Here is a 72,089-nt window from a genome sequence, read left to right on the forward strand (position 1 = left end):
CCGGCATGGCTTTCACAGAAGCACCAGCACCATTAGCAACCGTGCCAGTGCTTCTGTGTCTCACTTTTCCATGGAGTCCTATGTAACTCCATGGAAATGGGGAGTAACCGTTACCGCCTCCACTTGTGATATCCCGATGGCACTGGGATATCAGGCGGCAGTACGGCTGTTACAGCATTGCAGGAAACCAGCCGCCTACCGGAGTGTTTTCTGGCAACCCTGTAATGAGGGCCATTATGTGTTTGTTTTTGTGCAAAGCTCTTTAGGCCTAATTTTAAGTTGGGCAGTAAATATAAAATAAGTAGCATTTATAAATACTGCCATATGCATAGCTCCACTTGGTTATGAGATGTGAGTTATTTACCCCATGTGGTTTTCTAAGAACTCTGCGGCAAATATGGCATACAGATAAATACAGTGAGTTCCAATACCTAATAAAACACTTCAAATTTTTACCTCCACCCAACAGGTTGAGGTTAAAATTGTAAAATCACCCCAAATGTTTTGATAAGCACTGGCATTAGACAGGACTGTTGGGGTCTAGTGTCAGTTACCTGCCCCACTAGTGGAAGCTCAAACTCCCTCCCTGCTTCATATCCAAAGGTTAGGATCCAGCTGCACTCAAGCAGACTTACTTATTGATCCAGAGGGATCGTCCTATATTCTCTTCTTTTAGAAGAAGAGAATATAGGGCTCTAGGGCTGTCATCTTGATGACATTCAACAGCCTCTCCCATATACTGAAAAGGCTTTCTAGTCTGGGCGTCCCACTCCCAAACAGGGTCTGCTGTCCTCTACCTCCCATAATTGAATTGGAGAATATTCGAAGGCTACCTTCTTTGTGTATTGTCTCTTTGGGGAGTTCTAGAGTGACAGTAGCTTTTTACTTCGGATTTGAGCCACTTGTGAGACCCACTGATCAAATTGGGGAACATCACTTCCTAAAACCAATTAGGCTGGTAGGTCGAGGATTACCACCAACACGAGATCCAATTCTTTTCCTAGGATAGTGATGGGGAAATGTGTTTGTGGGTGTTCCTCAGCATAGCCAAGGATGCACCCTACCTTCTTCGTCCCAGTCTGTTTCCATCCCATGGGAAGCAAATCTGTTCTTATTGCACAACCCATTCTTCCTGTATCCAGTTGGGCCCAAATGTTTTTTTCCTTTTAGAACAGCAGGGTTGTTATAGATATTCTTGTCCCCTGTGCATAGGATAGTGTTGGAATTTTCACTTTTCACCTTGAGTATTGTTTCCCTAGAGTGGGTAGGAATTTAGCTTTTATAGGAGATCCCCATATTTAATTAATTCCTCTGTCCTGTGTGATGAATCCTGCTGAGTCATCACTAAATCCCAGCCTAAAGTCTCCTCCCATGTGGCCAAGGGAAGGCAGCAGCTACCTGATCCTAAATCTGGGGGTGGTATCATGAGGGAGGATCACATGGGAGGAGATGGCTGTCGGGGGGAAGTGGTGACTCCTTTGGGAGAGACGCAGTATTGGTCTTCTTGTGAGGATGAGAATCCTGTAATTCCAAAATATCTGATGGCATGCTATCATTGCATAAGTCCCTCTCATGAGAAAACCCAAAGAACATTCTATGAAAGATCACCTAGAATAAGTGTTATACTTCGGCAATGTATGGTGCCTGGAGTACTCCCCTGCCAGGAGTTCTCATTGGTTTCACTGTTTTTTTTGTGTCACAGTAGCATATACCCTGAGGTGCGTGGTACATTTGCCTTTGGTAGCACTTGCTTCCACTTTCCCCCACATTGACATCTCATACCTCCATATTTGCTTGAAGCTTGTTGCAGCACTTTGTTTTGTTTTGTTTTGTTTTTGTTTCAAATATTCTTCTTATTGGCATTTAAACTTGTATTTTTCCTAGGTTGCATTTAAAGAAGCTTTGTTTCTTTCTGTCACGTGCAACTTCATACAGTTGAAACATTTTCTGGTGTGCGTGTGGTAACGCCCTGGGGTCCCCGCTTCTCTAAGCAGACTCATTAGGTCTTCTTTGCATATCCAAACTCGCTTGCGCTTCCAAGTGTTGTTGCTTCCCCGTCGGGAAGGTGCAGATGGTCTGTCAGCATCCGATGCGGCTCTGCGAGCTATCTTACCTTGGGCGCTCGTATTCCTGGGAGTTCCTGCGCAGCATCCAGCCTTTCCATGGCTTTCCTTCCTCTGCGACTCGCTCCCCATCTCGCTGTACCGGTCTGGATACCTCACAGTTTGGAGCCCCAGCGCCTGTCCTCTCCTGCACAGCCCCCTCTTGCACTGCCTCTGCCAATTTTCTCTTGGGAGGAGATGGCTGTCGGGGAGATGTGGTGACCCCATCGGGAGGGACTCACTATTTTCCTCTTCCATGTGAGGGAGACCCTATAATTCCTAAATTCCTGATGCCATGTTGTCATTTTACAAATCCTACCCGTGGTAAAACCCTAAAATCCCCTCTTGCCAAAACACCCTAGACAGGATACCATTTATACTTCAAATGCACATAACACATGCATAGCATCTCATGTTTATGACGATTTTGCTTTAACTAAAAATCCAAAGCAATACAACTTGTAAAAGCCTAATAGTTATTTGGACTCCAACTCCCAGAAAACCTCAAGTACATGGACGAGGAAGAGCAAGAAGGAGTTAATGTGGATCAAAAGAAACATGAAGCAAAATGTGCAGACCATTTGATGTAAAATCAGCTGTGCAGGACATTTAAAAATGGTGTGCCTTTTCAAATCAACCATGAAGGTGGAAGTGAAGGTGGAGAGGAGAAGTGCAGAGCGCTTGAAGCAGGAAACAATACCGGAGACACACACCTGACAGCAGACCATGCTGAGGGAGCAAGTGCTTCCAACCGGGAAGGAGAGTGACTGGGAGAAGCACGACACGCACTGGGGAGCCGGGAGCAGTGGAAAGGCTGCGGGGTCGCAGTGAAGAGCAGAAGTTCAACCAGCGGGTGAAGGAGAACCCGGTGGGAGAACGGCAAAGGGGGTCTGCAGAGCGGGAAACACTTTCCCGAAGCAAGGACATCGCTGCAGCTGTACACCATGGGTCAGACACGCCAGCAAACACCAGTGAGTCTGCCCAGAAGCATTGTGACTCCCGGAGCGTACCAACAGACATACAAGCAATTGAATACTTGTTTTGAATATCAACCAAGTAATATAGAAATACAGAATTTACTCAAGTCTCCATATATGAGATGTTGATAAGAGTAAGAGTTGTGATAAGCAATTGGACACTAATGAAGATGTTGAAGGGCAAGCACTGTACAAATCTTCATATATGAAATGTCAACATGGGGAAGAGTGGAACAAGTATTGCCACAAGCCAGTGAATAATAGAAATGAAGTTAACCAACAAAGCTCGAAACAAGTCTCCATATATGAAATGTCAATATGGAGGAACATGGAGCTGGGGAACACGGAGACCTCCTTACAGTTGCAGGACGCTGCCCGAAGGGTTTCCGAAGCTAGCACTTCTCGCTGGAACTCCTGATGCCTAGCCAGGAGTAGAGAGCTGAACAGAGAACAGTACGAGGATGTCCGGTGAAGCAGAGTAGCTCCGGTGAGTGCGAGACAGGGAATACTCATACCAGGGTGCTCTGGGTCGAATGTAAGACATTTAGGGCCTGATTCATGGAACGTTTTCCTATGGGATTGCGCCATTATAAAACACTTCTAAAATCAGGCCCTTAATGTTTAAGAGCACACAGAATGCTCATGATAACAGAGTTTGGACCCTGAACTAAGGAATAATGAATTATGGAAAAGTTGCCAAGTATTGGGAAAAAAACAACAGCAAATATTGAATACCGAACTAAACAGAAGAAACAAAGTGAAGACTGTCATGAACATTTTGTGAATTGAATGAAAAGTGTAAAAGACAAGTTGTTGAATCCAGAGGGGCGAGGTGAAGGCAAGTTGTGACACAGCCAAAAGAATGCCAATATATTAATGGCAATATGCAAGTTGTGGCAAAGCTAAAAGACTTCCAATATAGAAGTGGTGATTAAGCCCCAAGGTTGTCACAGAAGAAAACACGGCAGACGCTACATGTCAACACTGGTGCTAGATGGAAAACCAGTGTTAATCCAGAAGAATTAAGAGCCTCACAAAGTGTCAAGGATTATCAGTTGCATGACCTGTAATGGGTGGACTGTGTGGTCCGTCAACTGCACCTAGACCAAGTAGCCTGACTTGAGGAAGAGCCCGGAAAAAAAACCAAAGACAAAGGCTGTGTGATACAAGTGCTGAAGTATCTGGTTGATACAAGTCGAAAGGAGTACAGAGTGAAGCTGACAATATTGCTGAGAAACCAGAGACTTGAATCCTGCAGAACTGTGTTGAACTTCGGGAAGGGAACCTTGCCATTTCCTGGATTGTGTTATATTTGGGGAAGGAACTAAGAATCCTGTTTCTTTGTGGAACAGTTTGAACTTGAGGAACAGTACACTGAACCAAGCCAGAGCTGGAAGAAGCTCAGAACGTAATTTTGAACACTATTTCTTATGGTGCTGCCATCCCTACACATTGTATGCTTCTAATGGTGAGGGCAAGACTAGGTTTTGGACACAGACAGACTTTTGAGTTGAACTTTCTGACACAGATGATCCTTAGTTTCTTTAGGTAGGGAAATCCCACCTTAGCATAAGGCAACTTAGGCCTTAATCCATCCTGACATATATAATAAAGTCATTTTTGATAAGAAAGTGAATCTGTTGTCTGTGTCTTGCTTCATCATACCTTCACACCTGGCATTGACTGCTGTTGTATTTTGAATAGCAGGCCGCCTGAACACATTATGTGAACATAATGTGTTCAGGCGGCCTGCTTCTGAGTGCGGCTCAGAAGTGGAAGAATTCGAAGAGATGTAAAAGGACCAATGATAAACGTAGCAGGATAACTAGTCAAGGGCAGTGTTCTGGATTCCATGGGCTGCAGGGATACAAAGAAGGGAGGAGTGAACCAACATATAAATGACAGCTGAGATGTTCAGGGGTTAAGCTCAAAGACATTTAAAGCAGTGAGCAGAGGTCATAAAGTTAGAGACCTGGGTGTGGGCTGATTCATTAGAATGGCAGCTGTGAAATAGAGCTTAGAGATGGTCTTGGAGGTTGTTAGTGTCCAGACAAGGAAGGTGATGCTATTGACGATTTTAGAGTAGTTAGGGAATAGAGATGCAGGATAATAGTTGGCAGGACTCTTGGGGTCAATTGATGGTTTTATAATCGACAGGGCAGTAGTTGCCTTGAAGCAGGTACGATGGATTCTTAGGGAGAGCAAGAAGTTGAAGAAGCAGGAGACATAACAGTTGAGAGGAGTGAGATCCTTGGCCATCTGTAGGGGTCAAATGGGTCAGTGGGGGTGCAGAAGGAGCTGGCATTCCTTATTATATGTGCCAATTCACCAAAAGGGGTTTGGGAGAAGGGCCATAAGAAGGAGGTGGTAGAGATAGACTGATGGAGTGAGGTATAGGAGGGAGATGGAAAAGAAGCAATGGATAACATTATTTGAAGATGAAGTAGAGGAGCTGGCACAGTGGTGGAAAGTAGCCAGAGTGGCTTGGGGAGCAGCTGAGTTTGTAGGTGTGAGATCAAAAAGTAGCAATGGGATTGGTGAACTAGTTAGATTAGGCCAAGTAATGAGCCAAGGTTAAAGAGAAGAGGGATTTGTATAAGTTGGGGTACGAGTGGGGGTATGGCCCTTGCCTCCCTTGCGTAGATGTCCTTACATGCCGGTTTTGAGGAGTTGGATCTAAGGGGGGATCGATGGTTAGGGTAAGGAGTAGATGGGGTGAATGCATGATAGAGATAGTGGTGATCACAGGGAGAGCAGGGAGTCAGTTTAACATTTGAGAAGGCTTGTTCAGTTGCAGAGGCCTGGGGAGGAGCAAGAGAGAGAAGCGATGACTTGACTTCAGCTAGGTAAGGAGCAGCAGACCCAGATCTGAATTTGCATTTCAAGATGTTAGTGAGGGAAGGGAAGCTGTTGGGGGTCAAATGGCAATGCTGAAGTCGATGATGGTGTTGTCCGATGGGGATTGGTCAATAGTGAGGTTAGAGGTGCGGAGTGAGAAGGAGAGGAAGACACGGTCAAGAGGGTTTCCATGAGAGTGAGTGTGTAAATTATAAATTGAGGCAAGGGAGAGTAGGAGGTCAAGTTCAAGTTGGTGGGTGGGAGAGAGTTTGGAGATTTTGAAGTCACCCATGAGTGTCATGGAGGCTTCATGGCGAATGGAGTCCATGTCACAGAAGAAAGAGTTGGGTGGGTGTGGTTAGGAGTATGGTGAGAGGGATGGGTAGGAGGAGTTGGGGAGCAGTGAATAAAAAATCAAATTGCAGCATACTTTTTGCGGCTTATGCCTCAGCCGCTGTTTCATCTGCTCCTTGATCCCTGAGCTTGCTGCTCTGTCTCCCATTTATGGGGCTTTCTCCTCACTGGGAAGACCACAGTGCCAAATTTCTGAAGATGTGTAAAGAATGCTGTGCTAAGATGATCCGGCACCCTGAACCTACCAGAAAGATGCCAAATAAACAAACATCAGAATGGGTCATAGATTCAATTTAGATTTTGTCACAGGAGCAGGAAGATTCAAGAAGTACTTGCCCCTGCAACTGCCCTATAAAGATGGTGAAAAAAGCATGCACAACCTAAATTTTGGGGTCTAGAGCTCACATCACTGGGAGCACTAAATGACCCAAGAAATCATCACAGTCGAAGAGAGACTTGTACTCCAAATAAATCATGCTCTTCAACATGGACAAGCAGGTCACAATATTCTGCTCTATTTAATAATCTGGTAGATAGATTTTATTCTCCCAATAACCTCCCTTATTAGTAATTTTGGATTGGCCAAGACTATCTTGAAACCAATCTGCATGGCTACAGCTCCCATGTGAGAAAACCAACACCAAGAAATAACTCCCTGAAGGCTCACTATCTCACTAAACTCACTGACCAATGAGGGTGAATGTAAGGCCTTCTGGTCTGTGCTTCTGACCCCACCGTTTCAATTTTTAACTATGGAGAGCAGCTGGGTTGCCTACACAATCTATCATTTTACACAATGCTACATACTGTAATGTCCTTGTAGAGGAAGGACTCTGGTCAACAATGCCACTGAATCGAAACCTACATTTAAGAACACATCCCACTCATCTAGCAAGCGGTACCTTGCTGTTTTCACTCTGGGGAGTCCAGGAACCATTCACTGCAACCATAGAATACGACCTCCTCAAGGGTCAAATTGCTAACTGTAATTTGATCTTGCAAATACCACCTACGTCTGCCAATGATGATTTTTGTTTTTGCAGAATTCATCAGGAGCCCTTTTAAAGCACAATATTACTCAAAACATTCATTAAAAGCTTCAGAGCATTCTTAGTGCACGCTAATGTAAATGCATCAGCTGAAAAAACAGTACTTTGAAAAGTGCTTAGCAAAAGTCGAGTCTTGCTCCAGTTATCGATCTTGCAATGGTCAGACAACTAGCCGGTGTGAGGTATTGCCTAGCTGCATTGAGAAGTTTGGCCGTATATGCTGCTGACAAAGCGATAGCATTTATTTATTTATTGTTTGTTTGTTAGGCACTTATACAATAAGAATATACTGTTTCAAGGTGCCTACAGGGCAGGGAGGGATGGTATATTAGAACAACATTTTAAGAGCGGAGGGGAAGAGGAAGAGGGACACACCTACTATGCCTTGTGAGTATTGCGAACGTGCAAGTGTTTAGTCAGCGAAAGGGTGGCATCAAGGTACACTGCCAGGGTTTTCACAGAAGCTGAGAGAGGGATTTTGATGCCATCTATCAGGAACAATGAATAAGAGGGGGTTCGTTTTTTCAGCATTGCCAGAGATCCCACTACCAGAGTTTCTGTCTTGTCATCGTTTAGGCAGAGGTTGTTCATGGCCATCCAGGTCTGGATAGTGATTGCATTGATCATCGTGGTGTCTTTCTCATGTGACCCTGACAGTGGGAGGAGGATTTATGTGTTGTCGGCATAGTTGGTGTAGACCATGCCGAGGTCATCCAGAAGGTCAAAGAGGGGTTTGGTGAAAATGTTGTAGAGGGAAGTGGAGACACATGAACCTTGCAGGACGCCACAAGGTATGGGTTTTGGTGGGGCATTCGCCAGGTCTGAGAAGACTCTTATGGATCTAACTTCTAGGAACGATGCAACCCAGGTCATGGCTTCCTCTGAGAAATTAGCTGCTGTTTTGAGATGGTAACACAGAGTTCTGTGCTCAACCAGGTCAAAGGCAGCTGATAAGTCAAGGAGAAGGAGTAGGGCTGTCTTGCCCTCGTCTCTGAAATTATCCAGTTGATTTTTCAAGTCTATTAGTGCAGATTCAGTTCCATGACAAGGTCGAAATATCGAGTGGTGCTTCCCTAACATTTGGTTTGCTTCCAGGAAGGGTTGTATTTGGTTTTGGGCTGCCCTGTCCAAGATCTTTAGCAGGAAAGGTAAAGTGGTGATCGGACGGTAGTTGTTGGGGGCTGCAGGATCTAAGTTGGGTTTTTTGAGTAGTTGGAGGACTAGTGTTCAGGCTAGTAGGAACGCAATTTGCTGAGAAGGAGTCATTGATGAAACTGGTGATGAAGGTGGCAAGAATGTCCAAGCAGTCTTTGATAATAGGTGCTGGGCAGATGTCACCTTTGCATCTTGAAGGTTTTCAGCTTGCAAATAATGTTTGCAGTTTCTTTGACCTAAAATCGCTCTGAAGTGGAATGATGTGGTAGACCAACTAATGGGGGGAGAGGGTTGTCCTTCGTAATGGATTACCAGTGGTAGTTGTCTTGGCCTTGATGAGATTTTGTTTCAAGATGATTTTATCCTGTAGTAGATGTATTTTGGCTTTCATAGCCGATTGGATGCTGGTACACCACAGATCATCTTTCTTAATAGTGGAGGGGCAGCAGGCGTTTCCAGTTCTCTAAGAATGCAAAATATTTATTGTGCGTTGGACGTGATATTTGCGATTCTGGTATTGTAAACTGATGATTTAGCTGCAATAATGACAAGTTTGTATTCTTTAGCAATCATGTAGAAAGCCAGTCTATTTGTGTGATCTGGTGCTTTTTTCCAAATGGCTTCTGCTTGTCATTTGTTAGTGCGTAGGGCCTGGAGGTCTGGGGAGAACCATGCATTGATACGCACGATAGGTTTGGCTTTCCGCAAGGTCAGTGAGGCTACTGCATGCTTTGGTCAAGGTGTCAGAGTAGAGGTCTGCTAGTATGTTGGGGTCTGAGGAAGAGGTCAAATCCAGGCACAGTCGGTTGAGGTGGGGGGAGATAGTCTCCCTAGTTATCATTCAGGCACTGTGCATCCACATGGGTGGAAGGGGCTGGGGTGAGGGCTAGGAGGTCTTGGGTGCTGAAAAGGTGAAGCAGAGGATGTGGTGATCCGACCAGGGGCATGGAGTTTTGGCATAGATGTGGACCTTGGTATTAAGATCAGCTATCCAATCCATAGTTTTGTCTTGGTTGTGTGTAGAAGCTCTAATACAGTGCATGAAACCTAGGTCAGTGAGTGTGTTAGCGAGGGAAGGGGCGTGGTGGTCGTTGGGGTCATTAAGTCGGAGGTTAAAGTCCCCTGATATGATTGATCTGGAGGTGGGCTTAGTGCTACTTCCTATAGAAAGTAGGAGATCTTCTTTGAAGGTTCCAATGGGGCCGGGCGGGTGGTAGATAATGTGGATATTCACAGAATTGATTGGTGATGAGGTGATTTTTGTTGACAGTATCTCATAGTTATTTTCCCATGGCGTTGTGACAGGGCTGTTAGAAATTGTGTCTCTCAGAAAAAGGGCAACCCCTCCTCCTCTGGCATCAGGTCTACCACTTCTCAGGATAGTAAAGCCTTTAGGGATATCTAGGGCCAGGGCTGGGCCAGAGGCTTGATGTAGCCAGGGTTTTGTTATGGCTAGTAGGTCCAAATGTTGTACAGTGATCAGATCATTGATGTCAACGGCGTGTGCAGGTATGGATCTAGCATTGATGAGCACTGCTTTAAGAGGGGTGGGGGATCTGCTACCTGGTGGTTGGCACAGGGTGCGCTTGCAAGGCCTACTTTTTGTTGGTTAGCATGCTTCTTGGGCTGCATCCTGGGAGCCTGGCCCTGTGTGGAGGGGTTGGGGGCCGAGTGAGAACATTGGTGTGTGTTTAGATCAGGGACACAGATCACCTCCAAGTGGGACTGAATACTGTGAAGGGTCTTAGTAAGGGTCCTATAGGGTGGCCTTATGGCATGATTAACTGAAGCAACCAAGTATGATGGATGCAATCTAGTGCCTGGGTAGGAATTTCAGATATCCTTGATTGGTGGGTAGGCAAGGCTGGCTGCTTGTAAGCGTCCTATAGCCTAGCCTGCTATTTCTGACGGCAAGTGCTGTTTGGGTGTAGACATTTCTTTTATAGTCTGCATGGCTAGGGTGTGGCATGCAGGCCTGCATAGCTTCTGGGTGTGGGGTGTTCTAGTTAGCAGATAAGAGGTGGAGTCCAGATGGCTAATAAAGTGGGGGCTTGCTTGCAAGGCAGAACTACATGGGAGATTTGTAAGGCGCATTACTTGCAATGAGGCGGTAGTTCCTGAGCGCTCCTCCGGCTCGAATTCTACATGGGAGTCGTAAATCAAGGACCGAGCCCGTTGGTGAGGTCCCTGTTTGCACCGATTGTCCGGATTGCTCGCATGGAGTAAGGAGGAGGACTGGGGGTAGGGGCGCTTTGTGTCTTGGAGGTCGGGATAAATCCTTTGGACAAGGTTGTTCTTTGTGTCTGCACACGTGGGAGCCACCACAATTGGTCTATGTGTGATTGCTTTTGGGGCGATTGTGCAAGGGGGTTTGGTCACGGCTGCTGGCCGTTTGATCCTGAACGTACCGCATGCTGTGAGGAACACAGTAGGTCCCGGCATTTGTATATCACGCACACAAGATATGGTTACGGATCTGGATTTCAAGTTAGCATAGTTACAGCCATGAGCATTCAAATTTGCTGCTGGCTTACCTTTCTGGATAATGGCAGCAGTGGATCTCTCTGACATGAGGGTCCCACTGGGCAATGGAGGCAAGCAGCAGAGAGTGGCAGAGCGCTCCTGCACCATTTTACTTTGCCCTTCTGCTGAGGCTTCTGGCAAAAGGTCCATTAGTTGGCCAATCATCTGGCTTGTTGTGGGCTGTGTGAGCCCTTGCCTGGTTGTTCATTTTGGTGGCAGCCATCTTACCATGCACATGGCTGTTCTTGCTGTGCATTGTGTTTCAGGGGTCCCAATGGTAGTACAGGGTTCCTGGGGGTCTCAGGGTGGACCCAGGGCACAGCAGAGCAGCAGAGAGCTCCTGCACCCTTTTACTTCACCCTTCTACCATGTTTGGCTTTGAACAGTACTCTGTTTTTATAAAGATAACTTAAACAGTACACAAACCATAGTAAGGAATTCACACAAATATATACATCCTTATAGAAACATGTTAAGCAAAAATTGTTAAATTGTGGCATTATTCTCCCTCATCTTGAATAGGAGACTACAAATACCAGAATGCAATTCAGCAGAAGACAAAAAATGGCCTTTGGCTTTTGAAAAGCACTTTCAAGACTTAGGGCCCAATTCACAGAAGCGTTTTATAATGGCGCAATCCCATAGGAAAAGGTTCTGTGAATCAGGCTCTTAGATGCATACAAAAATGGTAAAGAGTAAAAAGGTTACCTGTTTGTGTTTCAATGTTTGACAAATACAGGCTTTATGTGTGGTGTGACGAGACTATTGCATTCTACCAAAAATAAATGTGTTTTGATGTGTTAAATATGAACATCTGAAAATATTGTACTTAGTTTAAAACTGCTGTGTGTAATATATTGCAAGTGGTCTGGAGGCGGGTTTAGATTTAGGCAGCTAACTGGTGCTTGCTTTGTGTGTGCTGTGAAGAATCCTGCGGATCTCTCACTGAAACCCTGCCTAACGTCTCCTCCCAGGTGGCCAGGGGAGGGTAGACGCTTCCTGATCCTAACCCTGGGGGTGGTGTACTCTAGGAGGATCACCTGGGTGGAGACATGGCCCAGGGTAGTGAGGAGATTCTGTCGGGTGAGACCGAGTATTTATCCCCTGAAGGGAATATTATTACCACTATGCATGGAGGTTATGGCGTATTGTCATTTTAATATCTCTCAACCTCCTGTTAAAACTAAAGTGGTAAAACCTAAGGTTGTAACACCCAGACCTAGAGTGCTAAAAGAAAGATTACTTTTAATTCCTAAAAATAAACGTCTTCCTCAATATCAATGTTACCCTACAGGGAATACTGAAAGAGTTGCCTCTTCTACCATATCTTTCCCTGATGGTGTTAAAACTCATGGCCCATCTGTTGAAACCATTAAGGGACTGAGAGCTACCCTTAAAAGAGTAAATGAAGTAGAAAAACCTAACTTTAATAACATGTACTGCATGCCCCAGAATTCTATTGGGAGTGAGACAAAGAAGAGGGCTGAAGAGGCATGTAGAAGTAGCAGGCTGGCAATTAGGCCTAACAGCCTTTGCCAGGGTCAGGCAATTAACACTAACAGCCTACACCTAAAATCAATTGCCCCACCTAAGAGGCATAATAGGCTGCAGCAGCATGGGGAACTGAGAGAGAGCTGGAGAAGGAGTTGGAACAGGAGCTGGAAAGGTGGCAGTAGTAGCAGAAGGAGAAGAGCACAAGGCTGCAGTACATGAGGATGTGTGATCAATTAAGGGACGCCGGGACAAAGAGATTGAACAGATTTCACCTGCAGTTTCCGAGAGAGTCCTGTGTTCACAAACCCTGCTTTGCCGTGGCTGCACGAGAGACGTACTGGAAGTGAAGGTCTTCCCAGGTGTGCCTACTGGCTGTGATTGCAGTGCTTTGCTGAAGCCTGATGCCTGTGGCAGGAAGCAAGTCGAGGGACAGAGGAGGGCAGAAGCCTCCAAGGTGGTGTGGCCTTACTGGAGATGCCCGTGCTGTAGAGGGGCGTGTGTCCCAAGTGTGCCTGATGCCGTAGAAGCAGAAGTCGTGAAGTTGAAGCAGTCCGCAACTGCAGTGTTCCTGAAGCCGGTGAGTGAAGCTTGGTGTTTAGGTTCACTCCTAGACTCTTGCCAGTAAAAGTTACCAGCTCTAAAGTCGCTTGCGTAAAAGCAAAAGCAAGTAGAAGTCATTTGTCATTGTGAAAGCTATTCTAAAAAATGGAAATGTATCAAGTGCACTTCTAACATCAGCAATAGTACTTGCGTATAAAGAAAAGCTTTCCATTGTTGAATGTTTATCCATTACTGGAGTGGTTGCGTCTCTCCAATTCAAGGAAACATGTTTTCGTAGGTCTCTGAACATTTGAAAGCTGTCTTTCACAACTTGTTAGAAGATCGTATAACAACAAAGAGAGGTTGTGTGTGACCAATTATACTTTCCCAACCGGAGTAGAAGTATCTTTATCTTTGTGTAACCTTTTAGGAATACCGACCTTTACCAACAGTTAAATAAAAATTTTATATGAAAGAATCGTTGCGTATATCTAAAACCGTTTTATTTTAAAGACTGAACCTGAGGAATGAATATTCTCTTGAAGCTAAAGTTGCATTTTTTTTTTTATTAATGAGAACAAGCAATACCCAAGCCAAGAGGCGAATCCTTTCTATACCAAAGCAGACCCTGTTTGAATCATCCCATCTACTGGGTAAAGTTGTTAAAGGTCCAGTGTCCTCTAATACAGTGAGACATTGCTATTTGAAGTTGGAAGCTTAACAATCCAGCTTCATGATAGCTACTGAAACCAAGAAGGTGTACCCAAAGCTGGGGAAGGGAGATGAGTGCTCGTAAAAAGATCAAGTCAATAACCAGTGATGCTAAGACTGTTGAAGTGGGGAGAAAGTCAGTCTGGAAGCAGAAGCAGGTTTCCCTTGTGGTAGCAAGGCAGACGGAAGAGGAAAAGAGGCTGCCCTTTTCTGGTGACAAAGGAAAGAAGAGTGCACTGCCTACCTATGGAGGCCAAAATGCCTTGCCTTTAAAATGCCTAACTATTCTTAAATACTAAGTTGAATTCGAAGTACCAGAAGTTGATTGAAGTAGTAGTATACAGTGGAACCAAGGCATCTGTTTCTACAGTAACAGTAGTAGATTGGTGGTTATTAAGAGGTGAACAACAACCCAAGATCCCCACAAAAATATCACCATACAAAAATGTTGCCATATTTTTCCGCCAATAATAAGGCATGGAACCTGCGGGGGACCCCCCGCAAACCCCATATTATTTTAAAGGGAGCGGCGGACACCCCCACAGCCCCTGCTCCCAATAACCCCAAATAATATCCCCACTAAAAATATCGACTATGCCGTACCCAACGACCATATATACGGCGATATTTTTGGTGGGGATAATATTACCTGATACCTAATATTTGTAGAAATGTAGAAGAAACAGTGGCTAATCTATTTCGTAAGTAGCATAAAAACAATCCTGGAAGGAAGACATTTTGGATTACCATTGGTGAGCTTTCCTTGGCTGAAATTGGAAAGGGATCTTTTCAACTGGAATTCGGAGAACTGTTACCAGTGGATTTCTGTTTGGTGAACTTTTATTAACCTTAGAACTTACAAGAACTGGTTCAAGACTTTATTCTTTTCTTTGAAAATTTGTGGAATTTGACTTTGAACAAACTAGGGGAAGTGACCTACAGGACAGGTGAAGGTTTCCAAATTATTGGTTGTTGTTCATTTATTTATGTTGTTGACCATTTATGTTACATGTTTTATTGTTTAGAATTAGGGCCAGTTTGTTTCTATTAGGAGTGATTCCCTTAGTTCTTAGACTATAGGTAGGGAACTCCCTGATAGAGTAGGTTTAGCAAGGATTTATTTTCAACTTTTTCTTTTAATAAAATGCTTACTGTTGAGAAATCTACAAGTGGATATCCGCCTTGCATTACTGACCCCTCACAGTGCCCCTAGAATAAAAATGACCCTTTGGATTTCTTAACACGATAACGTCTTGCCCAAAACAATGGTCTCTTAAATGAGCCATGACGTATGCATCACTCATACTTTAAAAGCTAGGCTAGAACAAAGAAAGTGATATGCCGTAATTATCAGACCTGCAGCTTTTGATGATCAGGGGCAGCAGGCATATTATCTCTCCTCTCTGAGCATTTTAGATTCTAACTTGTTGGACATGGACATTGGCAGTCTGTACTGTATGGGTATTCGATTCAATTTAGGTTCTGCCTCTATTAATTTCAATTAATTGCAGAGGAGGTACAGATGTTAACAAACGGTCTGCTTTCTTTGCAGGACTACAGTGTAAATGGGAAGGTTTTTCTTACAGAAGAGAATATAGGAGGATCCCTCTGGATCAATAAGTAAGTCTGCATGAGTGCAGCTGGATCCTGACTTGTGGGTATGAGGCAGGGAGAGAGTTTGGGCTTCCACTAGTGGGGGCTAACTGAGACTAGACCCCAAACGGTCTGCCTACTGCCAGTGCTTATCAAAACATTTGGGATGCTTTTATAATTTTGACCTCCAACTGTTGGGTGGAGGCAAACATTGGAACTGTTTTATAAGGTATTAGAACTCAAGTATTTGTCTGTATGCAGTGTTTGCCGCATACAGAATTCTTAGAAAACCACATGGGTTAGGTAACTCACATCTGATAACCAAGTGGAGCGATAAATATGGCAGTATTCATAAATGCTACTTGTTTTATGTTTACTGCTCAACCTCAAATTAGGCCCAAAGTGCTTTGCACAAACACAAACACATAATGTGTCAGGTTCCTGGGAGAGCCGCTCAGCATTCGAACTTTCACAAGACGGTTTGAGCGCTGATCAATGGGAGCTATGTGTCTCTCTTTGAGCCCCTCAATATTTGTGTCCTATGTGTTCCTGTCTATCTGGGTCATCCTTTCCCACTCTGATGCCCCATTCGTGTACCTCTCTGTTTGATTTTTTTTTTTTTAAACGTATTTTATTGGTATTTGGTGAGAAAATTTGTGCGGTACAAACATGAAGATTAGACAGTGAGGTGAGCAACGGAGAAAATAATGGGGAGGGGAAAACAGAAAAAGAGGGAAAGAACAACAAAAACAACAACAGTCTTCATTTGGTAGCGGACGTTTTGGTTGGATCGAGGCCAATGTTTTAGTGCTTCAGGAAGCAGGGGGGGTCGCATACAGAGTCCTTCGGTTCGGCCAGGTGCAGGAAGTTCGTTCCGGTGCGATGCTATGGGCTATCAGGGAGGTTTGTAGTCAGCGCTGAAGCGTATGTCTCTCAGGAGGGCCTTCCAAGAGTCCAAGGTGCCGTTCTCTGTGTCACCGCATGATGTGGTACCATCTTGCCAGGCTCTCGTTTTAGCTGCCGTCCATCTCTCCATCTCTTTTAACCAGCATTCATGCCTGGGGCCCGACGGCGTCTTCCAAGCCATCGCGATCGTTCGCTTAGCCAGGATGCATGAGATGTCCATTAACCTAACAACATGTTTGAATTTGCTGGGTCTGGGGTAATTTCCCAGTAGGCACTCGCCGGGAGTCCATTCGTACCTCCGTATTCCGGCGTCCATGCAAGTCTGTTTAGCTTTGGACCATAGTGTCATCGCCCTAGTACAAGTCCAGAACATGTGGATCATATCTGCATTATCGTTCCCACACCATGGGCATGCTGGGGAGGATGTCTTGTTGAAGGAAGCGACCCTGTGTGGGGTCATGTATGTCCTGTACAGGACGTTCAACTGAATCTGGCCGAATCTAGCGTTCCTTGACACTTTTTTGGGGAATATTAACACTCTTTCCCATTCTTTGTCCGTGATTGGGATCTCGAGGTCTGCTTCCCATCTCGCCCTCAGAGCTTCGCCTTTAGGGTTGGGTTTGTCGCATAGTCTGTTGTAGAGCCCGGAGACTGGTCTCCAACCATCGGTAAGATCATGCATCTCTTGTAGTAGAGGGTCTGGGCTGGGCTCCTCTGGCCAGCTGTTCCATTGTTTCTTGGCGGTCTGCTTGAGGCGGTGGTACCAGAGAAACTGGCCTGGAGGTATTCCTTGAATCGAAGTCCCTGAATTCCCCCTCCTCAAACATGTCGCCCCATGTGTATATGCCGGCTTCTTCCCACCTCCTTGCTGTGAATAGATCTGCCTCCGTTCTACAAGTGTCTGCCAAGATAGGATTATCCGGAGAGTACGGGTGTTTCACTCGCTTGATGTAACCGGACCTGGCCCATATCTTCCTTCCTAGCTCAATTACCAGTGGGGTAACCGGGGAATGTCGTATGGGGTGCCATAGGGTTTCCTTGGGGATTACATTGTTCGAGGATTGCTTCAGTAGTTCCGATTCAGCCGAAGGTTCGTCCGAGAGCCATTTGGTTATGTGGCTTAACTGGGCAGCCTGGTAGTATAACTGGAAATCTGGTAGCTTTATTCCTCCCTCTTTATGTGGCAGGGATAGGATGGATAGCGATAGTTTGTGTCTGTGAGGTCCCCACAGGAAGTCCCTGATGATTGCCTCCAGTTTCTTGAAGAAGGGCGGTCGGACATAGTGACAAATGTTCACGAAAAAGTACAGGAATCTGGGGAGTATGATCATCTTGACAATCGCTGCTCTGCCCACCATTGCTAGCGGAAGCTTGGACCAGAATTTTATAGAGCGTTGAAGACGTGTGGTTGCGACTTCTGTGTTGTGTTCATGCGTGAGTAGCGGGGTGTGGCTCACGTTGATCCCTAGGTACCGAAACTTGACCAGTTGCCACCCTATTCCTACAGCCGGGAGATCGTTTTCTGGTGTGCCGCGCAAGCCCGCCAGGGGGAACGCGGAGGACTTACTTCTGCTAAATCTGATTCCGGAGTATTTTGCATAATTGTCGAGTACCTCTAGCGCTGTTGGTGCGTTGGCCTCGGGGTTCCCCAGGTATAGAAGAACACCGTCCGCGTATAGGGATATTATGTGGTGCGCATTCCCCACCTTGATGCCAGCGTCGAAGAGCTGTTGCTTAAAGTATGATGCGATCGGCTCCAGGCCCAGTATGTACAGCATGGCCGATAGCGGGCACCCCTGTCTCGTTCCCCTTTGTATTTCCCAGGCTGCTGATACCATTCTTCCCGTTTTCACTCTTGCCATAGGGGAGTTATAGAGAACCTTGATCCACCTGATGAAGCCCCCTCCGAAGCCGAATCTCCTCAAGACCTCCCTAATCCATTCCCAATATATGGAGTCGAAGGCCTTGATAGCGTCAAGCGACAATACCGCCAGGTCTTCATCTCTTTCGTGTGTTTCGGCCATTATGTTTTGTAGCCTCCTTAGGTTAGCTGTGGTGTTGCGCCCAGGCACAAATCCGTTCTGATCTTCATGGATTATGGATCCCACCACTCTGGCCAGCCTGCTGGCCAGTATGGATGTGAGAATCTTAGCATCATAATTCAGCATGGCCAGGGGGCAATAGGATTCACAGTCGGTGGGTGCTTTGTGTGGCTTGAGCATGGGAATGATTATGGTCTCTTTCATGGTGTTGATGGTGTAGGACCCCGTTTGTGTATGCCTCCTGGTAGACTTCGTGGAGAACTGGGGTGAGGATGGGCTCGTACGTTTTGTAGAACTCAGGTGGGAGGCCGTCACTGCCGGGGGCCTTGCTGGTAGAGAGGGACCTGATTGCCCCTTGCACGTCCTCAAGAGTGATTTCCGTCTCCAGTTCCTCTCTCTGCTCGGCTGATATTCGGGGGAGATCTATCTCATCAAGTGTTTCTATAATGTCCTCTGTGGGAATTTGGGCCTCGTGGGCGTACAATTTGGAATAGAATTTTGCAAATGCGTCGTTGATCTCCAGTTGTGTCGTGTGGGATATCCCGTCGGCTTCCTGTATCTCCGTTGGGAGGTGCTTGGGGTGTTCTCGCTTGCAGAGCCAGGCCAGTAATCTCCCCGGTTAGTCCGATTCCTTGTGGGTTCTGGTAGTGTATGTGGTGAAATCGAATTTCTCCAATCTTTCCCATGCTTGCTGACATTCTACGCAAGCTTCCTTCAATTTGCTCTCAACCTCTGTGGAGTTGTCATGGGAGATCTCTGCTTCTTGAGCTTCAAGTGTTGTCTTTAATTGCCTGCGAATTCCGCCGGCTTTTGATATAATTTCTCCTCTGGTCACCACCTTCATAGCTTCCCATAATGTGCTCCAGGAGGATACCTAACCCTTGTTGATTTCCAGATATTCTTCCAATTTTCCTGCAAGGTCTTCCCTGAACTCAGGGTCTTCAAGAGCCGCAGTCGGCATCCTCCACATGGGGATCGGGGGTCTGGGTCCCTTTTGTTGCCATGACATGGTTAGTGGGGAATGGTCGGAGATCGTTCTCCCCAGATATTCTGTGGCTGCGGCTCGTGGGGCAAGCTCCTTGCCAATGAACAAATAGTCAATTCTTGTATGGACTCCGTGCGGAGCTGAATAGTGGGAGTAGGTCCTCTCGGTTGGGTGGTGTCCCCTCCAGATGTCCACCAAGTTCAGCTGCTCAAGTGTTTCCATCAGGGCACGGGATGTGAGGTTGCTCGGGTGGGGAGGAGGCGATGATCTGTCCATGCTTGCGTCAGCGACGCAATTGAAGTCGCCACCCCATATAAAGGTGCGATCCCAGTGCTGAGTCAGCTTTGCGATCATTGTGGTGAGGTATGCCGGTATACCGTGATGTGGGAAGTATGAGTTAGCCAAGCAAACCGGGGTCTGTTCCATTGTGCCCCAAATGACTACATGTCTCCCCTCTTTGTCTAGTTCACAGCCCTCCATTTGGAAGGGCACGTCCAGGCTTATCCATGTTAGCACCCCTCTCGCGTATTTGGAATAGGGGGACCCTCTCACAGTCCCGGCCCATCGGTCTGCAATCTTGGACATGGCCTCCGCCGTGAGGTGGGTTTCCTGCAGCAGTGCAATCGAGACTTTCTTCCTTTTGAGATAGGATTGCATGCGATTCCGTCTTAGGTATGAGCCCATGCCCCTCACATTCCATGTCATCACGGTAAGTTGTGCCGCCATCGGGTCCGAGTTTTGGGTCTGGCACGGGACTCCGTCCCTAGGGTTAGGCACTGTTTTAATCTGTAGTGAGCGGATTGCAGGGGGGAAACCGCTGGTTCCTGAGCTCTTGGGTCAAGTCTTGTGCCCATCCCGGTCTTTATTAGCGAGAGAAATTTGAAGACTGTGTAACTTTTGAAACTGATAACAGAACTGAAACTGGTGCGCCCAGCGACTACAACATTGTCGCGGTGCTCAGGCGCTCTCGAGCCGTCGAAGCCCATCCGGGAGTCAGGCGCGAGCTGGGTCAGGCGGGTGCCTGGCCCGACTGGATTCTACGCTGGGGGTAGGGCTAGGGCCTGGCGGCGGAGCCGAACGAGGCCGTTTCCGTGTGATAAACTGAGATTGGATTACCTTCTGGTTTCCGGCGTCTTATTTGCTGGTTTTTTACGGTTTCATGTGGGTTACCTGTAAATTTGAGGGAGTTAGGCCTCTGTCCTTGGATTGTCCTTGCCGTCGGCGAGATTATTGTCTTCTAGCCACATGTTGGCTGCGTCTGGATTGTCGAGGAATACCACTCTCTCTTTATAAATGACCCTGAGGCGCGACGGGTATAGTAGCCTGTATTTTAGGCTCAGTTGGCGGAACCTAGCTTTTATCGGGACAAATTAATTTCTCTCTCTTTGCACCTTCTGCGTATAGTCCGGGTAGATGGCGATTTTGGTGTCCCCTCTTTCGATGGGGCCACCCTCCCTGGAGTGTCTTAAGATAGTTTCTCTGTCCTGAAAGTTCAGTATCTTAGCTATTATTGGTCTAGGGTTCGAGCCCGGGCGGGGGGGGCGCTTCTGGAGGGACCTGTGGGCCCTTTCGACCCAGAATCCCTGTGTCAGCTTGCCGGCCCCAATTTCTTGCAGCAGAAGGGTTTCAACGAAGGATGTGGTGTTTGCCCCTTCGCTTCCCTCTGGGACACCTAGGATCCTAATGTTGCCCTGTCTGGCCCGGCCTTCGGCCTCTTCCGCCCTCTCTTCTAGGAAGGCTACTTTCCTCTTCAATTGGGCAACTTCAGACTTAGAGCTGTGGTGGCCCCTGACGTTTCCTCCGTTGATTGTTCGATGGTCGTTACCCTCGCAGCTAAGTTGCGTGCGTCCTGGCGAGTGAGTTGGATGTCTATTTTAAATTCATCAATCTTGGAGTCTATGTGCGTTTTTAATGAAGCTATGGCTTCCAGTATTTGAGAGTGATTATCGGCGGCTACCCCTTCACTTGTCTGGGCGTTTTCAGAGGGGTTGGCCCTAGCTTGAGTAGGGGTCTTTACCTTGGTGGAAACAAAGGAGTCAATGGTGGCAGCTCTGGTTTTGTTCTTGGCGGCCATCGTGAGGTGGTGGTTGTGGATGCCCTGGGCCTCAGGAGCTCGGTGGCATGCGGGGATGTGATCGAGTCCCCCTTTCGTTGCGGGGCTCGGGGTGGGGGACCCAAGACGGTGTTTTGCTTGCCCTCGGTCCTGAGCGTGCAGGCCCCTCGAGGTAGGTGCCAGTAGAAAGGGGGTGTGCAGGGGTTCCCTTTCGCAGGTGTTGCGAGGTCTCACGCACCTTGTCTTGTGGGTCCGTGGCGGTGGAGTGTCCCGCGGCGCGTCTGTCTTCTCCTCCTGTGCACCGGGCTGCTGGGTGATTTGTGCCAGAATCAGGTCCAGCGCCGTCCCGGTGAGGTGAGCCGCAGTGTAGTCAAGATTGGGTGTGTCGATATGTCCTTGTCCACGTTCACCCAGCCGCTTAGGTGTTCGCCGTTCCGGAGCTTGGGTCACCTCAGTGGGCCATGTGTAACCGCGGCAGGGCCCACGTAGTGCGCTTATCTCAGCGCGTGTGATCCGGCGCGGGTGACCTCGCACTGTGAGATGGGGAGCGTCCAGGCTGCGGGCCTAGCGCTCGTTCCAACTGGGAGGCCCCCGGGTGGGTCGCTCTCCTGTGCCGTGCCTCCACCCCACCCCACCAGGCCTGGAAGCCCGTCGGGGGAGGGGTTCCCCCCTTTAGAGGCTCCGCTATGCGGTGCGAGGCGCCATCTTGGATTCAATCGGCGCTGAGGGGGGGATCGCAGTCCGAGAGCTCCGGTAATGTCTAGAAGGTCCGATTCGATGGGCCCGCCGGCGGTTCGGGAACAGGTTCGCTTCCCACAACAGCACGTTCTTCTCCGAGGGCTGGTGCTTCACATGAGCTGGAGAAAAGGATCAGGAAACGGCGTCTCAGCCGGAGCTCGGCAGATCAGCTACCACTCGCCATCGGCACCAAGCCACGCCCCCGTACCTCTAATAAAATAATAATAATTAGGCTTTTATATAGCGCTACAAACCCTCAGGTATCTGAGCGCTGCTTATTATTACCCACGGTGTGTGGTGCTCATTTATCGACCTCGGAAGGATGAAAGGCTGAGTTTGGCCCCGCCGGGATTCGAACCTGCGTTAACAGGCTCTGCACGGGTGTCAAAGCGGGCGCTCTACTCGCTGTGCCACTTGACCGGCTCTCTGTTTGATATGCTATTTGTGCCTGCCCTCTATTTGTATTCCTATCTCTCTGTGTCACTATTTGTGCCCGTGTGTGTTCCTGTCTATGTGATTTTTGCTGCTTGATCTATATCTCTCTGCATTTCTCCTTGTCTCTATTGCGCTCTTTCTCTTTGTTCCCCACACACTGTTTTATGTTTTTTTTTTCTCTCGCTCTCTCTCTCTCTCTGTAGGCCTGCCTTTTCATCTGCGTCTCAGAACACATTATTATAATGGCAGCTCCTTCAACCTCCCATTCATAAAATACAGACTATCACACTTGGGTTTTAAAACCATAGATTATGCATTTAAAACCCAAGTGGGATTTGTTTAGGCCCACATTAATTTACATAGTGCTATTGTGACATTCCGTGCAGGGTGGGGAGAATAGAAGTAAAGCCATACTACTATTCCTCAACATATTTGTAAGTCAAATTATATAGTGTAAGTCTAGTTTAATATATAATGTGGGTTCTTTTCAAGGCATTGCTAAAAACAAAGTATTATTTAAGCGCATGAAATCCAAAGCAAAATCATAATAACTACCAAACCCATGTGCATTATGAAATCTTCTGTCACATAATTTAAGACATATGTATTCCATCAGTAAAATTATATAAGTAGAAAATTATTTAAGCGATGGCAGTGGCACATTTAACCCACCACTTTTCTTAATGATGGAAGCATATTTGTGCCCTATTAGGAGATGGGAACATACATGATTTACTGCTGCAAAATGGCCCTGTGTACTGTCGGTAACCTGGCATCACCGGTAGTAGAATATTGTATGGGTTCTCCTCTGAGAACTGTTTGTATCTTATGTCTTTTTCTACAACTTTTTAAAAATATTGTGCAGGTAAATGCACCTTTTCCACACCTCGTTTCAAAAACATTTTGCTGGGGCAGAACCCCCCAGTCTCCCTTTTTGGGGGCCGGACTCCCTCACTCGCTTTGGCTTCGCTGGAACATATATTTACGCCCCACAACTTTAAAAGTTCACCAGCCGCCACTGATCAGTTTGTCTTCGTATTGTTAATTTCCTCAACTGGTGCCAACACTATATAGCGATTACTGTATGTATACTTTATTTCAAAGTGTGGTGGTGCACGCTCACAATCTCAACATTGTAGCTCATTAATGTAATGTCATGTTCGCACTGGTGGGAAATTCTCTGACTGCAATATTCCTATCTGCTAGTGCCTTGCTATCTCGTACTTGTTAAGATAATGCTACACCTGCACTGTTGTGGAGCATCCCCAGGGAACTTATTTTTATGTAGCTTGTTTTTGGTTCTGTTTTGTGGTTCTTTGTATTGTTAAAATGATAAGTCTTAAATAAAATAAGTAAAGGACCGCAAGATCCAGCTGTGCACTGCTGGGTCACAATCAGGACACAGGCTAAGACTTTAGCCCAGAAGGTTGAATTGGCGAACGTGACTGTTCATCCAGCTCAAACATGTCCCTGTTGCGTTCACCCAGGGTCCACCAATCTGATCCAGCAGAGGCAATCTCTTGAGGGCAGCAACTAGACAAGATGGCGATCCTGGTTTTTCAGAGCTCTGGGTCTCCGAGGCTTGTGAGCCAGTACGTATGGGTGCAGCATTTCTTCATTGCTGGCAGCAGAAGCAAAAGCAATAATGGATTTACGACTTCATTGCTTTAGGTAGCATGTATGCACTGTTGATGAAAGCAGTACCAGGAGATGTGCAGAGCAACGCACTGCATATACATCAAAATAGCAAGCAGTAGAGAATAGACATTTTTACATAGTGAGTGAGTTTTTGGGACGAGGTGTTTAGCATTAGGCGTTTATGAGCTTAACACACCATTCCATCAATATTATAAGGACCAGAAGAACCTTTATGCATGTGATGTCAAACGTTCAATGGTCTTCCCTCCCACCCCAAGCACCATTGCCAGTTTTTTTGCCACAGTAAAACTCATTTAGGCTTTTCGATATTTGCAACACATTTTCATATTTTTGTTGTAGCAGGATGACAAGATTTTACATGTTGTACCTTTTTGCTGGCATTTAATGGCTGGATCGAAATTGTATGTAGTAACTACAATGTTTTTGTCACGTTTGTTGATATGCACCATAGACTCCGTTATGACGTTTACTAGCATACTTTGATCCTAACACCCTCATACATTCTCGAATTACAACTGCATGCTCACCTACATTGAATTTTCATGTGGTTGAAGATTCTTGAATCCACCTGGATTCCGCCTGCTTTTAACACCTGTAAAATCCAGGTGGCATATACAGGGTTTCATTATAAACGCTGACCACCATTGTTTTCAGCACGCATTGGACACAAACAACAAAATCGCACTCTATTCAAAATGAGAAGAAGTGATTTGGTGAGGGGGATAGCTCAGGGGCAACGCGTTTGTCTTAGAAGCAAGTCAATGCAGCACAACACAGGTTCCAATCCCAAACAATAGTATTATATTTAAAGTATATCATTTTATGAATGAAGGCAGGACCTGAAATTATTGCAGTTTACAGTATAGGAATAATGAAACCGGATTTCAACAAAACTACATGATTACCTCTCAAAGGAGTGAATTAGCAATGTTGGCTGTTTCGAGTGTGAACATAATTCTGTTGTTTTAATTATTTCTGGTTATTGTAGCCCTGGTGGCATTGGTATATGCCTGGCCACATTAACTGAGTGATTTGTATTTAAAATAGTTAAATACTTCAACAAACCTTTTTTATTGTTATCTTATTCCTTTCCTTGTAATAGTTAACACTCTCAGAAGACTGCCTGTGCGCCTTGTGCTTTGTTCAGAGTTTCTGTTTTCCACATCGAATTCAGCATTTCATTCGTTAGGACAGAGGTAACGGAGAACTCGATTTTGGAGTCAGCTGATTGGTCGAATGGGCACTGATGTGAGCCATTGCAACTGCATTAGGGATGGCCATATCATGCCCTCACAGCAGGCAGGCGCATCTGGAAGGCAATATTATAACAGTATGTACTCCTAATAGTCCACTTACTCTGAAGACACAAAGTACAAGACACCTTTAATAAGAAGGAGAGGGACATCTCCAAAAGCAAACATTTTTTGGCAGGGAATGGGTCAGTATTAAATATTTTCTTTGAAAATTCTCCCTGGGTAGTGGAAAATCGACTGGTCATTCATAATCTCATCATCCTATGTCAAGACAGGAGGCAAGCCTTATACTTCAACTTCTTTAATACCACTCTTCAGCAGTTTAAACAAAGTAACAGAAAAAACATTGAAAATGTCTCCAACTACCCATTTTCCTTTTTTCTTTCTTTTAAGAACTAGATTTACCTCTGCCACTTGTAGTCTCTGGCATTTCATGCCCAGTCCATTTGTCACTTCCTGTATCCTAAGTCCTCCTTTCTTTTCCTGCTCTTCAGCAGATAAGTACACTTTCTTTACCTCAGATACAAAATGCATGTAAACTAAGGTTTCCTTCAACCGAACGTCAATTTAGTTCAGAGAATAACTAATATTGTATGTATTGTGATAGAACAATAGCAGTTATACCTAAGCGAATGTAAGTGGACAAGCGTTGCAACATTTATCCCTGCATTAGGATACTAGCACTTTAATAATGAGAGACCAGTAGCCTGTAGACTATTTCAGGGAGTGTGAAGTGAAACGCAGTGACAGAGAAGGGAGACGTGACCTGTGTCGCATTACTGATGGGGCCCATCTCCCTTCCAGAAAGCGGCGGCCAAGCCTCACCTTTGCGAGGACGGGCCGTGCTGCATCAGTGAAGCAAGAGCGAGCATGCCCTCTCCCTCGCGAGGGAGGAGCCAGCTCGCCACACGTCACGAAGTGACGACATGAAGGGAAACAAACAGATATCACAATAAACCGGCTTGCAGCAGTGAGCAGCATTTACAGACTAACTAACAAACTATCAACCCGCCCATACTGTTGATTATCTGAATATATTCAGGTCTGGTAGCGAGCGGCTCGCTAAACCAGCATAGAGCCAGAGGCACCCTGCTAGGTAGAGCTATCAGAAACGGTAATCATGGGAAAGAGCAGAACGCTCCACCAGGGCAACTAAAACCCCTATATACAAAATAAAATCAGATGCCAGCCACAAAAAAAAAAAAGAAAAAGAAGAAAACCAAAAAATAATACAAACATATACACAGGAATTATTTCCTGACTTTCAAGTGGGTACATCCATTCTAACGTAGCCGTGGGTGTCTCACTCAGCCTGCTAAGTCCAGGCACCGGCACATAGCACCCAGACAACATGTCTGAATTTGAGTGTAGCGAGGAGGAGCAGGCACAAGACCTAGCTGACAGCTTCAAAGAGGTGTTAGGGAGCTCGTTGGTGGATGCAGTGGCGCACGGGGTCAAACCCCTACAAGAGAGGTTGGCGACATTAGAATCATTGCTCAGCCAGCCAAGGAAAAGCACTGAAGTAGTACAAAGCACACCCAGACAGACCTCAGACCAGGAATAAAGGGGTGTACAGAGACCCATAAGAGGAAATTCTCTACTGACCCCCCGGGTCGTATCCATGGGGCAAATTTAAGAAACGCTTTCCTTCAGGTGCCAAGCTTTAGGACCCCCTCCCCAGGAGATGACAATATGGGAAACACAATAATAGACTCCGATGAAGAGGAGTTGCCAGAAGCCGCCCTATCCTTGCAAGAGGAAGATGGGAAGCCAGAAGACGACTGGCCTAGGCCGGACGTGGACAAGAGTTTGTGAAAAGAAAAGCACATAGAAGCTGAAGAAGAGGAAATAACAGACATGTTCAAGCCTGAGAATATCAGGAACCCCGGATCAGTAGACTGCAAACCTTAGCACAGAGTATCTAGATACATGGTGCACAAGCTCAGGAAAGCACTAGACAAGGAGGCAAGGCCGCGCCTGAGAGCGGAATGCCCCCGTCCAGACTTACCAGGAAAGGTGGCGGAAACACCAGAGTTGGATCCAAAAATGCTGGCTTTCATCACCAAGACAAATACAGACCCACTCAAGGGAATAGACAGGTCCTGGAAAAGCAACCAAGAAAAGGTTCTGGACCTGTCAGGCCCTTTGTCAAAAATAATGGATGCAGCGGAACGCGCTAGAGACACAGGGGAAGAGGTTGACGGATGCACTAGCAAACTGGGCCCAGAGAGCAGTCTGCCTGCTGGGTAACGCAAACTGCGCAATATCCTCTGAAAGGAGAAGAGGCCTCCTTCTGAAGATTGATGCACAAACAGGAGCCCTTGCCACCTACGAGGCAGGAGAAACAGCACAAAGACTCTTATTTGGAGAGACTTTCGGCAAAGAAATGGGGAGGTTTGTGGGAATGTACAACTCGCTGGAAAAGGCCCCAATAAGAAAAATGTTCCCGAGCAGAGTTTTTGCCTGGACCGGCCGCTATAGAGGTCACACAACGAGTCGATTTCAAGGTCCAAGGAGGCCTCAAAACAGCAGATCCCATTACTGGGAAAGCAAGCAACAGGACTTGTTCTTTCCCACTAGAGGCCGTTTCCCCAGAGGCCGCAGAAGTAGAGGACCGGGAAGAGGACAAAGCCTCATCACAGGTGAGAGATCACGCATACCCACCCATGGGGGGGAGAACACTGAAATTTCGGCAAAATTGGCGTGCACTTTCCGGTGATGTATGGGGGCTGCAAACAGCCAGATGATTACAGTTAGAGTTTGTCCAGAAGCCAGTGCAGGTGATTACCCTGCAAGCGATCCACATAGCGCAAGCAGAGAAAGACACCCTGCAACTCAAGCTCAAGCAACTCGAACAGAACCCTAGAGCCTTGCCTGACCACACCGCGATTTATAAGCAACATGTTGTTGGCCCACAGGAAAGAGAAAGTGAGACCAGTCATGAATCTGAAAGAACTCAACAGCTGGGTGTTGTACTGACATTTCAAAATTGAGGGTATTCACCAACTGTGAGACACTTTAAGAGAATGAGACTGGCTAACCAGGATAGACTTAAAAGATGTGTATCTCAATGTTCCCGTCCAAGAGGAATTCCAACCTTCTCTAGCATTCATCTGGGATGGTCGGTTTTGGCAATTCAAGAAAATGCCTTTCGGCCTAGTGTCAGCACCATGGGAATTCGCCAAGCTCATGAAGCCAGTAGCAGCAGCGATCATGGAGAAGAGGATCTGTATGATCATCTATCTAGACGATGTGTTGCTACTGGCGGATGACAGAGAGACCCTGAAATATCAGATGATGTGGGTAAAGGAGCTGCTGGCTTCTCTGGGGTTTTTAGTGAATCAGGAGAAATCAGAGACGACCCCAGCAAAGAGATTGGACTTCCTGGGCTTCTTGCTAGATACCAAAGTAGCGACTCTACAGCTCCCAGCCAGAAAGATCTGCGACATCAAGAGGGAGATCAGGCTATGTCTAGCCAAACAAGTAATAGCCCTCAGAGCGCTAGCAAGAATAGTAGGATGACTAGCGTCATCCTTCCAAGCCATCTTCCCAGGTCCCCTGCCCTATCGTGCTCTATAGAGACTGACGATAATGCATCTTCAGCAAGGTCTGAGATATCACCAAACAGTCCCGCTAGACCCTGAGTCCGTCACGGAACTGAAATTGTGGTTGAAGAACATGGACGCCTGGAACGGGCGAGCCATCTTCGGAGACCTGCCAGATCTAATTATAGAATCAACGCCAGCAGAATAGGATGTGGAGCACTTTGCGGCACACTAGAGACCGGAGGAAAATGGAGCACAGAAGAACTGCAGCTTCACATAAATTACTTGGAGTTACTGGTAGGATCCTTTGCGATCAAAGCATTTACGAAAAGGAAAGCCAACTCATGCATTCTGCTGAAGATGGACAACATCTAAACCCTGAAATATATCAATCACCTAGGAGGGACCAGATCCAGGCTCCTAGCAGAACTAGCGAAGGATCTTTGGCATTTTTGCCTACAGTCAGGGACGTCAGTAGCAGCGGAATAGCTACCAGGTGCGCTCAAAGTAGTGGCAGACTGGAACTCCTGATACCAGACAGATTCCAGTGACTGGAAATTAGACCCAGAGATATTCCAGCAGCTGGAGCAATTATGGGTGCCAATATACATAGACCTATTTGCATCGCGACTGAACACACAGAAAGACAGCTTCTCCAGCTGGAGATTAGACCCGTCAGCTCTAGGAGTCGATGCATTTCTGCAAGATTGGAGAGGGAGACTACTCTATGCGTTTCCGCCCTTCATAATGATGAGCAGATTATTAGCAAAGGTGAGACAATAGAGAGCAGAACTGGTGCTCATTGCTCCTATATGGAAGACCCAAGTATGGTTTTCCACTTTGATGGAGATAGTCACAGACTTTCTGCAAATTCCACCAGATGGAGAATGCCTGCTAACGGACCCAGCTGGGTCATGTCATCCTCTGAGAGTGAAAGGGACTCTCCCACTGATAGCGTGCAGGATATCAGGAGACGCTGGGCTTTGCCAGGCATTTGGAAGGAGGCAGCGAAGCTCATCGCAGAGTCATGGGCTCCATCCACACGGAGGAGCTTCAATGCGGCTTGGAACAAATGGTTGACCTGAGGCAGAGGGAGACATTTTCATCCCGTTTCTGCCCCTATAGTAGCCGTCCTAAATTGTTGGGCTTCCCTATAGCAAGATGGTAAGGTATTCAGGACTATCGGAGTGTATAGATCAGCAATATCAGCAGGGTACCTGCCAATAGATGGGATTCCAGTAGGGAAGAACTCTGCAGTAGTGAGGCTCATAAAAGGGGCTTGTTTCAAAGCCCCCCGGAACAGAGATATGCGCAGCTGCGGGACGTGATGATGGTGTTGCTCCTCTTAGCGAGCTGGCCAACGAATAAGTACCTATCCTTGAAACAGCTATCAAGCAAGCTAGCCATGCTAATATGCCTAGTGTCATGCTGGAGAGTAGCAGATGTCAGATCACTAGAAGTGAAAAGAAAGACTTTCAGGCTCGAAGGGGTGACTTTTACCCTAACTAAGAGAATGAAGATGAACTCCACGTCGATATCATATCCATATCTACCAGAGCACCCCAAATGGTGTGTGGTGGCATGCATCAGAGAGTACGAAGGCAGGACAGCTGAGTATAGACCGCAGGAGTTACACAGCTATTAATATTGCGCAGGAAGCCCTATCAAGCAATAGCGGCAGTCACCATTGCCAGGTGGGTGTGAGAAGTAATGAAGCTAGCGGATATTGGTCTGAATAAGTTTGGCGCACACTCAGTAAGAAGAACTATGGCCTAGAAAGTGTTCATAGAAGGGGTCACACTGCAAGATATTATGCAAGCAGCACACTGGGCTAGCGAGAGCGCATTTAAAAACTTCTACTTTAAGCCGATTGGAAAAAATGATGACGATGGTAATGGGAAGCTTTGAACAAGCATAATAATGCTCACCTCCTGTCTTGACATACTCTGCAGGGAGTCTTGATTCAATTAAAGACAAGGAGGCGAACAGTAATTTCCCGCCCAGCGGATATACGTTATGGATTATAAGATATGATTGTTTATTAAGATGTGACACATAGTACATGGACACCACCCTAATAGTTTGCCTTGAATGTCCTACATGTGATGATCAGAAGGTAAACTGAGCGCCAGGGAAGACAGGCCGACGCAAGCTAGAGGGAGCAATAGAGCGTAGTGGACAGGCAGCATAGCTAAGGCAGTTGAAAGCCAGAAACCTGTTGAGACTTTCGTTTGAGTTAAAAGTTACAGCGACGGATCAGTTCAGAGCATCCAAAGAAAAGGAGGAGTTAGGATACAGGAAGTGGCATATGGGCTGGGCAAGCAGTGCCAGGCACTACAAGTGGCAGAGGGAAATGTAGTTCTAAAAAGAAAGAAAAAAGGAAAATTATTGGTTGGAGACATGTTCGCTGTTTTTTATGTTACTTTGTTGAAACTGCTGAAGAGTGGCATTAAAGAAATTGAAGCATAATGCTCGGCTCATTGTCTTTAATAGAATCAAGACTCCCTGCGCAGTATGCAGGGGTAATCTTCATTGATCTTAACTTCTAATGAAATAATGAGTCTTGGCAGTCAGATGTGAGAGTATCAGATTTAAAAAATAAATATTTTTTTTATTGTGTCTTTAGTTTATACAACTTTCGCACAAATAACAATACACCAATAAAACAACATAAAATAATGATAAAATGCTACATATCATTTACATTGTAATTCATACACATCCAATTCATTTCCATTATTCGCTCCCAAACACCACATTTTAAATAAACATTTTCCCCTAATTCAACATGGATTTTTTTTTTAAAAGCGTACAAGTGCAAGAGTCAATCTGGAGTTTCGCCCAACAAACAATTAATTCCAAAACCAGTCTGAGGCCAGTTTTTCTAGCTGGGTCACAAATTGACCAGAATGTGGATCCTGTGAGCAGAGAGGGCAGTGCATAATATTAAGGAAAAAAAGGACCAAGGCTGTATAGTTGTGGGTGAGGGCTGCACACCCTGAAAACCACTTAGTGGTCTGAAGAAACTTTGGTTCAGCTTCAATAGGGATAAAGAATTAAATTCACATACACAACTCATGTTAGTAATCATATATATTATATTGCTTTTTCATGCAGATGCTTAGTATGCCAATCCATTTTAGACTTTCTATGGTCCTTCATCAAGGCAAAGCTCTATATTCTGATTAAAATAATCTCAACCACCGATATCAACAGAAAATATATATCAAAACACATTTGATCAACCAATAATCATCAGAAGGTAAGAATAACATGACAGACAGGCGTTAGGAAAATTCTTCAGAGAACTAGAAGTAATCGAGACATGGCGCTTCTTCCAAGGGGACACGAGAGAATACACTCACTATTCTGCAGTACACAGAGGTTATTCCAGAATAGACATGATCCTGATTTCAGCAACTCTAATCCCCCAAGTGACTAAGGTGGAAATAGGAACACAATACATTACAGACCACGCCCCAGTACTAGTTAGTCTGGAAATAGACGGAGGGGAAAACAAACAACGCCCGCCGTGGAGACTCAACGACCAGATCCTGCGCGACCTAGTGCTTAGAGCACACATGGAAGAAACTATAAATAACTATTTTAAAGAGAATGACAACGGCGAGGTTGACTGGAAAACAGTCTGGGATGCGGGAAAAGCTGTAATCTGAGGAGAATTCATGGCCCAGGCAGCAGTATACTGTAGGGAACGGGCGATACTAACCCGGAGGATGGAACTAGCCCTAAAAGATGCAGAGGCAAACCACAAGTCCCGACAAACACAGAAATCCTGGAGAGAATTGAAGAAGGTTCGTGCCCAACTATAAGGTCACACTGCAGATGCGTTAGCACAGACGTTGCTTAACACTAAGCAATCCTACTACGTCCATGGAGGCAAATTCCTAGCGGCCAAATTAAACAAACAGAAATCCCGTAACTATATAGCTGTCCTAAGTAATGAAAAAGGGGATATGATCACAAAAGAGGAAGAGAAACTGGAAATAATGGTCCGGTACCATGAAGAACTGCTACAGGGAGCAAACTTAAATGTCACAGACCAAAAAGCCTATCTAATAGCTACCCATCTACCCCACATCTCGGACAAGGACACGGAAATCCTGGGGAGACCATTCACAGCCCAAGAAATCAATGATGCCATCTCTTCATTACCAAGGAACAAGACCCCGGGCCCAGACGGATTCGGAAATGCGTACTACAAAACATTCCGAACACAACTACTGGGCCCCCCCACCCGACTCTTCAACACAATCAGAGACACTGGATCGATCTCCCCAGATATGGCAAGATCATCAACAATCCTTGTGCTGAAACCAAACAAGGACCCGCCGAATGTTCAAGTTATCGCCCGATAGCACTCCTAAACACGGATGCAAAGCTATACACAAAGATACTAGCGAATAGACTGTCGCAGATCCTCCCAGAGATCATCCACGAAGACCAAGCGGGTTTTGTTAGGGGATGTCACACCCAAGATAACGGTAGAAGAGCCATAAATGTAATTGAATGGGGGAGACGTACAAATCAGAAATTTGCAATAGCGGCCCTAGACGCTTCACGCGCTTTCGACAGCTTGGACTGGGAATACCTTCAGATGATCCTGGAGAAATTTGGATGCGGGACACAATTCAGCAGGATGATCCTGGCAAATTTTCAACGCCCATCTACATCATATCAGATAAACACCCGAGACTCAAAACAAGTGGAGATATGGAGGGGTACGCGCCAGGCTGCCCCCTATCCCCACTAATATTTGCAATGGCTATGGAGCCTCTAGCAGCGTGTTACAGAGGAGATCCCGATATAAAAGGAGTGCAAATCAAGGAAACCCCACAGAAAATAGCATTATACGCTGACGATGTGATGCTCTATATGGGAGACACTAAGAATACACTACCGAGAGCCGTTGAGACACTAGAAGAATTTGCCACCATATCCGGATTCACAATCAACTACAATAAATCAAAGGCGCTAAACATATCGGAGGAAGCAAACACAATACACTGCATGAAGCAGAGATTCCCCCTGAGATGGGAGGAAAACACTCTATGATACCTGGGAGTTCACCTAGCAAGGAAATTTGAAGACCTATATAAATCAAATATCCCCCCTCTTTGGAAACAACTAAAAGCGGACCTGCTGAGGTGGGATAACCAGGAACTATAGTGGTTCGCCAGAATAGCAGCTGTAGAGATGACCCTTCTCCCCCGCCTAATATATGTGACCAGCTCAATACCCGCGGAGATCCCGCCACAGATAATCAAAGAACTTCAAAACGCAGTATTTAGATTCATATGGGCGAAAAAGAGACCCAGAATACAGAGACGCATACTGACCCGTCCCCCGCTCCTGGGTGGCCTGGGGGTTCCAGACTTGGGCAGATACATCATGGCAGCGCACCTGGCCCTCATACTACAGTGGGCCAACCCAACCGACACCAAAGGATGGAGAGCCATAGAACAAGCATCCACACAGATCCCGATAACAGCGCTCCTAGCACTAAAACCCAAGGCCCGTGAAACAGAAGGAAAACTATTAGGAGCTATCAAAACAGCCCTGAGTAACTGGGACAGAGCCATGCAAATGAAAAAGATCAAACGAGGGTTGGGCCCACTATCTCCAATAGCACATAACATCGATTTCACCCCTGACTTGAAGAAGAATTTCTGGGCAGGATGGAAAGGCGCAGATACTCTGACATTGCAGGACATGTACCAAAACGGTGACCCAATCCCTTTCTTAGAATGCAAAAAGAAATTCGATCTGGGGGAAAATGAAAGGTTCAGATACATGCAAGTACGACACTGGATCTCTCATCCGTCAGTGAAATCAGCGGGAACAAGAACCCTAACAGGCTTGGAACTAACAATGCAAGAGGGGAAACCAGGGAGAGGGATATCTAGAATTTACAGACTGCTCGATGGAGCACAACCAACGGACAACCTAAGATACAAAGAGAATTGGGAAAAAGATGTAGGAGAGCCGATAACAGAAAGAGAGTGGGACCAGATATGGACAAGAGCTCATAGATCCTCCAACTGTACAGCAATAAAAGAAGATTCATATAAATTATGTTACAGATGGTACATGTACCCCCACAGATTACACAAAATAAACTCAGAATATCCCCCAAACTGCTGGAGACAATGTGGAGGGAGAGGTGACCTGTTCCACATGTGGTGGGCATACCCCAAGGCGATTACCTATTGGAAGGAGATACTGGGACACATCAAAGACATTACTGGCAGAGAGTTACCACTTTCACCTAAAGTGATCCTGCTGGGAGCTGAGGCAAAGGGTATATACGCGGCATCGGGGCATATATCCACTCTAATAACACACTTACTATCAGCAGCACGAATGACATTGGCACAAAGGTGGAAAACGCTAGAGGGCCCAACGACGCCATGGTGGTGGGTGAAAATATGGGGAGTAATGGCAATGGAGAAGGTAACCGCCATAAGAACAGAGACTTACCAGAGATACCTGTCCATATGGTCCCCTTTTAGAGACTTTGTCGGAGACAGGGAAGCCCATTTCTATAAACCCCGGACCCTCAGAAATATATCGATCACCTAACAACCCAGAACAGAGAAAGAGAGAGAGAATCAGCATGACGGAAAAAGGGAACAAGGCGAGAAGTAAAGGGGGGAGGGAGCTAACTATTGAAGAGCTACACTCAAGAACCTATGTATGAAAGAAATGAATACTGAAGAGAATCTGATCTACTTGGTCCCCCTGACAAAATTTTGTGGAAGAAAGAGAAGCCTATTTCTTCAAACCTCAGACAGCCAGGAACACAAAAGAAGTGGAAGTCTCATATGGGGATTTTTCAGCGGAAAAGTCAAAAGACTCTGGAACCCAGAGATAAAGGATCTGGGGATGCGGGGGTGGGGAAGAAAGTTAAGAATTAATTGATAAAACTGGACATTTCTGTTGTATAGCAGCAGTGTCATGACGCGCACGGCATGGAAACTATGGAGGCAATGGAAGGAGGGCTGATTCCATTCTACACCCGGCGGTCTAGTCTTCCCCACGCCCTGACACGTCATGACACATTCAAATAGGCGTCACACACGGAAGTCGAGGCGTTGCAACCTTGCTTTTCCGCTAGGTTCTCACGCTGTGTATTCTCCGCACTGGCTCCGCCTGTGCCTCCTCTTGTTTTTCCTACTTGACCGCCCGCTTGTGCTGCTCGCTCGGTTCCGAGCCTCTCCCCATCCGGCTCGGCTTCCTGTATTCCCGCCCCTCTCGAGCAGCCTCTTTCCCTCTTGCTTGGCTCGAGTATTTTCCTTCGTTCCTCCTGTCCTGTTTGCTTCCAGTTCGCGTGCTGCTGTCTTGGTACGCTCTTTTCCCTATGCAGCCTTCAGCTCTCCCTATTCTACTCTCGGTGCAATATCCTTCCTGACCACCGCTCCTGTCACCCAGGCTGAAACTCTTCCTTCCACCGCCAGTATTGCCTTCTGGGAATTGGAGTCCACTCTTCTCACTACAACGGCAAGCCTTTCTGTCAAAGCATCTGTAGTGCTGTCAACATCCCAGCACACCAGGGTTTTTTAGCTACGCTTTTCCCTGGTTTTGGGGGCAGGCTCCCTGAGGGCCCCCTTTGCCTAGCTGTCTGCCAGCTGGCAAGGTGGCCTCAGGTGGAGCTCGTGCTAAACTCACTAAGAAAGGACTGGACAACTGGAGAGAAAGAAGAGCCATTCATACGGACAGTTCCTCTGAAGAACCCAGTACAGGTGAGGAGGAGGAGGAGGGAACTAAAGAGGGCATTTATCAAGTACACAATATTTCATCGCATGTCAAGCAGACTACGAAGTTATGACGCGGACTCATATTGTCAAAAAGTTATACTCTTGTACATTTGTTGAAAGTAAAATCTCTTCACCTCTGCAAGGAAATAAAACTGTTTAAACATTTTTTTTTTAAAAAGGGCAGTGTGGAGGTTGGCGGAATAATAACTTATAGTTAAAAATTGGAGGCAATCACACAACAACGGGTGACATTAACCCTGAATGAAAATTTGGTTTATGCAATGTTCTAACAAAGTATAACGATTATATGCTGTAATTGATTATGCCTCTGTTGAAAAATAAAAATGGTTAAAAAAAAAAGAATAACATGTCAGTCATGGGTGCCATGGGTGTGTGAATCAATGAGACTCAGTAGTAGTCAGCCATTACCAAAAGGTATAAATCCAGAAGGACGATGACATTGTGGTCATACAAAAACATAAAAAATATATTACAAAATATATGAGATCATAGACAATCATGTGAAATTTTAAAAAATCATATATCATGAAAACATCCCAATGTGACAAAGATCAAATTAAGTAAATGGAAAATTGCCAATCAAACAATAATCATATGTAAAATCATAAGTCACAGTGGCCCACAAACAGGGACAACAAGGACAACAAAATAGACAACATTGAGAGAAAGAACATAAGAAGAAAAATAACATATGCACTGTCAGTTGGCAAGTTGGGAATAATCAGTGTGCTTATGCAATTAAAAAAGTAATTCCAAGCATAAATAAAAGACTGAATCATACAGCTGTGCCCACTCACCATGTATCCAATACAGTACATGACTTTACACAGTGTCTCAAGGACTCCAGAGTCTTTTCGCCACAACATCTGTAAATCCATTCCTCTGGAGGCCTACTTCTGATTCTGCCCCATCCGTCAAGAGTCCCCAGCAGGTTGAAACGAAAGTGTATAAACACTTTACGATATTTGGGGTCTGGAAATCTCTTAACATATTTTGGCAAAGTTTGATATGGCCTATACTGGTTTGCCAAATCGGAATGTAATTTGTATTTACACAGCAGATCTTGGTCACAACTCTTTTGGTCTAGCTTTATTGTCTGGTAAACCTTACCGGGGTTCTCCATAAAACTGCTTGTGGCAATCCATGCATTAGCCAACATTGGGTCACAAGCCTGACAAAAATCTTGCATAGTGAACAAAGGTCCCTATATGCAGGACCCTCTTTAGGTCCTCAAACAAGGATTCTGTAGGGGGGACCGCAATCTTATTGTAAATTCTCAGCTTGCAATCTGGACCACCTACCACCAAGATAACAGACCCAATTCATGCTGAATCAATACAAACGGAGTAGCCATTGGTAGTTTTAACAGTTTCTTCCAGAAGGTACTTTCTAGGCATTCTACCAATCCCCAATCCAGATTCATAACCTCCAACCCATATAATAAGGATGGTAAAACCAGAACTAATTTAATTAACGGGATAAGGGTATGTCTAAGGTATTTCTGCAGAAGTTTCTTATATTGGGCGAGTAATTGAGCCTTTTTTTTATTCGTTTAGCTTGTAGTGTACTAAACATAACCCTATTTGAAAACAAGAACCAAAATATTTCATTTCATTTTCAACTTCAAGTTCCTTATTTCCGAGAAACCACAGGCCAACCTTCTTCAATGTTCAATTGGAGAAATTTAGAATCGTCATTTTAGTGGTGTTAATAGTTGAAATGTTCTCCCACAAATAAAGTGCCAAAGCATTTATTGCTCTTTGCAGACCCAAAGGCCTCCTGTCAAACAACAGGACATCGTCTGCAAAGAGCAATATGGGAATTTTCAAATGGCCTGGTCTCAGTGGGTAGTTTACATAAGCCTCACATAATCCTCACGGAAATCGGATAGATATAAATTGAAAAGACATGGTGCGAGAACGCAACTGTGTCTGAGACCGATATTCGTATTGACTGGAAAGCCCAGTTTACCATAGTTGGTCAGACATACCTGTATATGGGTGTCAGTGTGTAATGCCACCAATAATCTCAGTAAACCACCCGGCACCCCCAATCCATAGAGTTTATTCCACAACCATTTCCTATTTACGATGTTGAATGCACTAACCAAATTGATGCCAGCGATGTACACAGGGGAGGGATCTTTAACTAATGCCTTCATCTTAAGCAGCTGGATCCATAGGCCATTCATCGTGGTACCGCAATTTTTGCGGAAGCTTGTTTGATATTTAACAGGCTTACCTGTGCTATTGGCCCACGAAGAAAGATCTAGCAAACCGGCAAATAGCTTTGAGGAGGAGTCCATAATTGTTATTGATCTACAATTACCTGGGTATCTCACATCACCTTTTTTAAATAGCGGGACCACGTGAGCTTTTCTCCACAAGGAGGGTATTTTACAAGTCGACACAATGGAGGAAAATGCCTGGCTCAATACAATTTCCCAGAATTAGATATCCGATTTGTACACCCACTCAGGCCTGTGGCTTTAGACCCTCTGTATCTAGTTATTAACAACTCAAGATTGTGAGTGTTCCAATTAAACTCCTAGCTCAACAAGCAATTTTTCTCAAAATGACATGGCGTGATTTCCCCAAGTGTAAAATGTACCTTCGTATAGATTTGTCATTCCTAACCTTCGTCCTATCCGATTGGTTAATGGATTTGCAGAATTTGGTGGTGTTAAACTTACTGACATAATTCAACATTACTTTAGCCGCTTCATTATCTAATTTATGTCTGTAAAACCTTTCCCACTTCCTATATTGCTGTTTTAACTTTTGTACTTCTTTCTCTGCCTCACCACTATTCTTGGATTTTTTCCAAAAACAAAGACTTTGCCTCAATTAACATTTTTTACTCTGAACTACCGGATCAAACCCCTTTCTACCAGATAAAACTTTATGTTTAATGTTCCAAGACTCATTTCTCAAGAGATCACCAAAATCTTGTAACATCTTAAGTTAGTCAGGGACAACTCCGTCGATATTTGCCTTTCTTGACTCATCTTACAGATAGAGCTTCCATTTGGACACCATTGTTATTTGTATTTTTTTTTGTTACATGCCGAAAAGCCCACAGGCATCAGGGCACGGACATAAAGACAAAGGACTATGAGTAAGACAGGACGGGAACAAGAGAACTAGCTCAAAGTATTTTGATAACTTTATTTAAAGAGCAATGTTTTCAGTTTCTTTTTGAAAATCTGTATGGTGGTTTCTAGTCTGAGTGTGGTAGGTAGGCTATTCCATTTTAGGGATGCTTTAACTGGGAAAGAGCGTCCCATTCCATTCACTTTTTTTGTCTGGGTGATCTTAACTAGACCTTGGTTTTTTGATCTCATAATCGTACTGGTTCATACAAGGATATTTGTTCCTTTAGGTAGGTAGGGGCAGAGCCATAGAGGCAGTGATGGACAATTGTGGCTGCTTTAAATGTAATGCGGTCATCTACTGCCAGCCAGTGTAAGGCTTTGCGGTCTTCTGTGATGTGATTAAGTCGGGGTTTCTTTTTTATAGCTCTCACCGAGTCATTCTGATTGACTTGGCACTGGTCGATGTAGCCCTTGCTTGTTCCCAATAGCAGGGCATTGCCATAGTCCAGTCTTGAGAGGATAACGGCTCTAGCGATGATTGTGCTGTTTTCTTCATTTAAGAAGGGTCTTATATGTCTGAGTATTCTATGGTAATATCTGAGGTTTTCTTTTAGATATGCTACATGGGCAGTAGCTCCAAGGGAGGATTCCAAGTAGATTCCTAGGGTTTTCTCTTTGTCTGAAGTAAGGATGCTAGAGTTCTTTATGTTAAATTGGGCATAATCCAAGTTCAATTTTGCTCTGTCTTATTGCTATTTAGGCAGAGCCAGTTAGATTTCATCCATCTCTCGATTGTACTATAGATGGTGGCTATTTTGGTGCTGTCTGTGCTGTAGCTTCCACTCAGCTCTATGATAAGCTGAGTGTCGTCAACAAAGTTGGTGAATAGTACACCTAAGTTGTTAAGGTGGGTGCTGAGGCACTGAAGGTAAAGGTTAAAAAGGAGGGGAGAAAAACTGGGTCCCTGGGGCACACCATAGTTTATACTTATGGGGTTGGAGAATTTCTCCCCCCAGTGTATTTTGGAATTGTGATCTGAAAGAAAAGACGAGATCCAATCTATGGCCTCTTGTGAACAATCTCCTGATGTGCCCAATGCTTCCTGGAGTTTATGGTGGTCTAGCATGTCAAACGTTGCTGATATATCTAAAAGCATCAGCATGCCTGTCTTTCTCTTTTCCAAGATATTCAGCATTTTGGTTTGTAGATCCAGAAGTGCAGTCTCTGTGCTACGTGAGCTTCTGAAACCAGATTGTTGTGCGTGAAGTAGATTGTGTTCGTCCACGTATGTTTGCAGTTGTTTAGTTGCAGCTTTGTCTAGAATTTTAAGGAGTAAATTGCAGTTAGTTATTGGCCGAAGGTTTGTGGGGTCTTGTTGGTCGAGGCCTGGTTTTTTAACTAAAGCTGTAACTGTCACTGCTTTAATAGAGACGGATACTTTCTTGTCTTTAAAAGAAGTGTTTACAATTGTATGAATTAGGGGTGCAAATATGTCTGCGTTTTCAAGTACAATTTTTGACGGTACAATATGTTCTGCGCAGGATGTCTGCTTAAGTGATGTGAGAAACTTTTTTGTGTCGTCTACGTCTAAGGTGAGTGGTTTAAACTTAAATTTTTCTTCATGAATAATGGGTGGGTCTGTGCTGTCCAAAATAGGTTGAATTTTAGTGGCTACCTGGCAGAGGCTGATGGTTTGCCGGGCCTTTAGAATCTTTTCATGGAAGGCAACTTGGACCTTCTCACATTGACCTGAACCAGCTTACTCTACTACTAAAAGAGTGTTACGTTTACCTTGTCTCTGCCGGGGCGTTGGGGCACGGTTGTAGCCCTCCCAGGGGTGAAATGCATCCTGGGGATGTGCTTGCCATGGACACCCGTGACTGCGGTAGGTGTTTCTCAGGGTTACGCACCTGCGGGAATACAAAGGGGAGCGTTGAGTGATGCTAGCTGCGACCTTGCACCCCTTCCGTGCCTCCCTAGGATTGTACTCCCGATAGGTGCTCTGTCCCAGTTGGCTCACCTTTTAGTAAAGTCTGTGGGCGCTCCGTCCTGCTACTTTTGGCAGGGGTGCTTAATTGCCAAGGACCGAGTTCCTTCACTGTTCCTTTGCGGGCGGTAGTCCAGTCCAGCTGCGACTACCCAGTTCTTTTGGTAAGTAGTGGTCTTAATCTTGTCTATCTTCTTTTGTGTGTTGGTTTTCAGCCTTTCCTTGCATGGCTTTTGTATGGTTTTGGTAAGTAGTGTTCTTATTCTTGTCTGTCTTCCTTTGCGTGTTGGCTTTCAGCCTTTCCTTGCTTGTCTTTGTATTGTTTGTCTTCCGTTACCTTTCGTTTGCTTCGTTCCCTCAACAAGTGTCTGTTCTGTGTGTTATTGTCCGTACCTTCTGTAATCCTGTTCTTTGCTCTTTTCTCCGTGCAGGTGATGAAAACGGGGCCCTGGAGCTGCTGAGCACGGAGGCTGTAAATGGAGCGATGAAGAACTGGATGCGCGGTTGCAGGTAACAGGTAAGTTGAATTGTAGCATTGCGTGCATGCTCTTAAATGCGGCGGGGCTCCCAGTTGTTGCGATGCGCTAACCTTGTCTTGTCTTCTTCTTTTGCAGTGACCTGACTCGTTGAAGAAGACTTCCATGGAGAGATGGCAGAGCATCGGATTCCTGTTTGAGTATTTCTCTGCAGGTTCATGCGTCGGTAAGCGTCACGTTGCTTTTGAATGCAAGTTAACGCGAAGCACTGGCTCCGAGGATGAAGCGGCTTATGTAGCTGGGCTCCCTTGGCCACGCCCATTAGCCTGTTCTGTCTGCCACGCCCAGCCACACCTAATCACTGGCACGTGAAGCTGGGCCAAGAAGGCCACACCCAGCACTTTGCAAGTAAGAGGCCTGGAAAATAAGTGGTCCAATGGAATTACTGCAACCCAATGTCAAATCCTCACATGAGTCTGGTGCCAGAGGCACCAAGACAAAGTCCAGCCGGGCCCCCTGTGTCTGTGTTTTTCCGAAGGGACACAAATGAGTCATTCCTCGGCATGGTCCCAGGGCCCCCACCATCCAGGTTATTTGTGTATGTGATCCAGGGTGTGTGGTCGTGACAAAGTGTTGGTTTGGAGGTCCACCAATCCGTAACTAATAACTATCTGGTTGGTACACATTCTATTCAATTTGGGCTGAAAGGAAGGCGTGATCACTAACCAAACACTGCAAGCCCACCGCTGTAACACCAATTAAACAGTAATTAATGTATGCAACCATTTCGCACATAGAAAAACTTGTGTACAGGTGTGTTATAAATGACTTATCATATCATATATCATAAATAAAGAATCATAATCCATTCTGTAGAGGTTCCAATGCACGTTAATCACTACCATTTCCAATGAACACCAACCCTTAGTTCTTGGCCATTTCAAATTAGCTGTGAGAAGGTCCTTTGAACCAATATCCAAGTCTTTGATACAAGCACAAAAGTAATTTCAGATTTCAAACATGAGCCCCCACTAGGGCGACCCAGCATGGCATTGGATGCCTCATTTAACAAAGTGGTATATCCCACAAGTGTGGGGGGGATTTCTGTTAACACTACCTCTTGCAGGGTCACAATATCATAGCCTATAAGGCAAGTGATGTCCCTTATTGGATTTAGAAAGCTACTGGAACCCTTCCTATTCAGGGACAACAATCTAAGAGATGTCAGATCGGCACCTACAGTAAAGAAGGAACCTCATGTGAAAGAGCATGGGCTGATGCTAGCCAGAACCAGTCCTCAGTACCACCATTAAAAGATTTCTGGCCATTGCCCAACTGCCCACTTCTTTCATTATTCCTACCAAGTGTACATAAAGTCAGGACCCTCGGTTGGGGTGACTCACTCATAACATCGCTTCCTTCCACAGGCACTTGTGCCCTCCCGATTGTGGCATCATGAGGGAAGATGTCCAGGCCAAGATCGATAAGAGAGTCAGATTCCTTTAATAACAGATGATACACAGTCTTGGTTTTCATATGTAATAAAATCTGTCTGATCTCTCCAGACAAATTCAACCCATTCAATGTCACTTGAACAGAGCAACCTCAATGCAAATATTTAACCAAATTCTTCCAGGATAAACAATCTATTTAACACCCTCTCAGGCTTAATACTAAGATTAGAACGTAATATTTCTGATCTTTGACACCATCTACAACTGGCTGCAACCCCAAATGGGTACCATGTGCATTCCCAGTTAATGCAGACCATTCCTTTCACAGGCTTTAGAATTTTCGATTGGCTCAGCCCCACACAAACTAACTTAATTTCCAACAGTAGGACCTGCAACTCCCTGGCACAAGGCTACAGAGTAGTGAGGACCCTTCAAAACCACTGAATTCCACTTTGTCTCCGCACTCCCTACACCAGCCTTAGTATCTTTCCTTACAATTTACCACTTCATGGGTGAAGATTCTACCTCCTCCAAGTCAACAAAATCGGGACCCTTCAAGGCCTCTGGATGCCATCTGATACCCACACAGCCCTCCCCACGTTGACTTTTGAATGCTTTTGTAATGTATCACCTCTGGGGGGACCACAAGAGGATGCATCTGCTCTTTTGTCCACACAAATTGACTCTATAGGCTGTACATTTAATTCACGGCCTTTCACGGCCTCAGGGCACCATCTGGTACCCACACCTCCCGCCGCAGGACCCTTTAAGGACTTTTGCGGTGCTTCAACACTGGGGGGTGCATGGTGATACGACAGCTCTTTCGCCCAAATGAATTGCCTACAAAGACTGTACATTAAACCCTCTTGCCACTACAGAGGAATATGAGGGATCTTTGGTTGACACCCCAGGCCGACCTTCATCCACTACGTGACAGTCAACTTCTCTGACCTCATTAACTGTTTTACTTGGCCCACTCTTTGGTAGTTGGATTAAATAAGGCAGTATGCTAGAGGATTTGGCCATAGTGATTTTCTTGCTCTTTTTCATCACACTTCTTTTTGGGTATCAACTTGGAAACTAACTCCATCACTGTGGTAGCTGTAACCTCCTAAGGGTCTTGGGAGGTTTCAGGAATTAAATCTGAGATGCTTATATCATCAATGGATTCAATTGGAGCAAGATCATGTATGTCCTCCAAGGCAATAGTACGGCCAGCAGGCTGTGAATCCTCTCCCAGCAAAATCTTATTATTAACATCTCCTGGGTTTAAATTCCTGAATAGTTTTTGAGAATGGCACAATTTCTTTGCGTTTGAAGCCCCCTTCATTCCCTTTTCCAGAAACTTTTTTGGGTTGCTTCTTGGCCATGACCCTTGTGACGTCCCTTGTTGATAGGAATCCCCTCCATCAACTTCAAACAATACAACCTCAGGGACTACTAACTCAGACGTTCAAGGGACACTCTTGCACCAGGAACAATGAATTTCATTAATGTCAGGTGGAAGTGGAGAATTTACCACAGTCCTACTGATTGGCTTTTGCGCCATGATACCTTATGGATCTTCATTTTGTACAACTGGCTTACATGCTGTCACCAACTCCACCTTTTGCCCAATAATGCATTTCTTATGGGTTAAAAACAACTTCTTGATATTATTTAAAGTGTGGGACATTGATTTATCATCTTCCCGAAGAATGTCATACAATCTGACCAATATTTGTGGTTCAATATTTAAGGCTAGATTTTTTTTTAAACTCTTTTTATTGATCAACAGTGGTCACAACAGTTACAGCAACTTAATTTCCACAGTATATTCAAATCAACAATAAGGTAAATCTCTTACATACAGTGTCCCATGGAAGCTTCATCATCGGAGAGCATTTCACACAAATACATGCGGAAGGAGCCCCATATGTCTTTTGGCCAGCTTGCCCCGGGCTGGGTCAAAACATATTGTTCCTCACGTTCATTAGTATATGTCAGTTCACGGAGGAAAGTTGTCATGCTTGGTAGTGTAGGACTTTTCCAGGCTTGTAGGATACACTCCTTAGCCACCGCACATGAGACGTTAAATAGTCTTCTGGTTTTCTCGGAGCACTTACCAATGTCTCCGAATAAGTATTTTTGAGGAGTTAGCTGTGGGGGTATCTGCGTGATTTCCGTCAGCATCTCAGCCACCTCTCCCCAGAATCCCAACAGTACTGGACACTTCCAGTACATGTGAAAGGAGCCCACCCGCTGGGATCCGCACTTGGGGCATTCCCCTGTGTGCTCCGCTACAAATTTTGCATCCTAGCCGGTGTGTAGTGTAATCTATTTAGGATTTTGAATTGGATCAGACACAACCCCGCATTTAATGAAACTTTTTTCATAAGTGCACAATATCTATTCCATTTGTCTTCCGGGATGGGCATCTACAGGTCTGTCTCCCATTTTTCTTTGACCCGGTTTATTGTGGGGTTGTGGGTTTGTACTGCCATATACAATTAAGAGATACCCAGCCCAGCCTTCGTGGTAATGAGTTGTGTACAAGGGTGTGGGGGGGAGTTTGTCGGGGAACAGCGGCCATCTTTTCTGGAATGCAGCTCTCATCCTATAGTATTGCAGTGTCTGGAGTGGCCCAACACCCATTGCTCTCATAAAGTCATCCTCGGTTACAAATGTACCATTTATCAACATATCGCCCACCTTCATTTCCATGTGGGGGTCCCAGGCCTCCTGTATACTTGTATCAAAAGTCGGGGGGATACCCTGAAAGTTCTACAAGGGGAACTGTGGATTATAAGGTGTATCCAGCTTCAATCTTTTAAATATTGCGCGCAAAGCCCGGACCCTACAGCTAACTGGGTCATATTAGCTTGTGCCTTTATGTCGTGGGTTAAATATAACTGACTTAATATCTGTCGGGATATGGTGTGTGTTTCTACCCACGTGTGTGGCGCTCCATCAGACTCCTCATACTAATACTTCGCAAACTGTGCCTGGGCGACAAGATAGTAGAGCTCAAAGTCCGGGGCAGCTATACACCCGGTGCAGTAGGGCTCTGTCATTTTTTTCCCACCCTATTCTCGCCGTTTTCCCGTTCCATAGGAAGGTCACTACCATTGACCGCAATTTGGAGAAGAAGTCCCTGCCCGGCCATATAGGTATATTTACAAAGAAATATAGTAGCTTAGGGAGGGCTATCATTTTGAGGAGTGCTATTCTACCATGTAGGGATATGGGGAGGTGTCGCCAAATCTGTAGCTTTGTATTCAGTGTTTGTAGGGCCTGCTCGTAATTGTCCGTGGACAGAGTGTGTCTGGTTCTAGATACTAACACCCCTAAGTATCTGATGTGTTGTTCCGACCATTTGAGTCCACAGGTGTCTGCTGGACATTTAGTAGAGGGGGTGAGCGGGAATATTTCAGATTTGGCTGTATTTATGGTGTATCCCGAGTATTCTGCAAACTCATGTATATCAGCCATTATGGGCGCTATGTTTTTCTCTGGTTCGCGGACGTATAGGAGCATATCATTGGCATATAGTGAGATTAGCTGGGTGGAGCCTTTTATGTTTATTCCCTTGTCTCCATGTCTGACGGCCACTGCCATGGGTTCTATGTTCAAGGCAAACAAAATGGGCGAGAATGGACATCCCTGCCGTGTGCCCCTCCCCAGTTGGAACAGCTCGGAGATGGTTCTGTTAGTGCACACTCTGGCGCCGGGGGCGGTGTAAAGTAACTGTACAAATCTAATGAAGCCGGGTCCCACCCCAAATGTTTCCAGCGCAGTGAGGAGATAGACCCATGAGACGGAGTCGAACGCCTTCTCAGCATCAAGGGCCACAGCGACTGCACTTCTGCCTGGATTTACCTGTGCCATTACACCAAATAGTCTACGGAGGTTTAACGCAGTAGATCTTAGGGGGATAGAACCATTTTGGTCAAGGTGGACCAATGTGGAGTCTAGGGATAGCATTCGGTTCGCCAACACCTTCTCAACTATCTTAGCATCAACATTAATAAGCGATAGGGGCCTGTATGATAACATATCGCTAGGTGGGGGTCGGGCTTGGGTAGCACATTTATTATGGCTTCTCTCATTGTTGGGGCTAGTGTGTTCCCCTCTAGTGCTTCCTCATAGGTTTCCAACATTATGGGAACTAGTTCCGTACGGAACTCCTTGTAGAATTCAGCTCCTAGCCCATCGGAACCCGGTGCTTTACCTGACGCGAGACCCTTAATCGCCTCGTTAACTTCTTCTGCAGTGATCGGCTGATCTAGAGCCATTTTATTTTCAAGCAGAGGTTTCGAGAGTTCCAATGTCGCCAAGTATGCCTTTATCTCAGTGGTAGTTTTCCGATCTCTGTTTGCATATAGTGATTGGTAAAATTTGACAAATTCCCCATTTATTCCCTCTTCGTTAGTCACCACCTCGTTTATTGCCGACTGTATACTGGGGATCGGATGTGGTTGCCTCTCATGTTTAATCAAGATAGCCAATGTTCTACCCGCCTTGTTGCCTTCACCGTATCTACGTGTTCTGGCAGGGGCTGCCATATATCGTATTTCTCTGGCGGCCAGGTCATCAAAGTCTCTTATGTGTTTGTGAATCTCAGCCAGGGTGGCTTTGTCATGCGTGCGGCTATAGGTTTCCTCAAGGCTGATTAAAGTATTTTCTACCCCTTCAAGCTCAATTCTTACTCCCTTTAGGCTGCCAGTGGACTTCGAAATCAGCGCTCCCCTAGCCCAGACCTTGAAGGTTTCCCATACCGTGGAGACCCGTGCCACTGTCCCAATATTGTTCCAATATTGTTAGCGGAAAACTCGCAGGGATTCCACCACGTTTGGGTCACCAAGTATCCCACCCGGCATTCTCCATCTCCTGGCTTGTCTGGGAATGTTTCTAAGCCTAAGCTCCAGCAGTACAGGGGAATGATCAGACAGTGTGCGGGGCAGGATTTCACAGCTCTGCAGTGCCTCCGATAGGCCCTGTGACATGAAAAAGTAATCTATACATAATTCACTGTCATGGACAGAAGAGTAATAGGTGTATCGCCTGGCATGTGGGTGTAATGTGCGCCATGTACCTATCAATGCCATTTGTGTGAGTAGATGACCCAGTGTTAGTGCCATTCTGGTGGGTGCCCTCATTTTTGTGCTGTCTCTGTCTGAAATGGGGTCAAGGGCCATGTTGAAATCCCCTCCCCATATTATGGTCTATACGTCAAGTTTATTGAGGGTTTCATATATATTTAAGTAAAAGTCTGGGTCATCCATGTTGGGGCCATACGTGTTAACCAGTGTTATTTGTTTACCCGCTATTTCCCCCCATACCAGAACATATCTTCCCAGTGGGTCTATCTTGTGCCCCGCTGTCTGGAACCCCTGTGAGGGGTGTATAAGAATGATAACTCCCCTGGACTGAGACAAATAGTTCGTATAGTATCGTATTTTCCCCCATTTGGACAATATATTCATGTTTACGGCTCCCATTGCATGAGTTTCTTGTAGCATCACAATCTGCGGGCAATGCCTGGTAACATAATTCCCGACCTTCCTGGCCTTCATCGGGTTATTTAGCCCTCGTACATTCCAGGATAAAAGTGGTATTCTCAGTCCATCTGTGACCCTGCAACTGTGTGTATCGTTACCAGCCATCATGTTAACCAATTCCCGTAGTCGTATGGCAGGAACAGCAACCGCATCTGCGGGACCACATAACCTTTCAAACCTTTAAACCCAAAACCAGAGTTGCCTCGCTTCACCCACCGCGGGGCCAACTTGCAAACTTTCCCCCTTTCCTCCCTCCCCCTCTTCCCAATAGCTCAACATAGCTAACAATTTCCTCATGTCCTGACCCCCCACCCGCATCATCTCCCCGAACTTGACAATGCTGCCCAATAACACTCATAACTTGACCAGTGGACTTTCTTCTGAGCTGGTGGACCTTTCCAGAGGGACAGCTGCTGTAGCCGTCTGGCTGCCCTCGTCGGAGGCTGCACGGCTCAGTAAACAATGAAATTCAGTCCAGACCAACTATATTAATGTTCCTTAAACATTGTTGCTGTGCGGGGATGGTTTTTCTTCATCAGTCTGCCGGGACCCTTCTCTCTTCACCTGGTCTTGGTCTCGCATTTTGATCTCCTCTCCGGTTTCCGGGAGGAAGCGGGATGGAGGCCTCCACATATGCCATTGCTTCTGCAGGGTTCTCAAAAAAGTGGGCCCTTCCTCCGTGTTGGATTCTCATTTTTGCAGGGAAAATTAGGGCGTATGGCACGTTACGTAGCTGTAGCTGTTTCTTGACCATCTCATAGGACCTTCTTTGTGTTTGTATGTTTGCTGAGAAGTCTGGATATATGTGTATTCTATTTTCTTCATATTGCAATGATCCTTTTTCTCTAGACAGTCAGACTATTGTGTACCTGTCCCTATAATTTAGGAGCCGTGCTATAATTGTGCGTGGTGGGGTGGGGTGCCTGGCTTTGGAGGAAGTGCGAGGGTGCGGTGAGTTCTTCCGATGAGAAAGTGATCTGAGATGGATTCCGCCCCAGAACAGTCTTCAACAAATTTTCCACCTGTCTTTCCATGCGGCCCTTTCCAAACGTGTCAGAGACCCTGACTATTAGAATGTTATTTCTCTGTGATCTAGATTCCAGATCCTCGCACTTGCTCTGAGTTTTACGGAGTTCTGGCTATATCGCAGCCATGTTCTGTTATCGTGTCTTCGTTCGTGCTTATTCTGTTCTCTGCTTCCGTAATGAGCGTACTCTCCTTTTCCACTTGCGCTTTCAAGGATCCAATTGTCGCCACTATGTCATCCAGCTTGACTTTGACAGCCACGAATCCGTTCTGCACTATTGTTGCCAAGCGGTCTAAGGGATCCGTCTCCTAGCTGTCGGATACCTGCTGCGTACCTCTGGCCGCAGTATGTGGCTTTGAGCTGGCGAAGGAGTCCATCGGGCCGGTCTTTTTCCCTCCTGCGCTCTTTTTCTCAGTGCGGCCCATGTGTCGCAGTCACCACTTTAGGGTGGACTATGCTCTCCCACGTATAGAAATCTAGTATACTGGTGTCCAGTAAGAGAGTTTGATATATGCAGAGGGGGGTGTGGTGTTGGCTCCCAGGGTGTCCGCCGTGTTTTCAGTCATGCCTCCAGCAGGTGCGGCCTGCCGCCGCTGGCCCGGATCTCTGGCAGCCTCCTACGATGCAGTCTCCAGGATCCGGCCTGTGCAGCCGTCCACCGCGGCTACCAGAGCCCCCCCCTCTTATGAGGGGACGGCCGTTATAAGTTTTTCTTTAAGGGATAGGGCAGTGCCAGAGTGTATTGCTACCGTTCCGCAGCGCCTTGCTACGGACGCACCGCCCCTCCCCCACTCGGCCCACATGCTGTCCTTGACTCCTCGGGCCAGCATAAGCAACACGTGGAGCCGCAGATTCCAGTAAGGATTTTTCCATTGTCCAGCAGTGCAAGAGTCCCGTTCTTGCAGGGTTTATTCCATGGGCATTCCGTCGCAGGATTTTGTAGTTTATGGTTGTCTGTGTTGGTTCTGACAGGATATATTGTAGTAAGGATTTCTCACGAGCCGGAGCTATCCACTCAGGCGGCCATTTACGATGTGCGCAACAACGCCCCCCCATGTCTGGCTAGATTTGAAGTGTTCGCAGAGGAGGCACCCATATAACAGTGTAATCCACTGGATAATCAACAAAAGACGTAAACAGATTGGGGGATCCTGATAGAAATGCATCGGTCTGGCTGGTGACAGGGCTTTCCTTTTCCAAATTATGGCACAATTCGAGAAAAGAGTTTTCTACGTCTGTAAGACGGCAATCTGACGTTGCTATGTTCTCAGTCTCCGTGTCCATAGCTGGTAGCATATCATTATTGAACAAGATGCCAATATGCTTTTTAACAGTCTTGTTCCATCGGGCTACCGATCAATGGTACAAAACTGCATTGGAAAACTCAGCGGAGGCCTTGCTTGCCTTATTTTACAAAGACGTTTTTATTATTGACAAACCTACTTCACATAAACTGCTGATTTTGTCCTTATTTTTGATTGACTTTATTATTTATCATCCACTGCCCCATCGTCCACCTTTTCTGCTGAGTTGTTCTGATTTTATTTCACAGGCTCCGCTTAATTTTTCTAGCCCTACAGTTGTTGGAAGTTTTAATTATTGGTTGACTGAACTGGCCAACAAGACCTCTTTTGACGTTATGGACGTTTTGTACAATTTAAATCTGGTACAGGCACTTCATACTCCCACACACCAGAACAAACATACATTAGATTGTAATTTTCCTTCCAAAAACATTAGTGTGGAGGGACACTGCTGCCCTTTCTATGGACTGATTTGGTTGATATACCTTTATTCCTCAACTTGGTTGACTCACAGAGGCAAGAAGTAAGTGTCCCACATTAAGTCACTATCGCAAATGGTCTAACATTACACATCAGGGCTTGGAGCACCTGTTCAAACCCTGGCAAATTTCTGCCCATTCAGATATTGTCGTGGAGCCTGTTCTCCCAAATAAAATATAGTCCTCATTATACAATACACTGTCAACTGCCATTGACAATCTTTCCCCAATCACATGTATATGATAAGATATGGCATTTGTAACGCGCCTGTACACAAGTATTTCTAGGCACCACAAGACAAGGGAGGGAAAACAAAGGGAGCACAAGACAAACGATCTTACTTGGCCTTCTGTCATTCAGATCGTGCAAGTGCAACATGGGAAGTGCAGGGGGAAGGCAGAGGTTGAAGTGCAAGGGAGAGGGTAGGGGAACATGCATTCATGACAGCAGGCTAAGAGTAAGTGCAGAGCGGCTCTGGATATGTTAAAGGAGGCAAGGATGCAGGGGGTCTGTAGGGATTACAGTTACAGCCTCTAAGTGCTTAGTAGTGCAGGAGGCAGTGCAAGGAGGACTGGTCATGGAGGAACATGGTACCCAATGAGACTCTGAGGGTACCAAGCAACCAGTCAGCGCAGCAGAAAGGTAAGTTAGCAAGGAAGTGAGAGAGAGAAGGTAGAGGAGAAAAGGAAGGTCTTGAGCAGCTTCTGGAACTTCAGGTGGTCCGGCTCAAGTCTGGGAGGGGCAGAGAGGCCATTCCAGAGGGAGGCGCCTGCAGTGGAGAGGGATCTACCCCCACTCTCTGCTTGGAGGAGCGTCTGACCATAAGATAGTGGGATGTAGCTGAGCCAAGGGCTCTAGAAGGATGGTATTTCGGCAGAGAGAGTTGGATGTAGTGTGGAACCTGACCCCAGAAAGCCTTATGGACAATGCAGAGGGTCTTGAACTTGATCCTTGCAGCCACCGGAAGCCCGTGGAGAGATTTCAGGGCTGGAGGGCTGCAGTTCCTGGGCCTGAGGCCAAGGATAAGTCTTGCAGTCCAGTACTGGATTAGTTGCAGGGGGCGAAGAGTAGAGTTAGGCAGATTGAGAAAGAGGTTGTTGCAGTAGTCCAGCCTTGAGAGAACCAGGGTTCTGGAGACAGTGAGCTTCTGGGGGAAAGTGAGAAAAGGTAGACTACCTCTGAGGAGGTGAATCCGGAAGTGGGCCTTCTTGGTAAGGTCTGTGATGTGAGGAGAGAATGAGAGTGTGGAGTCAAAGATTACACCAAGGTTTTTTGCTTCAAAGGAAGGCGAGGGTAGAGGGCCCAAGGAGGGCACCCAGAGAGAAAGAGGGAAAGCGGGAGCAGGGGTCCCAATAAGAAGGATCTCAGTTTTACTGGCATTAAGGCAGAGATCGTTGAAGGTGCAACAATCATGAATCGCGGATAGCCAGTCAGGAATGAGTGAGGGAGGAGAGGAGGCTGAGGGAAGCCTGAAAGAGAGCTGAGTGTCATCCCCACAACACTGAAAGTTAGAAGAGAAGGTGGAGATCAGGTGGGCCAAAAGAGCCAGATACACATTGAAGAGCCAAGGTGAGAGGATAGGGCCATGCGGGACACCACATGCGGAGAGAAAGGTGGTGGAGAGAAAGGACCCAAGTTGGACCTGGGATGGTCGCTCCAGGAGGATAGAGGTTAGCTAAACCAGGTGTGAATTACCATGTCAAAAGAAGAGGAAAGGTCAAGGAGGATGAGGACAGAGGGAGAGCTGGAGTCAAGATCAGAGAGCAGATGTTCACAGGTGTTCAGGAGAGCAGTTTCTGTGCTTCTGGCTGCTCTGAAGCCAGACTGATGATCATGGAGAAAACCAACCGATTCAGTGTGGAGAGTAAGCTGGGAGATGGCCAGCTTCCTCAGGAAATTTCCCAGAAAAGGAGTGATAGAAATCTGGTGATAGTTAGCTGGCATGCTGGATCGGCATAAGGCTTTTTTAGGAGGGGGTGCACAAGGGATTGCTTGAGGAGAGAGGGGAAAGATCCAGTGGTGAAACAAGGATTGCAGAAATCGGTCAAGGCTGGCGCGAGTGTGGCAATGTTGTCCTTGATGGTTCTGGAAAAGCAGGGGAGCACCTGTTTAGATGACGATTTCATGTATCTATCAATGCCATTTGTGTGAGTAGATGACCCAGTGTTAGTGCCATTCTGGTGGGTGCCCTCATTTTCGTGCTGTCTCTGTCTGAAATGGGGTCAAGGGCCATGTTGGAATCCCCCCCCCATATTATGGTCGATACGTCAAGTTTATTGAGGGTTTCCTATATATTTAAATAAAAGTCCGGGTCATCGATGTTGGGGCCATACGTGTTAACCAGTTTTATTTGTTTACCCGCTATTTCCCCTAATACCAGAAGATATCATCCCAGTGGGTCTATCTTGTGTCCCGCTGTCTGGAACCCCTGTGAGGGGTGTATAAGAATGATAACTCCCCTGGACTGAGACAAATAGTTCGTATAGTATCGTATTTTCCCCCATTTGGACAATATATTCATGTTTACGGCTCCCATCGCATGAGTTTCTTGTAGCATCACAATCTGAGGGCAATGCCTGGTAACATAATTCCCGACCTTCCTGGCCTTCATCGGATTATTTAGCCCTCGTACATTCCAGGATAAAAGTGGTATTCTTAGTCCATCTGAGACCCTGCAACTGTGTGTATCGTTACCAGCCATCATGTCAACCAATTCCCGTAGTCGTATGGCGGGAACAGCAACCGCATCTGCGAGACCACATAACCTTTCAAACCTTTAAACCCAAAACCAGAGTTGCCTCGCTTCACCCACTGCGGGGCCAACTTGCAAACATTCTCCCTTTCCTCCCTCCCCCTCTTCCCAATAGCTCAACATAGCTAACAATTTCCTCATGTCCTGACCCCCCCACCCGCATCATCTCCCCGAACTTGACAATGCTGCCCAATAACACTCATAACTTGACCAGTGGGCTTTCTTCTGAGCTGGTGGACCTTTCCAGAGGGACAGCTGCTGTAGCCATCTGGCTGCCCTCATCGGAGGCTGCACGGCTCAGTAAACAATGAAATTTGGTCCAGACCAACTATATTAATGTTCCTTAAACATTGTCGCTGTGCGGGGATGGTGTTTCTTCATCAGTCTGCCGGGTCCCTTCTCTCTTCACCTGGTCTTGGTCTCGCATTTTGATCTCCTCTCTGGTTTCTGGGAGGAAGCGGGATGGAGGCCTCCACATATGCCATTGCTTCAGCAGGGTTCTCAAAAAAGTGGGCCCTTCCTCCGTGTTGGATTCTCATTTTTGCAGGGAAAATTAGGGCCTATGGCATGTTAAGTAGCTGTAGCTGTTTCCTGACCATCTCATAGGACCTTCTTTGTGTTTGTATGTTTGCTGAGAAGTCTGGATATATGTGTATTCTATTTTATTCATATTGCAATGATCCTTTTTCTCTAGACAGTCAGAGTATTGTGTCCCTGTCCCTATAATTTAGGAGCCGTGCTATAATGGTGCGTGGTGGGGTGGGGTGCCTGGCTTTGGAGGGAGTGCGAGGGTGCGGTGAGCTCTTCCGATGAGAAAGTGGTCTGAGATGGATTCCGCCCCCAGAACAGTCTTCAACAAATTTTCCACCTGTCTTTCCATGAGGCCCTTTCCAAACATGTCAGAGACCCCGACTATTAGAATGTTATTTCTATGTGATCTAGATTCCAGATCCTCGCACTTTGATCTGAGTTTTACGGAGTTCTGGCTATATCGCAGCCAAGTTGTGTTATCGTGTCTTCGTTCGTGCTTATTCTGTTCTCTGCTTCCGTTTGCGCGTACTCTCCTTTTCCACTTGCGCTTTCAAGGATCCAATAGTCGCCACTATGTCATCCAGCTTGACGTTGCAAAAACAAAGAGGTGATGGCTGGAAGGTTTAGAATTAATCTTAACCACTGGCAACGCTCTGGGCAACCCTCCAGACCACCGTTCTTCGCCTGCCAAGCCATTACAGAAGGGAAAGACCATATGCAAATCAGGCTTGGCCCCACCCCAAAAGGGGCAGTCCAGCCCGAACTGCTAGGCCACATCCCCTCTGCACGAGACCACAAGCATCCCCAAACATGTTTCGCCCTTGTTGGGGCTCATCAGTGAGGAGTAGCTTGGGTCTCTAGGCCCAGCAGGCACGGGACCCACGTCTGGGCATACCCGTCCCACTCGGGGTGACATAGCAAAAACAAAGAGGTGATGGCTGGAAGGTTTAGAATTAATCTTAACCACTGGCAACGCTCTGGGCAACCCTCCAGACCACCGTTCTTCGCCTGCCAAGCCATTACAGAAGGGAAAGACCATATGCAAATCAGGCTTGGCCCCACCCCAAAAGGGGCAGTCCAGCCCGAACTGCTAGGCCACATCCCCTCTGCACGAGACCACAAGCATCCCCAAACATGTTTCGCCCTTGTTGGGGCTCATCAGTGAGGAGTAGCTTGGGTCTCTAGGCCCAGCAGGCACGGGACCCACGTCTGGGCATACCCGTCCCACTCGGGGTGACATAGCAAAAACAAAGAGGTGATGGCTGGAAGGTTTAGAATTAATCTTAACCACTGGCAACGCTCTGGGCAACCCTCCAGGATCCAGCTTGACGTTGACAGCCAGGAATCCGTTCTGCACTATTGTTGCCAAGCGGTCTAAGGGATCCGTCTCCTGGCTGTCGGATACCTGCAGCGTACCTCTGGCCGCAGTATGCGGCTTTGAGCTGGCGAAGGAGTCCAATGGGCCGGTCTTTTTCCCTCCTGCGCCCTTTTTCTCAGTGCGGCCCATGTGTCGCAGTCACCACTTTAGGGTGGACTATGCTCTCCCACGTATAGAAATCTAGTATACTGGTGTCCAGTAAGAGAGTTTGATATATGCAGAGGGGGGTGTGGTGTTGGCTCCCAGGGTGTCCGCCATGTTTGCAGTCACGCCTCCAGCAGGCGCGGCGCCGCCGCTGGCCCGCATCTCTGGGCAGCCTCCTACGATGCAGTCTCCAGGATCCAGCCTGTGCAGCCGTCCGCCGCGGCTCCCAGAGCCTCCCCCTCTTATGAGGGGACGGCCGTTATAAGTTTTTCTTTAAGGGATAGGGCAGTGGCAGAGTGTATTGCTACCGTTCCGCAGCGCCTTGCTACGGACGCACCGCCCCTCCCCCACTCGGCCCACATGCTGTCCTTGACTCCTCGGGCCAGCATAAGCAACACGTGGAGCCCTCGGGCGGCCACGCAGCAGTCCCTCAGCCGCCGCAGATTCCAGTAAGGATTTCTCCATTGTCCAGCAGTGCAAGAGTCCCGTTCTTGCAGGGTTTATTCCATGGGCATTCCGTCGCAGGATTTTGTAGTTTATGGTTGTCTGTGTTGGTTCTGACAGGATATATTGTAGTAAGGATTTCTCACGAGCCGGAGCTATCCACTCAGGCGGCCATTTACGAGGCGCGCAACAACGCCCCCCCATGTCTGGCTAGATTTGAAGTGTTCGCAGAGGAGGCACCCATTAGTGATCCACTCAGTGCCGTGTCACCACCAAATGATGAAAACCATTTCCCCCTGTACTTGGTTGTTCTGCTTCTTAATAGTTATAACAGTGTAATCCGCTGGATAATCAACAAAAGATGTAAACAGATTGGGGGATCCTGATAGAAATGCATCGGTCTGGCTGGTGACAGGGCTTTCCTTTTCCAAATTATGGCACAATTCGAGAAAAGAGTTTTCTACGTCTGTAACACGGCGATCTGACATTGCTATGTTCTCAGTCTCCGTGTCCATAGCTGGTAGCGTATCATTATTGAACAAGATGCCAATATGCTTTTTAACAGTCTTGTTCCATCTGGCTACCGATCAGTGGTACAGAACTGCATTGGAAAACTCAGCAGAGGCCTTGCTTGCCTTCTTTTACAAAGACGTTTTTAATATTTCCGTGACAGACCTAATTCACATAAACTGCTGATTTTGTCCTTTTTTTTGATTGACTTTATTATTTATCATCCACTGCCCCATCGTCCACCTTTTCTGCTAAGTTGCTCTGATTTTATTTCACAGGCTCCGCTTCATTTTTCTAGCCCTACAGTTGTTGGACGTTTTAATTATTGGTTGACTGAACTGGCCGACAAGGCCTCTTTTGACGTTATGGACGTTTTGCACAATTTAAATCTGGTACAGGGACTTCATACTCCCACACACCAGAGCAAACATACATTAGATTGTAATTTTCCTTCCAAAAACATTAGTCTGGAGGGACACTGCTGCCCTTTCTATGGACTGATTTGGTTGATATACCTTTATTCCTCAACTCGGTTGACTCACAGAGCCAAGAAGTAGCTGGCCCACATTAAGTCACTATCGCAAATGGTCTAACATTACACATCAGGGCTTGGAGCACCTGTTCAAACCCTGGAAGATTTCTGCACAACCAGATATTGTCGCAGAGCCTGTTCTCCCAGATAAACTATAGCCCTCATTATACAATACACTGTCAACTGCCATTGACAATCTTTCCCCAATCAAATGTATATGATAAGATATGGCATTGTAACGCGCCTGTACACAAGTATTTCTAGGCGCCACAAGACAAGGGAGGGAAGACAAAGGGAGCACAAGACAAACAATCTTACTTGGCCTTCTGTCATTCAGATCGTGCAAGTGCGACATGTGAAGTGCAGGGGGAAGGCAGAGGGGGAAGTGCAAGGGAGAGGGTAGGGGGAACATGCATTCATGGCAGCAGGCTAAGAGTAAGTGCAGAGCGGCTCTGGATACGTTAAAGGAGGCAAGGATGCAGGGGCTCTGTAGGGGTTACAATTACAGCCTCTAAGTGCTTAGCAGTCCAGGAGGCAGTGCAAGGAGGACTGGTCATGGAGGAAATGGTACCCAATGAGACTCTGAGGTTACCAAGCAACCAGTCAGTGCAGCAGAAAGGTAAGTTAGCAAGGAAGTGAGAGAGAGAGAGGGCTGAGGAGAAAAGGAAGGCCTTGAGCCACTTCTGGAACTTCAGGTGGTCCGGCTCAAGACTGAGAGGGGCAGAGAGGCCATTCCAGAGGGAGGCGCCTGCAGTGGAGAGAGATCTACCCCCACTCTCTGCTTAGAGAAGCGTCTGACTATAAGATAGTGGCAGGTAGCTGAGCGAAGGGCTCTAGAAGGAAGGTATTTCGGCAGAGAGAGTTGGATGTAGTGTGGACCCTGACCCCAGAAAGCCTTATGGACAATGCAGAAGGTCTTGAACTTGATCCTTGCAGCCACCGGGAGCCAGTGGAGAGATTTCAGGGCTGGAGGGCTGCAGTCCCTGGCCTGAGGCCAAGGATAAGTCTTACAGTCGAGTACTGGATTAGTTGCAGAGGGCGAAGAGTAGAGTTAGGCAGATTGAGAAAGAGGTTGTTGCAGTAGTCCAGCCTTGAGAAAACCAGGGTTCTGGAGACAGTGAGATTCTGGGGGAAAGTGAGAAAAGGTAGACTACCTCTGAGGAGGTGAATCCAGAAGTGGGCCTTCTTGGTAAGGTCCGTGATGTGAGGAGAGAAGGAGAGTGTGGAGACGAAGATGACACCAAGGTTTTTTGCTTCAAAGGAAGGCGAGGGTAGAGGGCCCATGGAGGGCACCCAGAGAGAAAGAGGGAAAGCGGAGCAGGGGTCCCAATAAGAAGGAGCTCAGTTTTACTGGCATTAAGGCAGAGATCGTTGAAGGTGCAACAATCCTGAATCGCGGATAGCCAGTCAGGAATGAGTGAGGAAGGAGAGGAGGCTGAGGGAAGCCTGAAAGAGAGCTGAGTGTCATCCCCACAACACTGAAAGTTAGAAGAGAAGGTGGAGATCAGGTGGGCCAAAAGAGCCAGATAGACATTGAAGAGCCAAGGTGAGAGGATAGAGACATGCGGGACACCACATGCGGAGAGAGAGGTGGTGGAGAAAAAGGACCCAAGTTGGACCTGGGAGGGTCGCTCCAGGAGGATGGAGGTCAGCTAAGCCAGGCGTGATTGACCATGTCAAAAGAAGAGATCAAAGAGCAGATGTTCACAGGTGTTCAGGAGAGCAGTTTCTGTGCTTCTGGCTGCTCTGAAGCCAGACTGATGATCATGGAGAAAACCAACCGATTCAGTGTGGAGAGTAAGCTGGGAGATGGCCAGCTTTCTCAGGAGTTTTCCCAGAAAAGGAGTGATAGAAATCTGGTGATAGTTAGCCGGGCATGTTGGATCGGCATAAGGCTTTTTTAGGAGGGGGTGCACAAGGGATTGCTTGAGGAGAGAGGGGAAAGATCCAGTGGTGAAACAAGGATTGCAGAAATCGGTCAAGGCTGGAGCGAGTGTGGCAATGTTGTCCATGATGGTTCTGGAAAAGCAGGGGAGCACCTGTTTAGATGACGCTTTCATAGATCAGACTTGTCTAGAAACATTGTCTGGTGTTATCAGAGAGAAGGAGGAAAAAGGAAGAGGAGAAGAAGAGGTGGCTGAAAGAGGCCTGACAGAGGTAGAGGGAGTGGAAGAGAAATGCAAGGACAAGATGTCCTGAGATTTAGTGGTGAAATGGGAGGCCAGAGCTGTACAGAGGGGGCTGGGAGGGAACAGGAGATGTGGAGACTGCAGTAGGATTGGCCAGCTCCTTGCCAATTTTAAAGAGTTTGACTGTGTTGTTGGAGGCTGCAGAGACACAAGCTTGAATATGGACCCGCTTCTTGGAGAGGACAGAGAGTCTATATTGCCTATGGAGCAGGCGACAGGCCAGTTTGTCAAAGGAGGTGCCTGAAGCCCTCTACTTCCTCTCAGCCACCCGGCACTTGCGTTTGAGGGCGGTGAGGTCAGAGTCATACCAAGAGTTGCACTTGGAGGTAGGCTTTAGACAGATTATCATGACAAGGGCAACGATGTCCAAAGTGTTGAAGGTAGAAAGATGCAGGTTAGAGAGAGCTGTGTCAGAGTGTGAGTCAGCCGCCGGAGTTGGAGGAGCAGAGAAAGTAGATGCAAAGGTAACCAATGACACTTGCTACATGGGCCGAATGACCAAGAAGGAAGGTGATAGTGCTAGGGTTGGATTTGCCTGGGGGACAAGAAGTTTCAGGATGGAGTGGAGCAGAAAGTGGTCAGTCGCAGAGAGAGGAGTGGTGAGAATGTTAGAGAGAGGGATGTCTGAGGAGATGAGAACATCCAAGGTGTGTCCAGCAGAGTGCATCAGACCAGAGAGTAGAATGAAAAGGGAGAGAGAGACGCAAAGATAGCGGAAGAGTCCAGAAGTGGCATTAGAAGCCTTTAGGTGGATGTTGAGGTCTCTGAGGAGGAAAGGTTGAGAGGTAGAGGCAAGGAGAGAATTAGAGAGGTCAGCCCATTCAGAGGAAGTAGGTGACCTGGTCAGGTGGCCTGTAGATAGTGGCCATGGTCAGAGAGATGCCAGCAAAGATAGAGAGCCTGCAGATCAGGCATTAAATGGAGGATTAGGCCTGCATAGGAATGGCAGAAGCTGGGACCCACTCTGGAAAGAACATGGCCACCCAACCTCCATGCCGGTTGGTTCTGGGCTTGGAGAGGATCTTGTAGCCCTCAGGAAGGAGAGTGTCAAAACTTGTGATAGAGCTGGTTGTTAACCTTGTCTCGGTGAGGGCGAGGACATCCAGGTAGTGGAGGGGGCAGGTGTCAGAGAAGTGGTTGACAGCAAAGTGAGCAGAGCGAAAGATGAGAGTAGCTACATGGAGCAGGTTGCCACAATTGAAAGACTTCTGGGGTGGGGTACATGAGTGAAGTGCACCTAGTGGAAGCAGTAGATGGGCCTGAAACGGGCAGAGTCAGCAGAGATGAGGACGAGGGGGAGGAGGCAATAGACAGAGGTGGCATAGGGTTCAGAGTGGAGGAGGAGGGGGTGCCAGAGAGGCTGCAGAGGAGGATGGAGGTGGCAGAGGAGCCTGAGAGGTAATTGAAGAGGCAGTAGGAGACGAGAGGAAGTTGATAAGACACGGGAGACACCTATCCAGAAGGAGGAGATTGGGCTGAACCCTGGACCATGACGGTACCATTTAGGTAGACATTGATGCAGGCTTTGGAGATATGGAAGGAGGCCAAGAGGACCTCCCACTGGGTCCCACCATTAATTGGAGAGGGGGAGAAAGGAGAGAGAACAGAGACTATATGAGGGGTCCATGGGTCTGGCGAGGGAACGACAAAGAGGATGTCAGTGAGAGTCTGTCTGGAGGAAGCACTGAGTGATGGGAAGGCCTGGGTTGGAGAACTGGTTTCTTCCAGACTTAGTGAGAGGGATAGGATAGGAGATAGAGTAGCAGTTAGAGAAGATGATGGAAATTGAGAGCACCATAGAGGGTGTGAGGGGGAAAGTTGTAGGAAGTGAGAGAAAGAGAGAGAGAGAGGTGTCTTGATTTCCTATGATTAGGTGTGACCACAAGCCTCTTATCCCCACCTTGTTTGAGGCTGTGAAAACAGACCCCTGGTCATCAGACATTCATGACAAAACTCACCATAGGCTGTGTCTCATCGCTAAAAGACAAAAAGACAGGCATGCCTAGGTTCATGTGCTTATCAACATGATTAGACATATACAGTCAAGAATTGTAAAGTTCTTAAACTCAAAGAAATAACACTGATGCATTACTCTGAATCATACACTTGACACAGGAGTTATCATGTTAATGCATTTAATATGACCCCCCTATCTTCTGAGGGTTCTGCTTTTCATTAGACAAGTTAAGGGAAAAGCAGATATAACATAACATAACATCACACCTATGACCAAAATTGCCATGTGGGCAAAGAGCATGTTTGAATATGTAAGTAATCGAACAATTGGTAGTGTTAGTTTAACAGCTTGGGTATCCGTTATCTCTCATTAAGCTATGCTACACGATACTATACCATACTATACTATACCATACCATACCATACCATACCATACCATACTATACTATACTATTCTATGCTATACCATACTATACTATACTATACGCCATCAGTCTCCATGCACCCAGCAAGCGTCCACTTGTCACTCAGGTTTAAGAGCGGAGTGTGCTTCAAATGAAATAGCTCTTTCTTGGTTTGAAAAGTTCTGCTTAGCTGGGACTGGCTGTCTCACTCCTATGCTGCTGCTGCTGCTCTGAACTTCTCCCCAGCCCCTCCGGCTTGAATGCACTGGCAAGTCGGCTGGGCATTTTTCTTTCCCTTTTCCCTGTGCTGGGCTACATATGTATAAAGTAACATGGTGGCCCTGCACGTGTGCTTTGGTCATATCCGCTGTGAGATCTCTGCACCCGTTTAGTAAATGCCTTCACTGTACTTTATGGCATTCGTGAAGTTCTGCAACATTACGCATGGTATGCTTCTGCAAGCTATATTAGTCAGCTGTCTGTTATCAAGAGACATCTCTCTCAACAGTACTTTGTATGGTACCCTATGGGCTTTAACTTTGCGAATGCGCAAGATGCTTCTGTTCGTGTCTGTCAATTTCCTGTTCTTGAATCCTTATCAGATATAACACTTCACCCATGTGAGGTTAAAAGGCTGCTCTCAGATAACAACTAGTGGTGTGAAGTCAAAGCTAACACCTAATGGTGTGAAGTTAAAACAGGCTGTTAGCTGTCATTTGTGGTCGGCTGATCTGCTGGAACAGGAAAGCACTATTTCCTGGACGTCGGCTGATCTTGCAGAGCCTACGAATATTACTTCAGCAAGTGCTGCACACTAACTTTCTAAAGTGTGCTGTATGTTTGAAGAACACCTTTCATGGCTACAATAGCAATAATATAATATTGGACCAACAGAACAGGGAATAGCTATTCACAACATTTATTTATTTACCAATACCAATAATTGTTCCATTTGTTGATTTCTAAAAACCTTTATTCTCATATCAAAATTTCATAAAAAATATATAAAATCAAAAGTAACAAACAAATATCTGCATCAAGCATTCATACTGATTCACTCCTACCAATCTTTCCACTCTTTTTGTTATCATAGTATATATATCTTTTTGTCTTTTGGCCTCCTACATGGACATCCTTCAATGGCTACAGGTTGTGTAAGATATAAAAAGCTGTCTTCAATTTAAATTAGTCTTAGTTCATGTCACCCCCCTCAAGACAGTTGTCACAGATCAGAGATTTGTTGCACTGTGAAGCCATCATTAAAAACCTATATGAGCTATATTTGCAAAACAGGCCGCCTATGTTGGTGGCAAAAATAAAGCGTATGCATCCTAGCAATGGTGAGTAATGATTACTGCATGCAACAGTAAATGAGTTGCTTGGTGAATACATGAGTGCTTAGAAACATATTGCAGGTGCTTGAAAAAATCTAATGAGTAAATGCATCACACTTCGAAGCAGTTAGCGGTTATGGCTAACACAAGCATAAATGGATACATGTATATAACAGTGAGGTATTCAGGATACATCCAATATACTGTTACTGGAACTAGCTAGCTAAGAATACATGAATGAATGCATGTATTTAATGTGAGGTGTTTAGGTTAATTCAAACTCCTTACTGGCAATAGTTTTAAGGTAAAGCAAGGGATTATTTGAGAATCCATTAGAAATTAACAACCAGCATAGCTTGGCTTTTGACTTTCTGACCCAATGCGCTTTAGAACGTGTGACCTTGAGCTTATGCCCACATGTGTAAACCATCCACAGTTGAAAATGGTGCTCCTTGACATAGGCCAAAATGCGAGTGCCTCTGTTATCCACAGTGATTTGCAAGTGGAGGTCATCCAATACGTATGCTGTGTGCACAAACATGTACCTTGAGGCATAATTCAGTATATTTTCAGTTCTGTGGACCTTGATTGTGATGTCACGAGTGGCGGATTCTCCAAAATGTCAGGCTTTCTGAACTCAGCATTTTGTGCTAATCTTCTTTTGATTTACGTTAGGAAGCAAAGTGGTGAAGGAAGCACGATTTGCAAGTCATATTTCTGCAAGGACACGAGCATTGGCTTATTTTGCTTATTTCGACTGTGGAAGCTCCCTAAGACCCAGAGTTAGAGCAGAGGCATGTTTTATCTTGTGTCTGACTTGAATCAGGTTTTACGACTGGAGGCTCTGCTTTTTCACTTGCTGGTGTGTTGGTCTCACAGGAGATGTCTGGACATAGTCATCGCTTTTGTCATTCTCTGAGCAGTTTCCTTTTCCTTGACATGCTCTCATGGCAAGCCGTAGCTTCTGGGGGGGGGGGGTTCAAGGAAATCACAGAACACTTGAGGGAAGAATCTCTGGATACCACACACGTCTCTGTGCATGGATAAAGTTAATCGTCTACAGCAGCATAAAAGAGAAAGTCCAAGTATTAGCGGCAATCCCCACCAGGAAGTGCTTTAATGAATGTGTCCAGTGTGGTCAGCCCTTTTTTAAGAGCTTTTGTGACAATCATCGTTACCACAAAAAAACAGTATTCATGCCAGTTAACTGTGAGCTGTCAATGAAAGAGAGCATGGCCTCTTCCATTGTATCTCCGGAGGCCAGTAGAGATGCAATCTGTTTGACCACTGCAGAGTGTGCTTCAAGATAAGACTCTTCACTGCTGCACACACTAAGACACATGTTTTTACAGGCGTGCCATATGCAAGCTCAATTTTGGAAATTGTAAGGGTCTTAACTTGAGACTAGGCCAGTGTAGGAATTTGAATTGTGATGGCCTGGGTGGATTCAGAACAAACTCACAGAACTTAACCTGTGTACTCACAGTAACCAGGGTTTGAACCCCAATTGCAGCATGACAACAGGACTCATTGACCTGCACCAGATATGAGCCTTTAGATAGGCTGTGTACTTGACTGTGAAAAAATGCAATTGGTGTAACATGAAGTGTGCATTTAGCTTTACTGTCACAGGAGTTCACTTGTGCAGCATGCGTGCAAACTATGCGGGTGGAGCCTTTGCATTCATGTAATGAGTACAGAGTTATTTCAGGACCTGAAGGTGACACACATGCATGTGAATAAGGCGCAACATAGTCTTCCCTGATCCAAGTGTCCTTAACCAAGAGCACATTACCCAAGGACTGCAGTTCCTGACATACTATGGAAGATGTTGTCTGAACAGGAATATTTAACATACCGTGCAAAATCCAATTAGTCAATTCTGTTACCCTGGCAGATGATGCTGCAAAACATTTTGTAAGTACACTAAGCAACAAGACATAGAGCCTGACATTGCCTGGCGTATTGCAACCTTGGACAAGTTAAGTGCATTTTTTCGTTCTGGCCATGAAATTTCATTCGAATCTGGGACTCCTCTGCTAAGTGTCCAGAAAATCTGTTACCACAGAAAGACTTACTATGGCTTCTTGGTCGCTTCTAATCATAGACAGGTCACTCAGAACCAATCCCACTACATCTGTAATGACATCCCTTAATGCATCGAAGCTCTCCGCTCTAGCTCTTGATCATTACAATCTGATGCATGAAATCCTAGTTGCACTGCCTCACTTTCAGTGTGCAGCATTTGCATTATTGCTTGTGACCAAGTGTAAGTTTTACCTGTTATTGAAGATTGTCCCACCTCACAAGATACTCTAGGGTCACAGGTGGTGCAGGTAGCTGATTTCCTGACACGCCCACTCTGTGTGCACCTTAGAACAGTAGCTGACCTCATGATACCTGTCTAATTCTCTTCTTTTATTAAGTTATCTAGAGATTGTATCACCTCACTCAGGTGATACTGCAAAAGCATTCCTTGGCACAGTTTACCTATGGCTATAGCTCGTGTATGGGAGCGAGGGGTCCTTACGCCCCCTCGCGTCGTACGCTCCTCAGTCCGAGACTTGGACCACGTGCCTCTGGTAGTGGGATTGCCCCTTGCCCTTATGTAAAGTTAACCACGGTTGACTGCTACATAGATGGGACTACGGAGCAGGACACGGGGCATCCATCTTTTGTGCCCCCTTTGGACTCCATCTTGGGTAAACAGGCCTCACTGCGATAGTAAAGCAATGCTCAGCTCCTCTTCCACCGCAGCAGCCAAGGACAGACACACACACAAACACAACGCGCGCAGGCAGCTGGCTGGCCCCCACCCTTGCACTCCCCCTGCGAAGGAAAGCTCTGCGCTTCCATTCTCACGCTGAAGCTGGAGAAAAGTTGCAACAATCAATATGCTACAGTTTTCTTCCTCTGAGATCATTGTTCGTCTGAGAACCGGCATGTGAACCAGGATGACCTAAGCACTTTCTGCTCGATTCGTCCTCATAAACGTGCAAGCCACCCACCCCCATTAGAACAATTTATTGCCATCCTGACCCTGCACCGCCATGTAAGGTATTTCTTTCAAGTGCCAGACCCTCGCCTGTGCTGCGAAATCCACCCAATACACTCCTTACTAACCTTAAGCATTTTTACTACTATATATGCTTTTACTTGCACAAATGAGTTTGAAACCTAGGAAAAGATGCAAAACACAGCCTGATTCTTCTACATGCACAATAAGGTCAAGGCCTTCAATTAAAGCCACGAATGACCCAATTGTACTGACAACGATCATTGTGTGTGACTTATGTAGAAATGTGACAAGTAGCATAAAATGTTTTAAATAATTTGTTATTTAGTGTGTAACATATTAGCTTAGGTAGTGACCACAGTGACCGGACCCTGACCTGCATGGAGCACAAGATGTTTGACATCCGTCAGCTACTCAGCCAACCAGGAGGAAGAGATGCCACCCACACCTACAGCACCACACCGCCTGGCCAATCGGGTCCATTTAGCATTTTTTGTTAGAGTTACTTTAACTAATATAAATACAAGTATGATGTGATGAGATTTGGGAGAGTTTTTGGGTTATTTCCTAGCTGGAGAAATAAACCATCCTTTGAACTCTTGCAGCCCGGTCTCAGTGCCTCTTTCCCCGACAAGGGGTTGTGTCTGCTATTTAATTTTTTCTCTCACACGTAGTAAGCCGGGGAAAGGCACCTACACTCGTGTCAAGTATTATGGGAATTCCAAGCTGTAAGCGACTTCAATTCAACACTACAGCTAAGTCAATGCCTAGTCTGGGATGCTGATGGAAGCCCTTATTGATGTATTTTTATGTCCAGTTTGTTTACTCTGGATGACAACCCTTATATAACACCCCTCTCTTAGGACCCCCCTGACCCCACTGAGCCAAGAAGTAGGTTTGTTTTGCAAATTAAAAGGTTTATTTGAAAATTAATCAATATATGTCTATCACACTTTTATAGTAAATTAATATTTGATAGCACACTTGTGAAGATGATAGTTGTCAACAATGGATAATGTTACAGTGGTACACTCTTTTGATGGCTTAGAAGTGATATAGAGAGGATAAAGTAGCTGAGAATACTTTTATGGCTTCAAGGACAATGCAATGATGAATGAAAATGGGATACATAAAATAAACTTGATATGACTTCAACAAAAGACAATGTAATCACGTTTCTTTGATAATTCACCCCCTCCCCTTTATGCAAGGTAAAGAGATGGAAGGAAAGCACACAGTTCTCAGGAATGCAATCAAATATAATTCAGTTCCCCCCCTAGCAAGCTTAAAGGAAAACAGGTAGAAGTTTTAAATTCCCAATAGGAGGTTCAGGGTAGGGTAGGTGATAGCTACTTTGTATTAGTTCAGGATCACTTTAGCAATGCTCTATGAATGATTGCCAGGTTGCAAACGAATTTCAGCAAAGGAAAGCAAGGACAAATATTTTTACACGTGGCTGAAATTAAGCAAAATGTCAAATCGCGGCAAATTTAGTCGCGTGCGTCGAGCGCAATTACGGAGGGAGTATGAGGAGTAGCAAGTCGGTTTAGAGCTTGTTGGAAAGCTTAGAATCTCGATTCTATCACAAACAGTTCCGGAGATACGGCCAATTTAGTAAAGGTAGTTTTTCGGATTTTAAATTTTAAAGCTCAGAATGACAGATGACAGTTTTCAGGTTTAAAGATGACAGAATGACACGATTTTAGGAGGCAGTTCTAAATAGGTTAAAATAGTTTGGATTAGATTATTTTAAACTAAGAGATTGGGTTTTGCACAGTTCTGGCGGTACTCACACTATATTTTGGACAGGAATGCGACTTTGCCACGGATCGGTCAGGATTGGACTGCGGTTCCCTCGCCACGGACGGTCTCTGCCTGGTTCTGCTCACTGGATAATTCTACCTTCTGGGTCAGCTCTGCTAGTGGCACTGCAGAGCGGTCTGGATCTCTGGTTCTGACAAAAGTACTCGGCACTGCACGGCGGTCTGGTCTCTGGTTTTGACAAAAGTTCTTGGCAAAAATTCAAACAGCTCGCCCGGCTCTTGAATAGTTTGCAAATGATTTGGAGGCCTGCTGAAAAAGGATTCAGCTTGTGGATTCAGGCCTCTCTGCTACAAATTCTGGAGTTAATTTCTGGTCTCTGGAGATTGATGGATTTGAAGTCTGGATCTCTGGATGTGAAGTCTGAAGTCAAAATGCTCTGCAGAAAGTGAAAGAAAACGTCCTATCTGGCTTCCAGTGGCTCTTTTTATGTGTTTAGAAAGTGGGTGGGTCGGCTAATTCTGCATGCCCAACCCTCTCAACTTATCATTGGCCAGTTCCTCCTCTCTTCCTTGATTGGGGGAACTGGGTTGTGAGTCAGAGACTTGGAGGTAGGCTTGTGGTCAGAGGATCTGCCCCTTGTCAAACTGCACACACATCTATTGCTGATCCAAATACATATTTATCTATGTACCATTTTTCTAATATTATACGTCCAGTTAACATATTTTCTGTAGCACCAAACCATCCGATCCCTGTCTTTGTAAGATGTCGTGTCCACTTATGACAGAATTCTGCCCTTTTCATCCAGATCACAACCTCTAAACCTTTCCAGATGTTACCCAAATGTGCACCAGGGATATGGGTTTCAGATGATAAAGTGTCAGATTTTTAACATGCATACATTTAGAGTAACAACCCTTTTTCCGCTACTATCCCCAAGAACATACCACAGGGTCCTAACACCTCTTAAAATGTGCACAGAAAAATCACAAGAATGATGATGTTATTTATGTAATTTTTACAAGTCCACACTATGAATTATCCATATTTTTAAAATTATGCTCTGGCCCCAAAGGGGTGTGGTTTTCCAAAGCACATGGTGGCATTTCTGGTTTATCCACTTCCCCCAAGCTCAGCTTGCTCACAGATGCAGTGCCCCTCCCAGTTTCTCCCAAGAGGAAGCCATTTTACGACCCCCCAATATAACATTTGCCTGAGTCCAGGACAGGGCTTTGTTCAATTTCCTGCAGTCTGCAGGTACCACTCCCCTAATTCAATCAGAGAGGTGTCAACTCCTTTTGGCCTGGGAACACAGCTGCTGAATTCCCTCTCCTGTCGCTGTCGGGGGTAGTTGTCAGGCAGAATCTAGTTTCATTATGCCAGGCTTCAGCTAAATGTCACTTTAGTTCCCAGTTTTCTACATTCAAATCAAACTGACAATTTTTACACATGCAGATAGAATGCTGATTCTAAGTTCAAAACTATGACATTTCAACAGTTGCAAACTATGTGACACTCAACAGTAGGTCACTCATTTATTTTAAACATTTAGATTTTAGTGTCTTTCTGTCCAATTTCACTTCAGCTGCTGACATCCACAGCTCAGCTAGTTTTGTTATAAACATTGTTTTGGGCTCTTTCTCTTTCCAGATGTTGTATGCACACAAGACTACATTCTGCCAAATGTCTGCTGGTGTTCATTGAGGTTTTTGAATATCTTGCAATGTTTAAAATAGGCATTTTAGCTTGCATTTCAGAGAAACAAAGGTGATTTCAAAGCGTTTTTATTTTTTTATTTTAGCCACCGGCACTGCTGTTTTTCCTTTGGCACACATTTCACTCATGGCACTCCTGGCCTATCACGCTCGTACTGGTGGGTGGGAGGTCAGGGGACCATTTTGCTGTGCGCAAAACTGCGCAGTTCTCCAGGATTCTGGCGCAAATGTGGGCGGGGACAGCTCATCCTCACATCTACCCAGTCTATTTATTCAACATGGGTCAAAACCCTTGACAAAGCCCTATATGGGCCCACACTGGTTCCTGCTCTTCTTTTATTGCATTTATTTGCTTGAACCACCCATAGTACAGGACTCCCTGATACAATAATATAAGTAATATGCTTGGTGCCATTGCGTTCTTTATTTTCTCTATGGGCCACACTCCAGAACTCACCTTCTTCCCTCTTCCGGTCAGGGTAGAAGCTCAAGTTCCTATTACTGCAAGTAGTCTGGAACTGCTTATAGTTTAAAAAATACGTAAAATGTAGGACTCTACATGCCATTTCTAACTTGTGAACCCCTTTAATTTGCCATATCTGCTGACCCCAAGTAGACCGCAGGGGGACAGTTTTCTGCCATATTTGTTCAGTAATTTTTTTAAAGTATTCTCGGCTGAATCTGCAACATACAAGTGCTGTGCATCATGTGGCTCTGGAGGTAATTTATACTGATTTTCTTTAATGTCCTGCTTGGTATGGTCTCAGTGAAATGTATGCGAACTGTTCTTGGAATACAGGACTATTGGTTTGGAAAGGCACAGCAAAATGTTCCCAGAAAGTGTATTTTGGCCACAGGATGGGCTCACGTTTGACAAGTAAAAAGGCATTGTAATATCGCACATAACACATATGGGACCCCATCTCATGGAGATCCTCAACATCATCAAAAGCATCAAACTGCATTTTGCGCAAATGTCTGGAGCCTGGTTCTTAACAATTCTCTATATGTTCTGGACATAGGGTTACTGGGTGCAAACAGTCTGCATTCATCAATCATAGAAATAGTGTGAACTTGCAGCTGCTTGGCTGAGCCATCAAGCGTCTTAAATGATGGCATCCACACAGGACCCATGGTTAGAGGAAACATTTATATTGAGGCTAGAGTTCCTGGCTCTTGGAGCTCTTTTTTCTCTAACACATGTGAAGAACTTAAAGGCTTTAGAATAACATCTTTGCTTGCAGGTGGAGTGGAAACCTTGCTCAAAAAATGCCCCGAAGTCAGTGAGATGAGAAACACAGTGAGGCTCA

This window comes from Ambystoma mexicanum, chromosome 3q, assembly GCF_040938575.1.
Source record: "Ambystoma mexicanum isolate Mex_15411 chromosome 3q, UKY_AmexF1_1, whole genome shotgun sequence".
Lineage (NCBI taxonomy): Eukaryota > Metazoa > Chordata > Amphibia > Caudata > Ambystomatidae > Ambystoma > Ambystoma mexicanum.